The sequence below is a fragment of the Heterodontus francisci genome, chromosome 16, assembly GCF_036365525.1.
Source record: "Heterodontus francisci isolate sHetFra1 chromosome 16, sHetFra1.hap1, whole genome shotgun sequence".
Classification (NCBI taxonomy): Eukaryota; Metazoa; Chordata; class Chondrichthyes; order Heterodontiformes; family Heterodontidae; genus Heterodontus; species Heterodontus francisci.
The window spans coordinates 39,058,001-39,130,089 of NC_090386.1; the positions used below are offsets into that span (position 1 = coordinate 39,058,001).

A 72,089-nucleotide genomic window follows, 5' to 3' on the forward strand; every position below is an offset into this window, starting at 1 on the left:
TCCTACCAATACTGTCATGGACAGATGCATCTGCGGCAGGCAGATTGGTGAGACGAGGTCAAGTATGTTTTTCCCTCTTGGTTCCCTTACCACCTGCCGCATACCCAGTCTAGCAGCTGTGTCCTTTAGGACTCGGTCAGCTTGGTCAGTAGTGGTGTTGCCGAGCCACTCTTGGTGATGGACATGAAGTCCCCCACCCAGAGTGCATTCTGTGCCCTTGCCACCCTCAGTGCTTCCTCCAAATGTGTTCAACATGGAGGAGTACTGGCTCATCAGCTGAGGGAGGGCAGTAGGTGGTAATCAGCAGGAGGTTTCCTTGCCCATGTTTGACCTGATGCCATGAGATTTCATGGGGTCCGGAGTCTATGTTGAGGACTCCAAGAGCAACTCCCTCCCGACTGTATACCACTGTGCCGTCACCTCTGCTGAGTCTGTCCTGCCAGTGAAACAGGACATACCTGGGGATGGTGATGGCAATGCTGACAATGGTTTTGGATAATGTTCCCAAGGGACAGCTTGTAGCTGAGAAATAGGAGGGGGATAGAAATAGCATAGATACTTTGGGGGTACCAGAGGTAACAGTGTGGGTGCAGGAAGAGAAACCATTGCAGGTGATTCTCTGGCTATGATTAGATAGTTAAGAACAGAACCAGGTGTCTGCAGGCCCACTCAGATGAAGTATGGTGGAGAAGCATGGAAGAGGATGGTGTGGTCGCCCATTTCAAAGGCTGCTGACAGGGCAAGAGGGCAAAAAGGGATAGTTTACTTTTGGCACAGTCGCATGGAATGCCATTTGTGACTTTGATGAGAGCCATTTTGGTACTGTGGCAGGAGTGAGAACCTGATTGGAGGGATTCAAAAATGGAGTTCTGAGAAGGATAGGCACGGATTTTGGACGTGATGCCACTTTCAAAGACTTCAGAGGAAAGAGAATTGGAGATGGGGTGGTAGTTGAAGAATGGAGGGGTCAAGGGTTGCTTTTGTTTTGAACAGAAGGGTGTTGGTGGCGGAATTGAAGGAGAGGTGGAATTATACCTGAGGAGAGAGAACTTTCAACATTCTCAGCTAACATTAGAGCCTGGAAAGGAGGTTGGGTGGTCAGCATTTTAGTGAGCATGGAGTCAAGGGAGCAGGAATTGAGTCCCTCAGACAAGTTGAACTCTATAATGTGGGAAAGTGTGAACTTGTCCACTTTGGCCGGAAGAATAGAAAAGCAACATATTATTTAAATGGAGAGAGATTGCAGAACTCTCAGATGCAGAGGGATTTGGGTGTCCTAGTACATGAAACACAAAAGTTAATATGCAGGTACAGCAAGTGATTAAGAAGGCAAATGCAATATTGTCATTTATCTCAACGGGAATGGAATATAAAAGTAGAGATGTTTTGCTCCAGTTGTACCGACATTGGCAAGACTACATCTAGAGCATTGTGTACAGTTTTGATCTCCTTACTTAAGAAGGCATGTAATTGCATTGGAAGCAATTCAGAGAAGGTTCACTCGACTAATTACTGGGATGGCGGGGTTATGAGAAAAGGTTGGACAGGTTGGGTCTGTATTCATTGGGGTTCAAAAGGATGAAAGGTTATCTTATTGAAACAAATAAGATCCTGAGGGGACTTTACAGGGTGGATGTTGAAAGGATGCTTCCTCTTGTGGGAGAGACTAAAACTAGGGGGCACAATTTAAAAATAAGGGATCTCACATTTCAGACAGATGAGAATTTTTTTTCTGAGGGTCGTGAGTCTGTGGGACTCTCCTGGAGATCGGTGGAGGCAGGGTCATTGAATGTTGTTAAAGCAGAGGTAGACAGATTCTTGACAAACAAGCGAGTCAAAGGGTATCGGGGGTAGACAGGAAAGTGAGTTGAGTCCAAAAACAGGTCAGCCATGATCTTATAGAATGGCGGAGCAGACTCTAGGGGCCGAATGGCCTCCTACTCCTATTACTAGTACTCTTACAACTAGTTCGTAGGTCAAAAGGGAAGATAGGGGAGGAAACTGCAAGAAGTATACTGGTTAAACCAGAAGAGAGAAATAATAAACAGGCGAATAAAGCATCACTGCTGAGGGACAGGTTAGGGGGTATAGCCCAAATAAGAGTTCCATATACAAATGCATGGAGTGTAAGGAATAAACTAGATGAGCTGCAGGCGCAAATTCAAATGGAAGATTATGATGTGGTGGCCATTGCGGAGACGTGGCTGCAGGATGGTAGGGATTGGGAACTAAATATATCTGGTTATAGAGTTTACAGGAGGGACCGGGAAAATGGCAGAGGGGGTGGAGTAGCCTTACTGCTTAGAAATAATATCACCTCATTGGTGAGGGAGGATATAATGAGGGGAAAGCATCCAGTGGAGACCTTATGGGTGGAATTGAGGAACAGAAAAGGATCTGAAACTGCAATATGTGTTGTGTTTAGACCCCCTGGTAGCTGTTCTGAGGTGTTGGATTGTGTAAATGCACCCATTAGGCAAGTGTGTAACAAAGGCAGAGTAGTATTAATGGGGGATTTTAACTTACACATAGATTGGGAGAGGCAGACTAGCACCTGTCAGAAAGGTAGTGAATTTCTGGAATGTGTCCGGGATAGTTTCCTACAGCAATATGTCCTAGATGTAACAAGGTAACAGGCAATATTAGGTTTAGTTATGAGTAATGAGCCAAATTTAATTAGTAGCCTAACTGTGTGTGAACATTTATCAAATAGTGATCACAACATGATCGAATTCAAGGTAGCGTTTGAAAGTGAAAAGCACGAATCAGCTACAAGAATTTTAGACTTGGGTAAGGCTGACTTTACTGGGATGAGACAGAGCCCGTCCACAATAAACTGGGTAGATCTGTTAATGGGTCAAACGACTGAAGAACAGTGGAGAATATTTGAAGAAACATTTAACAAAATGCAGAGCGAGTATATACCCCTGAGAGGAAAAAGCTCCACTTCACAGAAAAAACAGCCATGGACAACGAAAGAGATTAGGGATAGCATAAAACTAAAAGAAAGGGCTTACAAAAATGCAAAATGCAGCACAGATCCGGCCGAATAGGATCGATATAAAGACCAGCAAAGGGTCACAACGCAGCTTATAAGAGCCACTAAAAGGGATTATGAAAGGAAACTTGCAGGGGCCATCAAAATCAACAAGAAATTTTATAGTTACGTAAAGGGAAAGCGGGTGGTCAAGAGCAATGTAGGCCCACTAAAAGCTGAAAATGGGAGATATTGTCATTGATAATGGGGAAATGGCAGACATGTTGAACAATTACTTTGCCTCAGTATTTACAGTTGAAACGGAGGATAATTTGCTGGAAGTCCCGAAAAAATTAACAGCCGATAGGGGACAGGGACTTAATACAATTAACGTAAGTAAAACATCAGTAACAAGGAAATTAATGGTACTAAAGAATGAGAAATCCCCAGGACCTGACAGTTTCCATCCGAGGGTGTTAAAGGAAGTAGGGGAGCACATTGTAGATGCCCTAACTATAGTCTTTCAGAGTTCCCTAGATTCAGGAGTGGTCCCTCTGGATTGGAAAGTTGCACATGTAACTCCACTTTTTAAGAAGGGTGAAAGTGGGAACCAAGGAAATTACAGAATAGTTAGCCTGACATCTTTGGTGGGCAAGTTGCTGGAGTCGATAATCAAGGATAGGTGACTGAACACCTAGAAAAATTCAGTTAACCAGGGACAGCCAGCATGGATTCATGATGGGAAGGTCATGTCTGACAAATCCCATTGAATTTTTTGAAGAGGTGACTAAGGTAGTGGACAGGGGAATGTCTGTGGATGTTATTTATATGGACTTCCAGAAGGCATTTGATAAATGGAACCTTGCCCGTCATGAGTGAAGACCAAAGCACAGTGTGGCTTTCGAGCAGAGAGATCGACCATTGACATGCTGTTCTCCCTTCATCAGCTACAGGAAAAATGCCGCGAACAACAGATGCCCCTCTACATTGCTTTCATTGGTCTCAGCAAAGCCTTTGACCTCATTAGCAGATGTGGTCTCTTCAGACTAATAGAAAAGATCGGATGTCCACCAAAGCTACTAAGTATCATCACTTCATTCCACGACAATATGAAAGGCACAATTCAGCATAGCGGCACCTCATCAGACCCCTTTCCTATCCTGAGTGGCGTGAAACAGGGCTGTGTTCTCGCACCTACACTGTTTGGGACGATCATCTCCATGCTGCTCTCACACGCGTTCAAGTCTTCAGAAGAAGGAAATTTTCTCCACACAAGATCAGGTGGCAGGTTGTTCAACCTTGCCCATCTAAAGCGAAGACCAAAGTACAGAAGGTCCTCATCAGGGAACTCCTCTTTGCTGACGATGCTGTATTAACATCTCACACTGAAGAGTGTCTGCAGAGACTCATCGACAGGATCGTGGCTGCCTGCAACGAATTTGGCCTAACCATCAGCCTCAAGAAAACGAACATCATGGGACAGGACGTCAGAAATGCTCCATCCATCAATATCGGCGACCACGCTCTGGAAGTGGTTCAAGAGTTCACCTACCTAGGCTCAACTATCACCAGTAACCTGTCTCTAGATGCAGAAATCAACAAGCGCATGGGAAAGCCTTCCACTGCTATGTCCAGACTGACCAAGACAGTGTGGGGAAAATGGCGCACTGACACGGAACACAAAAATCCGAGTGTATCAAGCCTGTGTCCTCAGTACCTTGCTCATCGGCAGCGAAGCCTGGACAGCGTATGTCAGCCAAGAGTGACTTCTCAATTCATTCCATCTTTGCTGCCTCCGGAGAATCCTCGGCATCAGGTGGCAGGACCATATCTCCAACACAGAAATCCTCGAGGCGTCAAACATCCCCAGCATATATACCCTACTGAGCTAGCGGCGCTTGAGATGGCTTGCCCATGTGAGCCGTATGGAAGATGGCAGGATCCCCAAGGACACATTGTACAGCGAGCTCGTCACTGGTATCAGACCCACTGGCCGTCCATGGCTCCACTTTAAAGACGTCTGCAAACGTGACATGAAGTCCTGTAACATTGATCACAAGTCGTGTGAGTCAGTCGCCAGTGATCGCCAGAGCTGGCGGGCAGCCATAAAGGCGGGGCTAAAGTGTGCCGAGTCAAAGAGACTTAGCAGTTGGCAGGAAAAAAGACAGAAGCGCAAGAGGCGAGCTAACTGTGTAACAGCCCAACAACCAATTTTATCTGCAGCGCCTGTGGAAGAGTCTGTCACTCTAGAATTGGCCTTTATAGCCACTCCAGGCGCTGCTTCACAAACCACTGACCACCTCCAGGCACTTACCCATTGTCTCTCGAGACATGGAGGCCAAAGAGAGAGGTGAATGGGCAAAACTATGGCAGATGGATTTCAATGCGAGCAAGTGGGAGGTTATCCATTTTGGACCAAAAAAGGATAGAGCAGGGTACTTTCTAAATGGGAAGAGGTTAAGTACAGTGGATGTCCAAAGAGACTTGGGGGTTCAGGTGCATAGATCTTTAAAATGCCACAAGCAAGTGCAGAAAATAATCAAAAAGGCTAATGGAATGCTAGCCTTTATATATAGAGGATTGGAGTATAAAGACACAGAGATTATGCTGCAGCTGTACAAAACCCTGGTTAGACCCCACTTGGAGTACTGTGAGCAGTTCTGGACACAACACCTTAGGAAGGATATATTGGCCTTGGAGGGAGTGCAACGTGGGTTTACAAGAATGATACCCGGACTACAGGGGTTAAATTACGAGGAAAGATTACACAGATTAGTCCTGTTTTCGCTAGAATTTAGATGGCTAAGGGGTGATCTGATCGAAGTCTTCAAGATATTAAAGGTAAGCTATTTCCATTGGTTTTGAGATTCTAAAACTAGGGGACATAGTCTAAAAATTAGGACCAGATCGTTCAGGAGAAATGTTAGGAAGCACTTCTTCACGCAAAGGGTGGTAGTGGTTTGGAACTCTCTCCCACAAACAGCATTTGAAGCTAGAACAGTTGTTCATTTTAAATCTGAGATAGATAGATTTTTGTTAAGCAAAGATATTAAGGGATATTGGCCAAAGGCAGGTATATGGAGTTAGGCCACAGATCAGCCATGATCTCATTGAATGGCCGGACAGGCTTGAGGGGCTGAATGGCCTACTCCTGTTCCTATGTTCCTAGAGGAACATGAAAGTTCAGGGCTAGGACAGGGGTGAACTTTGGAGAGAGTTTGGCCCTGTGGTCTAAGGGAAGGGAGTGAAGCAGCAAAGGCAGCTGAATAGATGGTCTCAATTTTAGTGATAATGAATTTCATGAGATCCTCATACTTGTTGGAGGAGACAGGGGAGTGGCATTGAAGAAGACAGTTTTAAGTAGAGAAAAGGTAATAGTCAAAAATCTATCTCCATTCAGTTTGTTATGTTGACCAAGCAGGCAGATTATACTCAAGGGATTCCTGCCCAACAAAAGGCTCGATTTTGTATCTAAAATTAAGTGTCAGTGAAAATGAAACCTGCTTTTATTTTTCGAAAAAAGAAAACTTGTGGGACTAGTCATGCTTTTTTCTTTTGCAGGCTTTAGTTTGGCTAAATTTGTAAATACTGGATTTGTTAGCATTCTTAACGTTCTAGAAAGATAACCAATCCATTTTTTTCCAAAGGCAGAAAGGCCAAATTCATCCATTTGAGTAATAAAGATCATTTACTTAAAACTGGACTATGGCCGCACTTGACTTTTTTTCCCCCTTGCTTCCCTATTTATAAATTACTTCCCTCATTTTTAACAGGACATTTAAATTTTTTGTCATTCTTCACAATTTTTCTGCTCTTCCTCCCATTCATATCCAATTTTCCTTTCTCACCCCACACCCACCATAATTTGAATCTCCAAACTCTTCCCAGGGTAACAACGCACCAAGTTCATGATCCATTCAGAATCTCTTTCTCTCCAGTGGAAAGAAAGAAGGAAAGAAAATTAAAAAGGTAAAAATATACCCAAGATGAGGAAAAAGAATGAAGTATTTGGGAGTAAATGTGGAAAGAGGCAGACAGAGCAAAAGATGTACGGAAAAGGACCAGATAGATGAAGGTAATATAAAAGAAAAATTGCTAAGACAGACTTTCAGAAAGAATGAGGAAACTTGAAGATGCACAGAAAGAAACAAAAGAAAATATATCCAAAGTCACCAACAGAGGGAACATGACTGAATGGAGGATAAATACATGCAAAGAGTTAGTGTGGGAAAGTTACATAAAAGGAAAATACAAATTTATTATTTGTTTGTACAGCTATGCATCATTTTTTTTAAACTGTATTGTATGAAGAACTCTACTTTATATCTGTCTGATGATGATCAATCCTTTTTACAAGTTTGTGCTTGGAGCACAGATCTTTGCCTGCTGGGGATATGTATTGGGAACTCGGGCAGTGCCTGAAATACCAACATACACTCCAGGCAGGCAAGGCTATTCTCCAAGAGCACAAACTTGTAAAATTACCCCTTGCTTGTGTGCTGCTATTTTTGATAATCTTGCAGTTGATTGCTCTGTGAGTTAGAGCCTGCATGCAATTAAATTTTGAAAATACAAGTTGTTAACTTGGCACGTTTAATGCAGCATTTCAAAATATCTACATTTCAAAATTTAAATATAGAACAATTATTTAAATATTTATATGTTGTGCTCAGTGTTTCACCATTTTGGCGCTCGTTATTTTTTCCTATTTATTTTCTCATATTAACTGCAATTTGTTTTTCATCTATGAATCGTGGATCATCTCTTCAACGTTGGAAATTATGGTGCTTCACAATAGTTCGTAAGTATTATCCTGCATCATATTAAGAAACATCATTATGGTTAATTAAGGGATATGATTGGGAAAAATCAGGACACTGCCTTTTTCAGTTTTTAGGATTTTTTTTCACTGGCCACTGAAGCTGGTCTCTCTAGTGCTCCAATTCTCTCAGCCTAGCATTCAACTGTAGTTTAAATGCCCACAGTGTCTTCATCCTTCAAATGAGACATTAAACTCTCTCCAATGCACTTGCATCCTTTTTGTAGCGCAGTGACCTCCAGATATGGTGTGAATATCATTAGAAGCTGTCAGAATAATTTCTGCATACTTTGCTGTTCTGGCTATATGTTCCAATATTCTGTTAAATTTTGTTTTGCTATTTTTATCACCACATTGGACAATGAAATTGCTAAGTCTACGATTACCCCCAGGTTCCTTAAGTATCATTTCATTATTCTGTTTCTTTATTTGTATAATTAACATCTCAGATTTTTGCCAGTGTCTAATACTTTACATTTGTTGTTATTAAGTTTCATTTGTTTGGCCAATTGTGAAACCAATTTAAATCCTTCATCAAATCATTAACTCCATTTACTGTCTGTGAGGAGTCAAGTGAAACCAGCAGTGATTCAGTAATTTAAAATAACATATGAAACCACGAGACGAAAGGATTTACAGCACACAGGTTACTAAAGGACTCGCTACCCCTTCGTGATGTGTCGCAAGCCAAGTTTGGAAATCAGGATAAACTCTTCGAGTTCTTCGAGAGCAGGAGAATTTGGAGGCCAATGTTGAATGGTTTCCTATTAGATAAATGTTGCATTTAATGTTATGGTGACTTACCAGCTTACAATTGCAATACAAAAATCTAGGGACCAGGAGAGATGTAACATAAATTTGCCTATGATTATTTAAGGCAGAGTTTCTGAAGTTCTTCTTTCAATGTGGTAAAAAAAGCAGCAAAAGAATGAAACTCATAGCAAGTGGCTTTAACTGTCTGTTAGAACTGGAAACCTCTAATTCCAGCAGAATTGTCAGCTGTGGAAGCAATTCTTGATTTGCCAGAGCAAGCCACCAGGGTTTAGAAACAGGATTCCTTTCCTTTTGTTTCAATCTATCTTTGACCTCAACGTAATTGTTTCTGCAAAATGAAGAGGTTTATTATTCAGGTAATGTGCTTAGAAATTAAGTGTTGCCCATGTTTCCACATTGATATGAGGAAATGCCAAAGCATGTTTTTCTTACAAACAAATGTCTTTCAGAAGTTAATTACTCATTGCTTTGAGGTACAAGATCTATATATCTTCACCTTAATCAAAGCCTTACCCAAATGTGCTCCCTGGAGGTCATGATAAAGGAAGTCAATTGGACAATGTGCCAGAAATCTAACCTAAAAGTTTTTAATGGATTTTCTTGGGCATATTTTGCTTAAGAATCATATCCCATATAATATTGGACGTTTTTGCCAAAGGACAGATTCCTGTGCCTTTTTTAAAAAAAACCTTGTTCAGGCCAGCTAGACAGTAGTGGCATAGCAAAATCCTGTCTCAGAGTTCTGGGACATGCAATGGCCACCACCTTTGTACTTTCTGAGGCTTGCATTGTTTCATCTGCCAAACTCTCCTGTAGATCAGATAGGATTCAGATATAAGAAGCACTTGTATTATCTGATGTAGTGAACTGAGGGTAATTATTGATGGGAACAATTTTGAATTTCCCCCTCTTTCCCCACCCCTGCCCCAACCACCCCGTATTCCAGGCTATTGTGAACTGCCTGGTGATCTCACCCCAAAGTGGTCAGTGCTTGGTTCTAAATTCAGTGATTTGATATGTTCATATTGTGCCTCATTCTGTTGAACTACTTTAACACAATGAATTACTTTTGGACTGCAATGACCTTTTATGTAGGCAAACTCAGCAGCCATTCTGTGCCAGCAACGTCCCAATGAAATTATTTTTTTTAGTGTTACTGATTGAGAGTGCAGTGTTGGCCAAAACCTCTGGAAAGCTTCCTACTTTCTGCTGAAATGGGCAGATGGAAACTTGGTTTAATCTCTCATACTGAGTACTGCAGTAAAGTTTCACCCTAGATTATGCAGGCAATGTAGGGTTTGAATCTGCTGATCCAGTATTGAGAGTGCAACCAAGTAAGGCAAGTTTATGCTTACAAATAAGCTTGGATTAATTTCAGCCTTGGAACTTCAGGTCTAAAGCTGTTTCTTGCAGACTGACAGCCCTTCAGTGACCTATCTTGTCAGCAAACAGGGAACATAGAATACAAGGCTTGGTGGTTGGATAACTGGGGATAGGACATTGGTGTGGAAATGTAAAGTCCTGTTAACTGCCTAACATTTGACGTGAAGAATATAGTAACAAAATCTTATCATTCGTGTAATCCTATCCCTCAAGTAGACCAAAATCTTCATGATATTGGAGAGTTTGAAGCATCCAAAGATGCCTCATTGAGATCAAAGCTGATCTGTGACCTAACTCCTTATACCTGTCTTTGCCCTACATCCCTTAATACGTTTTGGTTAACAAAAATCTGATTTTAAATTAACGATTAATCTAGCACTAACTGCCATTTGTGGAAGCGTGTTCCAAACCTCTACCACCATATGCATGTAGAAGTGATTCCCAACTTCATTCCTGAAAGGCCTGTCTGTAATTTTTAGATTCTCCAACAAGTAGTAGTTTCTCTCCATCTACCCACCAGTTCCTCTTAATATCTTGTAAATTTCAATCAGTTCACCCCTCAGTCTTCTAAATATCAGGGAATACAAGACTCAAGGTGTTCACCCTTTTTCCCCCCTCCCAGTTATTAGTTCTTTGCAAAGAGAGCAACTACAAGAATTTTGCAAAAACTTGACAGATGATTTAAGAAAAAAAGCTACTTGGGCCTGCATGTTGCAGAATTTTGTTAATCATGATACCTTACAGTAAAAAGTGGAGTAAATTTGTATATTTCTCCAATCTGATATTTTTTTTTTCATTCCTCATGCGGCATTTAACTATGGGGATAATTCTGTGATCTGGCACCACAGTGGATGCCATGCTTGCAAGGTGCACAGGTTGGAGGTAGGACTGCAGAGTTGTTGCTCCGATTGCCTGACCCAAGCTCCCGTGCTTCCTACAAGCACAGCATCCATCCAAGTGTGGGATTGCAGAATTACTCTTTGTATATTCTAAATTTCTTCCAATGCCTGAGTATTACTAGCCACTAGGTGGCCTGTGAGCATCCCAGTCAACTTGTTCTGTCTCATCTGCCCACCACTGCCTACCCCATTTCGACCCCCCACGCCCACCAAGTGTGGAGCCACCTTGCTGCTGACTCTGGCAGATGGGCTGATGGATACTAGGTTCTAGCCATGTAAATCCTTCAAGTGTGCAGGAGAAAGCCTCAAACAATTCAACCAGAAGAGAATATTGCTTTTAGAGCTGATGGCTTTTATTTATGTACGTGTATAATATGTGCATACCAAAAGATAGTCTGTGGATAAATAAATCTGTACATCAGTCAGTAAAATACCAGTCTAAGTAATGTTTTTGCCACACACAACAGAGCTTCTGCACCTCTGTACTAACTGCTACAAATTACTATCCAAAACTAGTCATGTATTGTCTGATTTTAATGTTTAGATTACCAGGAGACAATCAGAAAAGCTGCTCAATTATAATGAGGTGGTAATAATACTGTCTGATGAAAATAAATCGACTTCTTTTGGAAGTTTCTTCTCCCAGGTGTCTAATGAGCCCTTTGCAATTACTGTGGTTTTCTTTCTTTCACTAAAATCATTTTTAACATAAATATTAAGCTTCAGTTGTGACATTCCCACTGAGCAGGATTTTGGTGAGAGCATAACTAGACCCCTGTTCAGCACGGCCGATGGGTCGCAGCAAACATCATCAATCATCAGCCCTGACAGGCACTTACACCTTGGCTTCATTTGAGGCACGCTTGGTTTGTTGTTTTGTAATTAGCTTGGCCAAATGGGCAGGAAATGTCGTACATAAGCTCCTCGTGCAGCTGGCAAATTCAGGGAATTTTCCAGAATGAAACAGACGGTGTACTAGAAACACAGGGACTCCAGGGAAAAGATACACTGATCAGGTAGAAAGAGGCTGACACATTTCTTAGGATCATCAAGGGCACATCTATGATCCATGTTCAAAAACATGTCATTTCAGAATGGTACCTAAATTTTAAAGTAACATTTTTAAAAATGGTTTCAGCCATTTGCAGGTCTGAAGAATACTCATCTCAAATTTAGTAGAACTGTGTTAAACATAGGTTTTGGTGTCAAATTTGCCTTGGAGTTGTATTTTATTTTTCAGCAAATACAAATCCTATTCAGTAAAGACCTATTACTGTGTCTTTCCATCTGCTACAATGTAGGATATGAATATTGTGATTTATAAATTGCAAATATTTCAAATAATCAACAAGTATGTTAACTTCTGAAAAGAGAAAAGACAAATTAATGTTTTGATGAAGGGTAAGGTATTGGTTTTGCAAATGTTTCATCTATGCTGTTGATTATTGATTTTGCCAGTTTTTTTTATCCTTCTCTGCTGATCATTACTTACTTACTGGAGTACAGTTCCAGAGGCACTGGGCTCCCTATGATTACATTTCTCAAATCTAGGATTGTTGATGTTTGAGCCTTGACGCAGAATGCCAAAAAGCTATTCAATTAAGAGAAGACATTACCACTGAGTCCAATCCTGCTCTTACCTAACACACATTCCCAGTAAGGGTCGTTGGATAGTGAAGAAATCTGGCCGACTTTTCCCAGCCATTGTTGAACTGATGGAAGGCTGGGGCATAGTCATAAAGCACTAAACTTAGCAGGGTAGGGATTGAACCTTTTTTCTTTATTCGTTCATGGGATGTGGGTGTCGCTGGCTAGGCCAGCATTTATTGCCCTTGAGAAGGTGGTGGCGAGCTGCCTTCTTGAATCACTGCAGTCCTTGGTACTGCAGGTACACCAACAGTGCTGTTAGGAATGGAGTTCCATGATTTTGACCCAGTGACCCTGTAGGAACAGCGATATAATTTCAAGTCAGGATGGTGTGTGGCTTGGAGGGGAACTTGCAGGTGGTGGTGTTCCCATGCATCTGCTGCCCTTGTTCTTCTAGGTCGTAGAGGTCGCGGGTTTGGAAGGTGCTGTCGAAAGAGCCTTGAACCTGGGACATTTCAGTCTATGACTCAGCTAGTCACTGCATAAACTTATTGAATTATCCAGAAGCTGCTAAGCAACATGGAACTTTTACTTTAGAACCAAAGAATGTGCATTTATATTGCGCCTTTCGTGACCTGAGGAAATCTGAAGTCAATGAGGAACTTTTGAAGTGTAGTCACTGTTGCATGAACTGCAGCAGGTAATTTGCACACAGCAAGGTCCCACAAACAGCAGTGTGATAGTAACCAGATAATCTGTTTTAGCGGTGTTAACTGAAGGATATATATTGACCAGAACACCAGGAGAACTTGCCTGCTCTTTTCATAGTGCCGCTGAATCATTAACATCCATCTGAAAGGGCAGCTCATTGTTTCATCTGAAAGATGACACCTCCGGCAGTGTAGCACTCCATCAGTGCTGCGTTGAGTTGTCATCCTGGATTATGTACTGAGTGTTTTGGAGTGGGGCGAAAACCATAGCCTTCTGATTCGGACAAGAATGCTACCAGTAAGCCAAGGCTGGCACCTACTTTAAAAAAAAACTTCAGATTTACTCCAAATCTAGTCCAGATTTGAAGAATAGGAGCACAGTGATAATTTAAACTAGTGCCTTGAAATTGTTTGAAAATAAATGTGGATTGATTTCTTTCACAATAATATGCTGCATTATGCAGGCTGAAAAAAACTTTTCAGATTGCAGCTTAAAGCATTTGACGCCAATCACCTTTCTATTTGATTTGTTGTCATCTTTTTGTTGTCACCATAATTCACAATAAATGGCAGTAAACTAAACATAAAGAACATGTGTGGTCTCACTCCTAACTGCCAGCATAGTTTTGGGTGTAATTTGTTCTGGATCTTCAAATGGGGTGAGTGCATATTGGAGGGAAAAATGTTTTTAATCCTTTTCCTTTCTCCCAGCCCATGATAATGTCTTTGCTGTGTTGAATAGTGACAAAATTACAGTTCTCCATCACCAGGTTGCCCTAAAATTTACTAATTAGAAGAAAAACAGTAGCTTACTGACAGTAACTATTTCACATTTAGTTTTGCTAATACACCTTGATTTTTGTTTTTCAACTTCTTAGAGATTTTTGGAGAACACCTTCTCGAGGGGGCAGCTAGATATGGGCAACAAATGCTGGCCTTGCCAGTGATGCTCATATCCCATGAACGAATAAAAAAAGGTCCTCTTCAGTCAAATTTAGTTCAGCCACAGTGTATACACCAAGCATGCAGTAGCAGAATCTCAGTCCATTTTCTCAAAGTGCTTTGAAGACATTTAGTAATAACTATGAAAATTTCCTGAGAAGTGTAATCAAGCCACCCCATGGCTGCATAGTCTTACAGGCTACAGTGTGAACATAGTGTACTGTGAACGTGTTTTACCTACCAATTCTGTAATTGCAATACTATGCACGTCAAGAATATATCCCACACTTTATCACATCATTGTGGGCAGCCGACTGTGTAACTGATGTATATCTGGCTCTTGTACCTGCATTATTAATCTAAAGATAGATTGCTGCAAAGTAGGTAAATTCATCCTTTAGAAATGCAGATAATTGAATGCCAATGGTATGATTATTGAGCAAACTGAAGCACATTGACACCTATTAGATGTTCACCTTTTGCTGTTCCAGAAAAAAAAAGTTAGTTTTTCCTTTCACCAGAAAAGGTTATGCATTACAACATGAAACATAATAAAACTAACTGACAAAGGTCTGCAACTGTTGGTTTCAGTACCATGCGCTAAGCACACACCCGCTAGATAGTTGAGTTCATATGTAATAGTAGAAGTAAATCATTTTATCTAGAGGAGGGGAGAAGCTAAACAAAAAAGACTGTGGTGATGTTAGCTGGCATTTTAATGTAGAATCCTTGTTTTTCAGGTATAATATTTAATTTGCAAGTTTTTGATGGATAATTTAAACTTTTTTGCAGACTGCTTTACATTGGGCAGCGAAACATGGCAAAGAAAACATGGCACGCATGTTAATAAATGCAGGTGTAGACATCAATCTCAGAGCAGTAAGTTTTTTTTAAATTGTTGTACTTTACTGCTGAACAGGAGCTTTTGGGTCTGAAATTCTCTTAAAAATGGGAGGGTTCCTTTTTTTTTTGCATAACTAACAACCTGCTAATGAAAGGTAAACTTTCCTTCCTCACTCTTCTTAACCTGTCTACAACCTTTGACCCGGTTGATCACACCATCCTCCTCCAATACCTCTCCACTGTCATCCAGCTGGATGGGACTGCTCTCAGCTGGTTCTATTCTTATCTGTTTAATCATAGCCAGAGAATCACTTGCACTGGCTACTCTTCCTGCTCCACATAGTTAACTCTGGTGTCCCCCAAGCATCGATCCTTGGTCCCCTCCTATTTCTCATCGACTGCCCCGAGGCAACACCATCTGAAAGCACACTGTTGATTTTCACATGTACCAGGGATGAGAAATTTCCGCCAAATGACGGGTTTCGAACATTTGGGTTTTGGTAATCTGCCATTGGCAGCTTCCAGCCCACCAAAGCTTTCAATCCAGCCCAATCTGTGATTGGTGACTGTCTGTGACTGACGGGGTGAGCGCTGATTGTCAGTTCGTGGTGCAGGCATGCTGGGATTGCCCCTGCTGTTTTCGTGTAGTTTAGGGAGTGAGCAAGTGAATGGGAATGGCGGCTGTGGGGCAAGAGGGAGTGAGAGGTTGATGGGAGAGCAGGAAGCGGACCAGCACACAACCAGAGGCACAGGTCGGAGCGGTGCTGAGGGTACACAGAGAGAGAGTCAGGCAGCCCTTTAAATCAGCACCACCCTGGGGAGCAGAGGGAGAGAGGAGAGCCATGGTGCTGGGGGGAAGGGGACAGAGAGAGACACAGAGGCACGATGGGTGTGGGGGAGGGGTGGTGTAGAGAGAGGGAGAGACCTACACAGGTACAGGAGGGGGAGACCGACACGGGCGCAGCAAAGGGGGAGACAGTGATCTAGATCTTTCCTGACAGATGGACATCTATCTGGAATACTTTGCGTCACTACATCAAGTGTGTGGGCAGACATTGACTATTGTGCAAGCAAAAGCAATGCCAGGTATCTCACTAAATCATTGTTCAACATAATAACGAGAAAGTAAGTTAATAAATTAGTCTTCTCATTTAAAGCTTGTTCACAATAATGCACAATTTTTTGTTGTTTGATTAATAGTAAAATAAATTTCTAATGCCTTCATCTTTCTGAAATTGTAATGTGGCCCCTCACACAAAAAGATTGGATACCTTTCAGTTTATGACCTTCAGACCCAAAAATACAACTGAAAAAAAAATCTGAACTGTCACTGACAGTTGCTGTAAGTAGGATCTGCTGCTTCTGACCTTTGGGGCAGCATCGTAGTTTTCCGGTGGACTTTAAAAAAAAAAAATTGGAACTGACAGTTCTGGTGTTAAAATTTACTTCATCCTTCATAATTATATGATGTACTAACTGTATTAAATGCTGAAATGTTGGAATGCTGAGATCACTTTTGTGATTTTATACAAATACATCCGTCCACCATCTTTACAGTAATCGAAGATAAACAAAGGGAAAACTAATGTTTATACACATTTGAAGTGGCATGGATGCATTTATTACAGATCATTAACAGTGCTATAATTATATGATTTCTTGTTTAAAAAAAAATGTTTAGACATCTGTTGCTGAAACCCTCATTCGTGCCTTTGTTACCTCTGGACTTGACTATTCCAGTGCACTTCTGGCTTGTCTCCCACATTTTACTCTCGGTAAACTGAAGGTCATCTAAAACTCTGCTGCACATGTCTTAACTCCTTTTTCCTTTCTTAGCCAAGGTATAGAATATAAGAGTAGGGAGGTAATGCTGAAACTATATAAAACATTAGTTAGGTCACAACTTGAGTACTGTGTGCAGTTCTGGTCACCTCATTACAGAAAGGATGTAATTGCACTGGAGCGGGTATAAAGGAGATTTATGAGGATGTTGCCAGGACTGGAAAATTGCAGCTATGAGGAAAGATTGGATAGACTTGGGTTGTTCTCCTTGGAACAGAGGAGGCTGAGGGGAGATTTGATTGAGATGTACAAAATTGTGAGGGGCCTGGCTAGAATGGATGGGAATGGCCTATATATCTTAGCAGTGGGGTCAGTGACTGGGGAGCATAGATTTAAAGTGATTGGTAGAAGGATTAGAGGGGAGATGAGGAACTCTTTTTCTCACCCAGAGAGTGGTGGAAGTCTAGAACTCACTGCCTGAAAGGGTGGTAGAGGCAGAAAACCTCATCTCATTTAAAAGGTGCCTGGATGTGCAACTGAAGTGCCGTAACCTGCAGGGCTACGGACCAAATGCGGGAAAATGGGATTAGGCTGGGTGGCTTGTTTTCTTTTCAGCCAGCACAGATACGATCAGCCAAGTGGCCTCTTTCTGTGCCATAAACTTTCTATGATTCTAACTTGCTCCAAGTCCTGTTCTCCTATTGCCCCTTTGCTCACTGACCTACATTGGCATCTGGTCAAGCAAAGTCTTGATTTTAAAATTATCACCCTTGTTTTCAAATCCCTCCATGACCTCACCCCTCTATCTCTAATCTCCTCCAGCCCCATAACCCTCTGAGATATCTGCAGTGTTCCCAAATTCTGGCCTTTTGAACATCCCCGATTTTAAACGCTTCACTGTTGGTGGCTGTGCCTTCAGTTGCCTTGGCCCTAAACTCTGGAATTCCCTACTTACTCTACACCTTGCTTTCCTCTTAAGACACTCCTCAAAAGCTACCTCTTTGACCAAGCTTTTAGGTATCTGATCTAATATCTCCTTATGTGGCATGGTGTCGTATTTTGTTTTATTATGTTCCTTTGAAGCACTTTGAGACATTTTATTACGTTAAAGGAGCTTTATAGATATATTGTTAAAAGTGTGGGAACAGCGGCCTTGCATCTTGTGATTTCTGGGAATGAGATTCTTTACTGGGTTGTTAATCATAGAGGAAAAACAGGCATTCTTTTGTTTTCCCTGAAAGAGTGACAACACTCCAAGTTGACAATTGTACGATATATCAGTGTTAGAAACACTGACCAGCTAGGACTCTGCTAAAATTAGTTTCAATAAAATAAAATGGCAAATATGTTTCATTTCGCATATTTGTGATGTGAAAGTTGGTTATTTTTAAAGAATATGTGATTGCACTATAGTTCGACTTTATTGAAATTTGTTATGAATCCGTTGTTAAATGCAAAAAATGATCTTTTTATTTAAATTTTCTGCTGCTTTTCTCCCATTACCTCAATACAACAATTCATGCCATGTACAACTCATAAACTTGCCTGACCACTGGCTGCCCTCTGGTATGTCACTCGAATTACAACTTTTCTTCTTTCTGCATCTTTCACAAACCATAGGAGAATGGCCTATTTTGATCAGTTCCAGGAAAACAACCTGATGAGCATACATGTACTATGGATAAGTAGTACTACATTGGTGTCCAGCTCCCGCTTCGTATAAAGCCCCAGGATTAGTTTCTCTTCATTTTTAAACTTCATTTCTCCTTCTGCCAAAAGCTTGGGATGAAGCCTCCTACATCTCTGCTGAGTAAGTTAGAGAGTATCAGAATTCTGTTGATCATTATTTGCTTGACAGGATTCTTATGTATCTTTAATAACTCTGTGGCAATGTCTACCTTAAGTCAGTAATCAGTTTGAACGATTGTACAGGGTGGAGTCCCTCCATCCTTCGAGGTATACAAAATAATTTGAGTAAAAACATTCCTGAATCTGGTGAACTCTTTCTCTCTCCTCTGATATTAATTTAACTCAGCTGATAACACAGCTACCACACTGCCGGAGTCTGATCACCCTTCGGAGTTCCGAAGAAGGGTCACTGACCCGAAACGTTAACTCTGCTTCTCTTTCCACAGATGCTGCCAGACCTGCTGAGTGAATCCAGCATTTCTTGTTTTTGTTTCTTATGTATCTTTGTCAGGTTTCCCAACAGGCTCAGTGTCAACCAAGGTTGCCACCAGATATTAAACCTCTAGAAATTATCATTCTAGACAGTAATGTCCATGGTATTCAATGTTGTGCTCCCAAGATTCTCTTTGGCACTTTTAGCATCACTCCCACTAGAGCTGCAGATTTCGAAGGACTGCTGTAATCCTTAAAAATGAAATAATAAAGCATTCATGCTATTATTAGAGTGGCTGTGAATGAGGGTCCCTTTTAGCGGCTTGACTTGCTCAACTTGGTTACAGCTGAATCACATCCTTTTCATGGGGATCCTTACTTGGATTCAGGCCACCTCAGGCCTTGCATCTGTAATTTGACAGATTACATTACATAGGGTTACATAGGATAGAGGACACCGAAACAGGCCATTCAGCCCAACAAGTTCATACCAATGCTTATGCTCCACTGGAGCCTCCTCCCATCCCTCCTTGTCTAAATCAATCATCGTAACCCTCTATTCGCTTCTCCCTCATGCTTGTCTAGCTTCCCCTTAAATACATCTATACTATTCGCTTTAACCACTCCCTGTGTTAGCGAGCTCCACATTCTCACCACTGTTTGGGTAAAGAAGTTTTATCTGAATTCCCTATTGGATTTCTTGGTGACTATCTTATATTGATGGCCTCTAGATATTTTCAACTGTCTCTGGATCTGAATAGGAAAGCATCACTATGGATGCTTGGCTGCTGGAGACAATTGGAGAAGATTACACTCTCCATATCACAAGTAATCCTCTCTGACTTTGTGGGGTGATCAGACTCCTGCTGTGTTATCAGCTGAGTTAAATTAATATCAGAGGAGAGAGAAAGAGTTCACCAGATTCAGGAATGTTTTTACTCAAATTATTTTGTATACCTCGAAGGATGGAGGGACTCCACCCTGTACAATCGTTCAAACTGATTACTGACTTAAGGTAGACATTGCCACAGATTATTGAGGCAGTATGCTGAACAATAGACCTGAAAGATATATATTTTCATGACCCCCATATAGGAATGGCACTGGCAGTTTCTGTGCAAAGTGCTCCCTTTTGTCATTGTCTTGGCATTTCACATTTTCTATCAATATTTGTAGTACATCTTGGGAGGAACCACCTATCCCTGTATGATTGATCCATTAGAGCCCCATGCCTGAGGTTTGCCAAGAGCTGTAGGTTACATGAAATCTCAGGGACATTTCAAGCAGAATTTCATATTGAGTGGGGTGGGGAGGGGATTGTTCCTATAGAGGGGATATCAGATCCCTGAATATTCCAGCACATTTGGTGTGCACCTAACATAATGTCTTTGGCAAATCAGTCCCGAAAGCTGGTGATATGGCTTCTATGCCTTCCCTGCACTATTTTAAATTTGTACTAGTTTTGGTATCCTGTGTGAATGATGCAGCAGAAAGAAGAAAAATTATTCAAGTGATTACCATCCTTCACTCACTACAATTCTATTCACTCTTTGCTACAGGCCCTGCACAGTATTGTTTTATTTGGGTGGAGAGGTGATTTTTGATATGTGGTTTTCCATTTTAAGTTCAGTTTGCCTTGAATTCAAAATTAACTAACGAAAGACTTGAGGTCACGATAGGATATCAACCTGTCGCCCCTCCCATGTGTAATGTCACACTGATCTTTTTGTGTACACTCAGTATATGGTTTTGCTAGAACCTACCAAGGTATGCTAAGCTGAGATGTGAAGAAAGCAAACCAATCCAGCCATGGAGATCCTAGCACGCAATCCAGCCATCTCCATGTGCAAATATGAACAGTAAATATTAGCAGGTGCCATAACCATTGAGTTTGACTGCCTTTGCTGAGAACAAAAGTAGCAGTTACTATTAACGGAAGTCCGGTTTGTGAGAGATTTCATTTTTGAAAAAAAAGTCGGTTATGTAAATGTATTAAGGAGAATGGCTGCCACTAGTTCATAGGCAAAGCCTCCTATCACTGAGCCGAACAGTCCGGAAAGGTCCTTGGTTTCATCTCCAGTCTGTACTGAGCTAGCTGATTTTCAGCAGTTATTGGTAGTGTTTTTGGCATGGGGATATTTATGCTCCTGATCCCTTGACACAAACTCCTACTGGGAGTGAATATGTCTTGTGTGTGCTGATGATGTAATCGGGCTTGGGCTTTTAATTCTCTGTTGGATAAATCTTCTGCACTCAAGTCACAGTGGAATGATGGTCACTTGAGTGAAGTACTGGAGGGTGGCTACCACTTTTGAAAGCAGACCTAGGAAAGAGAAAATGCTTTCGGTACAGGAGGAAAGGTTATTGGGGGGAGAAAGAAAAGCAAAAATTGAAGTATCCAGATTACATGTAACTAAAACCATGCAATTATTTGCAGTACAATCTCTGCCCTTTAGAACTGGCATGTTGATATTAATGTGATTTACCCCCTATAATCAGTGGACAGTAAAAGCAAAAAGTGCAGAATAAACACAGTGTCAGTAGTGCTGTAGTATCTGGCCCAAAATTATATTGTGGCACAATCTTCCAGCTCAACCTTGTTCATCTAGGAGTCAACATCCTAAAGAGGGGATTCAGAACAATAAAACTCAAGCCCCTGACCATGAGTAAATGCATGTACTGTAATCCCGTCACTTAACTACTATTTTTCCATGCTCCCAATACAAATAGTCGCACTCTGACTGCACTCAGCTCCTGCATACCAGGTGAATAGCAGTACAAACTGAAAGACACTTAATTAACACTTCAATTTGCCTGAAATCAGCAGAGCTATTAAAACAGTAACTCAAGAGAATTAAAATAATCTTAACGAGGCGCACACAGTTTATTGAATTACCCAAAATAGCCGACATGCTTAATACATTGTTAATGGCACCTTTATAATGGACTTCTGTGGTGATGGAAAATGGTTGAGCTATTAGCCAATATTGACAGTTGCACGCCATGAGCATGGGAGGCAAATGTGATTGATATGAATCACTAAACTTAATAAAGTTTTATGATATGAACTGTGCACCTTTTATAATGTGTATAGTATAAAACTGCATCTATATTTACATTGTTTGCATACTTAAAATTACTTGCACTATATAATTCAGGTCATGAGCCTACTTGAATCCTGTTTTAATAAAATACTGTTTAAAGTATATATCACTAAAGTGACAGCATTATTTACATTATCCATAATTACACACTTCTGTATATGGTTAAAATGAATTGCACATGTGTTGTAAAAGTCATGTTAGTTGTGGAATACACAGTCAAGCATGTGAATCAAGAACCAAGTACTTGCAGAAGTATGCAGATAGATATAGACGATGCTCAAAAGGATAGACACAGCACAGGAATAAGAGATAAATGGAAAAATATACAGAGCTATTTATAGTAGAATAAGAGGAAGTCATTAGATAGGTAACCTGTCAAACACTAGAGTTATATAGATCCCTAAGGTATTACATAACAGTGCATACAGAGAAATGGCAGGCACGGAGGAAGAAAATGGACAACACAAAGAATATATATTTGGGCAACTAGGCAGGTGGGAAAAGTGAATGAGTGACAGAAAAGAACTAGAATTAAAAATTTTACAATAAACCTAAATGGTAGATGGAAAATGCTTCTAATTATACAGTAATATACACCACTGTGGAAGATCAGTAGCACAAAATGGCGAGAACTTCTAAATCCAGTTTGGAATAAAAATTACAACAAACTACCACAGACAACATGGGAACGTTTGGTTAGTACATAGCAAACCACAATGTTGCACACAATAATGGTAGCAAGAGTCACTGAAACCTTCTAACTCTATCAGAGAATTTTCTGGTCATGTTTCATTGTTCTTTAGTCTTCCTAGATGTTTATGCAGAAACGTTAGGACGGCACAGTGGTGCAGTGGTTAGCACCGCAGCCTCACAGCTCCAGGGACCTGGGTTCGATTCTGGGTACTGTCTGTGCGGAGTTTGCAAGTTCTCCCTGTGACCGCGTGGGTTTTCGCCGGGTGCTCCGGTTTCCTCCCACAGCCCAAAACCTTGCAGGCTGATAGGTAAATTGGCCATTGTAAATTGCTCCTAGTACAGGTAGGAAATATGGGATTGCTGCAGAGTTAGTATAAATGGGTGGTTGTTGGTTGGCACAGACTCGGTGGGCCGAAGGGCTTGTTTCAGTGCTGTATCTATAAATATAAAATATAAATATAATATAAAGATATATTGCCCTGGATTTTGCAGCAGTAATGATGGCGAACTCAGTGTTCACCATCATTGCTCCTCTGAAACTGACCGTAACTAATTGGGCTGAATTTTCAATTGCAGGAGGGGGCGATCAGGGGTATGGGCGGGCACTGAAAATTGTGTTCCAGAGGGCATCACTGGATCTCGACACCTCCAGAACACGATGCAATTTTTAAAGGTGTGGGGTGGGGGGAGCAGGTACCAGGAAACTGCTCACCTCCCATTAACAGTCCATTAAGTACCTTGAGGAGCTTTTTAATGGGCCGGGGAGGGCTAGAAGGTGATTTTCAAATTGGAAATCGCCAAATCCAAGTAGTCTGGTGCAGGTTGGGGCACAGCTGTTGTATTCAATGCGGGAAGGTGCAAAGTTCTTTTCTAAAAACTTGAAAGAATTTTGCCACCAGGGATTTTGCTGCGAGATCAGGCGCTGTAATTTTTGCTGACCATTTGGCCGATTCCCTGAACGCTGAGGCATCTGGCCTTCCAAATTCCTGCCTCCTTTCTTGGGCAAGACAACGGCAGGCCCCGTCATGGCTGCTGTCTGCCTTTAAGGCTCCATCTCCAACAGGCATCTCACATCTCCTCACAAAACTTGGTGCCACTAATTGTGTGCTGAGCTTGCCTCCGGCCCAATTAAGGCATTAACTGTTGAAGATTGTGTCACGTGAGCGACGTAGCGTAGAAGCGGGACCCCGACGTTTTCTGGGGATTGGGTTCCCGACCCCGATTTGAAAATCAAGCCCCAGGAGTCCACAGATGCGGAGTTAAAGACAAAAATATAGAAGTTGCTCTAAGTGATTCTATGCTTCCCCATAGGTTGTGTTGTCAAAGCCCCCACAGAAGGCAATCAAGTAAAAATCATTGAAATGATGAAAACTTGCCCTTTTAAGCTGTTTGTCTCTGTAAAAACCATTGGAAAAAGTCAAACCTTGTTGAATGGGTTTTTAATGGTGTGCTAAGGTCGTAATTAATGCTGAGCGTTCTCACTGTTCCTGAAAAACTAATTTTATATTTATGGAATGTAAAATTGCTCTGATTTTTTTAAACTTAAACTTATTTTTTTCTATAAATTAGTTTATTTTAGCTTCTACCTTAATCCCATGTGTAGGTCCAAATCATTTATTTTTCTCTCTATAAACTTTTAATTTAAAAGTGAAATTTCAGTGCGTTTTGCTTCCTGGTTTTCTGTCTATGAGAATACTTCAACGTGATTCACTGTTCACCCTGCTTTTTTTAAATTCATTCACGGGATGTGGACGTCGCTAGCTAGGCCAGCATTTATTACCCATCCCGAATTGCCCATGAGAAGGTGAGCTGCCTTCTTGAACTGCAGCAGTCCTTGGGGTGTAGGTACAGCAACAGTGCTGTTAGGATGGGAGTTCCAGGATCTTGACCCAGCGACAGTGAAGGAACAGCAATATAGTTCCAGGTTATGATGGTGTGTGACTTGGAGGGGAACTTGCAGGTGGTGGTGTTCCCATGCATCTGCTGCCCTTGTCCTTCTAGGTGATAGAGATCGTGGGTTTGGAAGGTGCTGTCGAAGGAGCCTTGATGAGTTGCTGCAATGCATCTTGTAGATGGTCACACTGTTGCAATTGTGCATCGGATGTGGAGGGAGCAAATGTTGAAGGTGGTGGATAGGGTGCCAATCATGTTTTGTCCTGAATGGTGTCGAGCTTCTTGAGTGTTGGAGCTGCACCCGTCCAGGCAAGTGCAGAGTATTCCATCACACTCCTGGCTTGTGCCTTGTGGGTGGTGAACAGGCATTGGGGAGTCAGGAGGTGAGTTCCTCGCCACAGAATTCCCAGCCTCTTACCTGCTCTTGTAGCCACAGTATTTATGTGGCTGGTCAAGTTCCGTTTCTGGTCAATGGTGACCCCAGGATGTTGATAGTGAGAATTCAGCAATGGTAATGCCATTGAACGTCAAGGGGAGTTGGTTAGATTCTCTCTTGCTTGAGATGATCATTGCCCGGCACTTGTGTGGCGTGAATGTTGCTTGCCATTTATCAGCCCAAGCCTGGATGTTGTCCAGATCTTGCTGCATATGGACATGGACGTAGGGAGGGGCGAGGCCATAGAGGGATTCAAAAATAAGGATGAGAATTTTAAAGTCGAGGAGTTGCTTGACCGGGAGCTAATATGGGTCAGCAAGCAAAGGGGTGATGGGTGAATGGGACTTGGTGCAATTAAGAACATGGGCAGAAGATTTTTGGATGACTTCAAGGTTATACAGGCTAGAATGGGTGGCCAGCCAGAAGTGCATTTGAGTAGTCAAGCCTAGAGATAACAAAGGCCTGGATGAGGGTTTCAGCAGCAGGTGAGCTGAAGTGGGGCTAAGTCGAGCAATGTTACGGAGGTGGAAGTAAGCAGTCTTAGTGGATATGTGGTCTGAAGCTCACCTTGGGGCCAAGTATGATACCAACGTTGCGAACAGTCTGGTTTGGCCCCAGACAATTGCCAGGGACAGGGATGGAGCCAGTGGCCCAGGAACGGATTTTGTAGCACAGACCAAGGACAATGACTTTGGTCTTCCCAATAATTAATTGGAGGAAATTTCTGCTCACCCAGTACTGGATGTCGGATAAGCAGTCTGATAATACAGCAACAATCAAGAGAGGTAGTAGTGAGATAGAGTGGATGTCATCAGTGTCCTTGTGAAAACTAACATGGCTTTCAGATGCTGTCACTGAGGGGCAGCCTGCAGATCAGAAATAAGAGGGGACCAGAGATAGATCCTTGAGGGACGCCAGAGATAACAGTGTGAGAGTGGAAAGAGAAGCCATTGCAGGATACTCTGGCTATGATTAGTTAAATAAGAATGGAACCAGGCAAGTGCAGTTCCACCCAGCTGGATGAGAGTGGATAGACATGGAGGAGGATGGCGTGGTCAACCATATCAAAGGCTCCAGACTGGTTGAGAAGGATGAGGAGAGATGGTCTACCTTTCTCACAGCCACGTAGGAATTTGTGAGTTTGACAAGCTGTTTGGTACTGTGTGAGACGGAAACCTGATTGGAGGGATTCAAACATGGAGTTTTGGGAACGATGGGCTTGGATTTTCAACCTAGTGAAGGCTGTACAATGTGTAGGACATTTTATTGTGAGCTTTAAAGGAACAGGAGTGGAAAGATTAGGTATGCACTGGCCATAGTATTACTGATAAAGTAGTCAACAAAGATGGTTGTGAGAAAATGATAGATGAGTGGCTTGAAGTGAGAAAGTGATTAACTATTAGATGGCCAGTTGTTTATTCTGTCCAGGTATCCTGAGCTCCTTGCCGTTTTTACTTTCTGATTGCAGCTTCTGCTACTGTTTGAGCCATTGGGCTGTATTTTCCCTCCGGGGTGGGAAGCAGAGTTTGGGTCTATCTATGGGTCCTGAACCCGACCCCGGGTGGAAACAGTCACTCACCTGTGATTTTCACCAGGGTGGCCAATTAATGGCCTGGAGACAGGTTCGCTGTCCAATTAAGGATGGCGGGTGGGCTCTCGAAGCCAGAAGGCCAGCCAGAGGCCTTCCAGCTTGAGAGAAGCAACAGGCTGTAATGGAAGGTAAGTTTTTTTTTTTTTATTCTTTCATGGGATATGGATGTCACTGACCAGGTCTGCATTTGTTTCCCATTCCTAATTGCTCTTGACAACTGAGTGGCTTAGGAGGCCATTTCGGAGGGCACTTGAGTCAACCACATTGCTGTGGGTCTGGAGTCACATATAGACTAGACCAAGTAAGGATGGCAGATTTCCTTCCCTAAAGGACATTCGTGGACCAGATGGTTTTTATGACAATCAATGATAGTTTCATGCTTACTGCTCCCCACCCCCAACCCAATCCCTGCAAAAACAGCCTGGAGGCATGATGAAGCCGGGGAACCGGCCAGCGGGTCTCACTTTTGGCCCTGACCACCTCTGATTCGAAACGGGCCGAAAATCTAGCCCACTGTTTTTGTTTTGTTGCTCCTTCGCAGCTTTTAGAGAAGAAACTCAAGTACTGAAATATTTTCAGTTACAAGTGATATACTGAAGGAGGTTGGTTAATTAGTTGAACCCTTGCCACTTTCATGGGGGCTTTCACAGCTTGCCAGATGGAACTCATTGTTGAATACTGAACGAATGTGGCATAAAGATTTCTTCTGACTTAGGGTATTTAATCCACCTTTATTGGCTCTTTCAATATACTGAATAAAATTGTAGTTGAATTGAAATTAAAATTAATTCCTTTTTTTTCTTTCATTGCTTCCTGCCAACTGATGGATAAACGCAGCATGTAAGTTCAAGTTTGTTTTAACAATATTGTTTTGAGTAATTATTTTCTGTTACGAAGGAAGTTTTATTATATTCAGCATGTTAAATTAAGTACTGAACACATGTGATTGCTATTACTTTAAGGCAGTATTTTGTTTTTCTCCCTTGCAAGTTTTCTCTGCCAGTTGTCTCCTCTCCCCTCCTGAAAATATTGAATCATTGTTAGGCATGGCTTCACTAATATGGTCACCCTCTAGTACCTCACTCTTGGCCCTCATTCAACAGGTTATTCAGTAGTAAGTGATATCCAAGCCGAGCTTGATTCCGGCTTCACCTACTATTTGTGCATAAGAACATAAGAAACAGGAGCAGGAGTAGGTCATACAGCCCTTGAGCCTGCTCTGCCATTCCGTAAGATTATGGCTGATCTGATCTTGGCCTCAAATCCACATTCCTGTCTGTTCTCCGTAATCCTCGACTCCCCTATAATTCAAGAATCTGTATCTCAGCCTTGAATATGTTCAGTGGCTCAGCCTCCACAGTGCTTTGGGGTAGAGAATTCCAAAGCTTGATGCCACTCTGAGAGAAGAAATCCATCTTAAATGGACAGCCCCTTATTCTAAAACTATGCCGCCTAGTTCTAGATTCCCCCATGAGAGGAAAAATCCCCTCAGCATCTACCCTGTCAAGCCCCCTCAGAGTCTTGTATGTTTCAATAAGATCACCTCTCATTCTTCTAAACTCCAGTGACTATAGGGCCAACCTGCTCAACATTTCCTCTTAAGACAACCCCTTCATCCCAGCAATCAACCTGGTGAATCTTCTCTGAACTGCCTCCAATGCAAGTATATTCCTACTTAAATAAGGAGACCAAAACTACGCAGTGCTCTAGCTGTGGTCTCACCAACACCCTGTACAGTTGTAGCAAGACTTCCCTACTTTTATATTTCATCTCCTTTGTAATAAAGGCCAACATTCCATTTGCCTTCCTTATTGTATTTGCATGCTAACTTTTTGTGTTTCATGTATGAGGGCACTCGGATCCCTCCATACTGCAGCATTCTGTAGTCTCCCTCCATTTAAATAATATTTTCCTTTTCTTCCTACCGAAGTGGATAACCTCACATTTTTCCACATTATACTCCATATGCCAAATTTTGCCCAATCACTTAACCCATCTATATCCCATTGCAGACTCTTTGGACAGGATTTTCCTGTAGGTTTCTGAATCGTGCTGTCAGAAGCCCACACTGTGTTGGAAACAGTCACTCAACTGCCCCCGATTTGGCAAATTAGTGGCCAGAGGGTGGGCTCGCCATTCAATTAAGGACAGCAGGCGAGCCTTCTAAGCTGGCGGGCCAATCATAGGCCCTCTTGCATGAAAGCAGCAGCTGGATGCCATGGCAGGTAGGTGAGGGAGAGAACACCTCAGAATGGAGGCGCTGTCCCTCCATAAAAGATGGCCTTTGTAGCCAGGCCAGCACTGTTGTGGGGGGTAGGCCTTCACCAGGGTGGCCTGTGGCTGCTGCTGAACACAGGCAAGCAGGAGGGGCCTGCTGGAGTGTGGGCCCGCTGGTCTGCTGCTAGGAGGCTGTCTACAGGTAGCTAAGCTGCCCCCACTGCGTCCAGTTGGCCTTTTTCATTAGGCCTCAACAGGCCTTTAATTACTTAATTGGCTACCTGCTGCTTGTGGGTGGACAGCCCTGGTATTCCCCTTCTCCCCCCTCCCCCAGAATCCAGGAAAATGGCCTGGGAGTAGGATGGAGCCAGGGAACCGGCACATAGGGCCAGCAGTGCAAAATTCTGCACCTGCCTGCCTCCGTTCCTAGCCCCGGTGGGGGCTAAAAATCCTGCCCTTTGTGTCCTTCTCACAACTTCCTTTCCCATCTATCTTTGTATTGTCAACAAATTTGGTTACAATGCACTTTGTCCCTTCTTCCAAATTATTAATATAGATTATAAATTGTTGAGGCCCCAGCACTGAACCCTGTGGCACCTCACCAGTTATAGGGTTGGATTTTGTTCCCACCCTGCTATTGGGGGGTGAGGGGGCAGGGTGGGTGAGGGCGGAGCATGGGGGGGGCGAGGGGGGAGCATGGGGGGGCCTCTGCCGTACGGGAGGTCACCTTGGATAATGAGGTGGGCAATTCATGGCCCATGGAGGAGCCGCTGCCACCACCCCCAACACAAGACCTCCCTTCACCTGGACCGAAATCTCATTACCCACCCACTCCTTCCAGACTGGCCCCGGCAACCCCACCTCACCTACCTCTGGACCGGGTTCCAACACTGGGCCTGAGACCGAGGCCTCTGCAGTCCACCGCTGTTGGTGGCGTTGCCAATACTGTTGAGTTGCCGACCCTGTGATCGGCTGGCAGCTCTTGAGGGTGGGATCCCCATCCTCATTAAGTGTTTAAAGGGACGGGGATCCCACCACCTTCAACATTGACGGCCAAAGACCGGAGGATTGCTCCGGGGTTCCCTCCAACTTTTCGACCTGGTGCCGGGTCCCCCATCTCATGCACAAAATCCAGCCCATGGTTTGTCAATCTGAAAGTGACCCATTTATCCCAACTCTCTGCTTTCTGTTAGGTAGCCAATCCTCTACCCATGCTAAAATATTACCCCCAACAACCCTGAGCTCTTATCTTGTGCAGTCACCTTCTATGTGGCACCTTATCGAATGCCTTTTGGAAATCCAAATGCACTACATCCACTGGTTCCCCTTTATCCACACTGCTTGTTACATCCTCAAAGAAGTCTATTAAATTTGTCAAACACTATTTCCCTTTCATAAAACACTGTTGACGCTGCTTGATTATGTTGTGATTTTCTAAATGTCCTGCTACTACTAATGGATTCCAACATTTTCCCAATGACAAATGTTAGGAATGGGCAGTGATTAGGCATGATTTGTTTTTGGACCCTCCCAAATTAGGGCCACTGAATCACCCTTGCAGCAGCTTCTCTAATTCTTCACTAAATAAAATAAGTAGTAGCTGGTACCTTGGTGTATAGTTTGTCTAATAATAGCAGTGGCAGCACTGAATGTTGATTATTCACATGAGTTACATATTTACAAAATCACAAACTTAGAGCAATTTTGTAACTGCAGAAGTATAGCTTTGAATTCTCCATTAGGTCTGTCTTTGAACCCAACATCAAAGTTAGCATGCAGGTATAGCAGTCTGAGTTGAGAAACTCAGATTGTAAGGGAAGAACAGACTGAGAGGTTGTACTTCCCATTGCACTCAGGAGGACTGCACAGGGCGGCACAGTGGCGCAGTGGTTAGCACCGCAGCCTCACAGCTCCAGCGACCCAGGTTCAATTCTGGGTCCTGCCTGTGTGGAGTTTGCAAGTTCTCCCTGTGTCTGCGTGGGTTTCCTCCGGGTGCTCCGGTTTCCTCCCACATGCCAAAGACTTGCAGGTTGATAGGTAAATTGGCCATTAGCAATTGCCCCTAGTATAGGTAGGTGGTAGGGAAATATAGGGACAGGTGGGGATGTGGTAGGAATATGGAATTAGTGTAGGATTAGTATAAATGGGTGGTTGATGGTCGGCACAGACTCGGTGGGCTGAAGGGCCTGTTTCAGTGCTGTATCTCTAAACTATTCAGCTAAAAAGCAACATTGGTAGTGTTGTGGTGATCCTTGTTGGCAGCCACATTTCTCCCCCCCCCCCCCCCCACCCCCTTATCCTTTTCCTAGCTCAAAGGTGATCATCTAATTGCAAAGGGAAATTACCTCTAAATACTTGAAATCTGTTACAATTTCACATTTAAGGAAAAGGTTGAAATATAAGGTGAAATATATTAGTCCACAGTGAAGAATTAATGATCGTGACACAATCACTGCAGGGTTACTGATTGATAATCTACTCCATGTCACTGGGCAGCAACATATGTCATATGGAGAGATTAGTAGTGGTCAGTACTGCCTAAATGGGGTTATGCTTTAGAATCATGTAATGTTATAGCACAGAAACTTGTCTTTGGCCAATTAAGTCTATGCCTCTACTTTTCTCCACCTAGTCTAACTCCAACTTCCTCACTGCCAATGATTAATATTCCTCCTCCTCAAAAAACTTTCTAATTCATGGACTCTGCCTCAATAGTATGTTTATGGCAGAATTCCACAATATAATCACACACGAATTTTTTTCTAAACTTTTTTTTGTGATTATCTTAAATTAGTGCCCTCTTGTTACCATTTTACCAGCTAGTGAATTGTTCAGATTGAAACATATTTCCCCTTCACTCACTTCTATCTCCCTTGGTGTTCAGTTTGATTTCGGCATTAGGAAAGATTGCCTAGGAATTCCAGTGAAGATGAGCATCTTCAATATGACGGAATGACTCATATTGGAAAAAGAAGTCTGGAAAAATACTCACTGTTGCAAATTAAACTCTTGAAGGAGCATTTTGTTTAATTAAAGTTATTTTTTTTCTCCCTGCCTATGGTGATCATCTTGCCTTCTGCTTCTGTTACAGGGAGTGAGTATTGCATTTTTTTGTTATTTTACATTGATGGTTAAGTTATGCCATTACTTTGCTTTTTACAATCACTGAATTACTATTAAAGGAATTGTATGTACTAATACAGTATTTTCCAGTCTACATAAAGTGCTTTATATCATGAACTGATGTGTAGGGATAAGATTGCTGCAATGTTTGCATGTACTTTTTTTACCCTTTGTGGATCTTGGTTAATGTTAAACCAGATTGTTTTGTTGGTATACATAGTTTTAACAGAAAAAAACTTTGAGAAACCTTTCTCCCAGTGAGAGAGAAATAAGAGGCGAAATGTCCAATGTTTTGATCGTGATACATTTTAACACAGTTCATCACTGCAGAGTGGTGGTGTAATTAAATGAAAAAAGGATTGCCAGACACTTTCATAAAGATGGTGCCCCTTCACAGCCTGCAATGCTGTAACAAAATTCAAGCCTATCTCAATTTAACAACAAAGGTAACATTTTTACAATAAGTAAGCCTGGGTAGATAACATACAAGTTTTTAAAGTAATTTTATAACTTTTTAAGTGAACACATTCATATGCTGCATTGAATTATTCTTGTTTCATTTAATTTTGTTGAAATATTCTGCAAGAGTATACTAGAGGGTTTATAAATCTGTCTATCCAAAATTCCTGTTGTAATGAGTGTTTCACAAGGCCCCCCCTTATGAAATGAGGCTTTAAATAATTTGAGAGGGGGATTTAATATTAGAAATTGTGGTATGTCTGAAGTTTGAGTGAGTGTAGGTGGCAACTAAGGGGAGAAAGTCATCGCCTTTGAGAAACTAGTTCCTCACAAAGTCTGTTGTTTTACACTGAACAAGATTGTTGAGGTAAACATGATGCCTTCAGTTCATGTGACTGCCATGCTGACAGCTTTTTTTTCCTTACTGTGACAAATGACATTCTATGGAAATATCTGTCATCTGCTTGATAGTTGGATAAAAAGGTTTTCCATTATTCCAACAAAACATCTTTGGCTGGGCAGGTACTAGCAAATACACTTGAAATAAGAATCACTATTGTTTTCCCAGGGTTACACACCACTGCATATAGCAGCCCTCCATTCCCATGTTGACATCATGGACCTTTTAATTCATAACTATGGTGAGATTCCTGCTGAATTATGTCTATTGCAGTAATATTTTATTGCTGAATTCATTGCTGTCAGATGTGAAAAGTAACTGTTTTGGTCTAGAATTCTGAAGTATAGAAATCTGTTTCTTTATGACAATCTATAATATATAACATACTGTGGATAACATAAAAATTAATTGATCAAATATTGAGAATTTTGTCTTGTAGTATTCATAAAATATTAAACTGGTTTTTTTGCCTTGTACAATTTTTAATTACCTAAGTCACAAGGAACCACTTTTCTAATGTTTGAACTGTAAACAATGGATTTCCTAGAAGGATCTGAAACTGTAATTCAATCAGTGGAATAATAATGCCATTGTAAAAGTATACATCATTTTTCGATACCTTAAACTACTCTAATACTCTTAACGTTTCTAGCTATTTGTAGTTTTACATCATTTATATGCCATAGGGTTGTGGTTTTCAAGTTGTGACCTGTGGGTCTAATGTTGTAAAACCTCTATAGAAATGTTCTGTTTTTTTTTCCATCTCCCATCAAAATTCTCTCTCTCTTACTGCAAGGTATTGATTCCTTGCAGTACAGTTCCATAATTTTTGGTCATCCTCTAGTGCTGCACTGTTTAGCTATTACACACTTGTGAGGTTTAGTACTAAGGGTATGTTTGTGGGAGGCACTCATCTGACATGGGAGATGTAATTAACAGCTGAATCAGTGAGCGGTTTTTCCGCTTCATATCCTAGGGGCACTGAAGCCAATTTTAACCAGACTGGGATCAGTTAACTCCGATTGAGTCAGCAAATATCACTCGGCAGTGGTAGAGACATTAGGATTGGACTCAACAAGGCTGCGTTAGGGACAGTGACTACTGGAGGGTGACCACCTACACTCCAATGAGGAGTCAAAGCTTTAAGGATAGGAGTGGAGAAAATTAGCACACATCAGGTTGGGTTCTCTGACCGTGCTGGTCAGTACTGCCACTTCCATTATTAAAGTTTCCTGCTCAGTTTCTGAGTTTATGCCGTTTCTCACCATTCCAGTTTTCTGTTCTGGTGATGGAGCTTTTTTGTGTAGCTTATCATAAAATGTGGTAGAAATTTTACTGATTCAGTTTTTGATGCATTATTTATCACTTTTAATGAAGCTGCTGTCAGTGTTCAATTGGATAAAAAATTGGCTTATGGACAAAAAAAAGCGAGTCATGGTAAATAAAAGTAATATACTGCGGACGCTGGAAATGTGAAATAAAAACAGAAAGTGATGGAAATACACAGCAGGTCTGGCAGCATCTGTGGAGAGAGAAACAGAGTTAACATTTCAGAACACTTCTGATGAAAGGTCACAGACCTGAAACGTTAACTCTGTTTCTCCCTCCAAGACGCTGCCAGTCGTGGTAACTGGTTGTTTTTCAGACTGGAGGCTGGTAGACAGTGGTGTTCCTCTTTTACGCTAGTTTGCTGATATAATTCTCAGGAAATTTTGACCTAGGTTCCCATCAGCAAGTTAATTCTAGAAAACTGTATATTTTAATATAATTTCTGTGTAAGTGCTATGCAGAAAATTCCAGGCCTATGTGCCATTCCTGGACTCTCACCTTCAGCCAAGTACAAACAAACCCAGTCCAAATATTCCAACAATATTGAATGAGGGTAGATGTATTCTACATTCATGACATGTATGTTTTCAGTATTCTGTGCTGTGTTTATTGTCGCTTTCATTGTCACTAAGTTTCAGAAATAGAAATCCATCTTATTCACATTTCCACATTATGGTAGATTTTATCATCTTGTACGTTTTGGTCAATTTTAAGATGGTAATCTAATATTGGTGTTCATATTGCAAACATCAACCACTTAAATTTTGGTTTCAAATATTCTTAATTCCTTGCTTGGATTAATATATTGTAATTCGTTGTGAGTTGCTCATTGTTTTCTATTGTGTCCCTTTGTATTGTATCTTCATTATTAAAACATAGCTACGCACCTTGGTACCTGTTGAAATATCCAAATATTTGCAGAAAAATGTTTAATTTGTTTCTGTTCACTTTCCCTATCTTCCAATTTTACCTCCTCTTTCGATCCCCTTGTTGCTTTTTTTCTTGTGCATCTGTCCTCATCAAGCTAAAGGATGGTGCTACTGGTCTCTCTACTTTGAACCCAGACACAGCCTCAAGTACTCCTAGGTCAGGTATGGATTGGGCCCATTGGAAGGCAGGGTATCCCTTTTAATTACCATAACAATCTTTAGAAGAACACCACCACACCCCACCAAACCCTACTGAACTACTGTGACTCTTGTGCTTTGATATACCTTGTCGCATTTTTGAATTTGAAGCCATTTTGTGTTCAAGACTCTTGCCCACTGATAACTAAAGTTACTGTTACATGAAGGCACCACAGCTCCAGTTTAGCCACAGTCTGAGGGCAGAGGGATTGTGTACTGTAATGGGGCATGAACGGGTGCAGAGATGGATCCTACAGTCTATTTTCTGCTTTGAACTGAGACACAGCCTTGGGTTAGGTGTGGATTAGGCCGCATGTAAGGCAGAGTTTTCATAGTTACTGTAATATACCAGATGAGCATCTCCTACTGTTCTTTTCTGGTTATAGTGCTGTAAAAACTTTATTATCAAATGGTTTCAGATTATTTTGAACAATGTTACTAAAGTATTATTGAATAGTCTAATATATTCCAGTTGATATAATCTTTCCTAGCTTCACTGTAACAAGAACTTTGGCCAGTTAACACGTAGAGTGCTGTCTGCACCATTAACACTAAAGCATGTGGTTGAAATGCTTTAATGCTATACTTATTTGCCTACTGGTCAAAAGAAATTTTGTGAACAGCAGAGTGAAATACCATGTATTTTTGATTTCAAACAGGTGCAAAAACAAATGTGAGAGACTACAGTGGACGGTTTGCATCCCACTATCTGAAAGACAATGATGACTCTGCTGACTGCTCAAATGTCTCTTCGCGTAAGCTTTTCTTCTACCATTGGTGGTGTTGTTGGCTGAATCTTGTCTTTGCTAGTTGTCTGATTCATCTTCATAATATGCTATTTTTTTTTTAAATTAAATGTTTTAAATTCAATATCATTGTAATCCACAGTGTATTGACATTGACTTGACTATTCAGATAATCAGATAAGTCAAGACATCTGAGAAATGAACTGTTTTACAATGCATTTTGTGAAAGTTAATCCAGTCCCACTAGTTCCTTTAGCCAAAACTAAAACAACTTTTGTGATACATATACAGAAACATGTAATTGGGTTGCACAGGCACCAATTTACCCTTGGACTGTGCAAATGATAAATTTGTTATATGTGCGTATTATGTTGATAACCCTACATACCAGTGGTTTATGATAATTAAGCAGTATTTGTGAGTTTATAATGCCCACAACAAATATAATTTATTTTCATTAAAATCTTCATTTTCTTCCCCCCCCCTCCCACCCTCCCAACACCTCTCAATGGCTAAGCTGAATAAAGTAGTGAATAGCTGAACCACGCGTTTCTGGAAAATCCCAGATTCAGTTTTTGGCCTGCGCTATGTTAGCTGATTTTGGCTCAGGGCGGTAGTACAGATAGCTACAACTGGTGTTGTTGCCAGTGAATTAGAGGAGTGGAAAATCACACAGGTTTTCCACTACAATCACTATCCAGCTGTCCCTGTTGGAAATACACATTTCTACATGTCTGGTTAGGACTGGACTGGACAGACCTTGGCTGTGATGACTCCTGCAGCTGAATAGCCAAGTGAAACATACTGTCTAGGCTCAGACAGGAAGAATTATTATTTATTTGGGGCAGCCAACATGCATGCAAAATTACCTTAACAAAGGGTGTACAGCTTCATTTATACAGTATACAGTACAGAGACATCTGTGTTATGGGTCTTTGTCTTGTGTTTAAAAATATAATAGTTTGTGCTTCTTCAGAACACTTGTAATTGTGGATGGCTGTGTGGGCTGCGTGTTATTTTAGTTGTTGTCTGTTACAAGTACATTTAAAACCCTTGCAATGCAAAACTAGGCACACCTGAGCTCAATTTTTCCTCAATTGGTGTTAATGCACACCCAGCAAGCATCATTGGATGGTGATCAGGAGGCTGCTGTGGCAATATTAGCGCAAGTTATTGCTGCTCCATCTGAAGCCAGCTATCTCTGGCGATCAAACATGGAACAAAGTATTGCTCTTCCATCCAGCCTACAGCTTCCAGTTTGGTTTACTGATCATTGCCACCATTCCCACTACTAAGGCTGTAGAAAAAGGGAGAGAACAAATACTGATGATCATAGGAATGAGTGGATAAAAGATTTGGGGCTCATTAAAGGAGATGCATCAGAAAAAGATAGAAAGAGATATTTGGGAGCAGTTGTGTACTGTTTTCAATGGAGGTTGGCATTGGATGGGCTTGCCCACTATTGATCCAGTGCAGCTAGTTTTTACATGCATATGAATTACAAAATGCACTGCAATATAATTAGAATCAGCTCGAGTGGAACAAATGCCAGCAAGGACTGGTTGGGCCAAACAACCTGTTTCTGTGCTGTATATTCTATGTAAAATGAATTTGAATGAAGTGCCTCTTAATTACTGATGTTTGATTATGTGAATTTCTGTAGGATTGGCTGTCTCTGACGCTGTGTTTTGCAATACGAGGAAGATCTTTAATTAAGATTGCATGTCAGTCCTCAATCAGTTCGTAGCAATTTTTTCTAACTTGTGGGTTCAAGACCCATGCCAGAGACTTGAGCACAAATTTCAGTTGACAATACGAAAGTGCTGCACTGTCCGAGGTGCTGGCTTCTGGATGAGATGTTAGACCAAGAGGTCTTCCCGGGGAGAGTTCTCCTTGATGTCCTGGGCAATACTTATCCCTCAATTAACATCACCAAAACAAATTATCTGGTCATTATCACATTGGTATTTGTGGGACCTTGCTCTGCAGATATTTGCTGCAAGGTTTCATACATTCCAACAGTAGCTGCATTTCATTGGCTGTAAAACACTTTGGGACGTCCTAAGGTCATGCTATATATTCCATTGAGGAAGAAAGACTCTACCAGAAGGGTGCATCATCTGTGGCTAACTAAGGAAGTTAAGGGTGGTATCAAAAATTGAAAGAACCAGGATGACTTTTAAAAACAAAAGGGAAAAATTGGAGTATGAGAGAAAACTAGCAAGAAATATAACAGGCAGTAAAAGCTTCTACAAATATATAAGAAGGAAAAGAGTAGCTAAAGTGAGCATTGGGTGAGACTGGGGAATTAATAATGGGAAATGATGAAATGGCAGAGGCTTTGAACAAGTATTTTGTATCCGTCTTCGCAGTAGAAAACACAAAAAGCATCCAAGAAGAGTAGAAATCAGGAGGAACTTAAAACAATCACCATCACTGGAGAAAAAGTAATGGGAAAACTAATGGGACTAAAGGCTGACAAGTCCCCTGGAATTGATGGTCTGTATCCAAGGGTCTTAAAGGAAGTGGCTGCAGAGATAGTGGATGCATTAGCTATAAACTTCCAAAATTCCCTAGATTCTAGAAAGGTCCCAGCAGATTACCGCAAATGTAACACCTCTGTTCAAGAAGGGAGGGAGACAGAAAGCAGGAAACTATAGGCCCGTTAGCCTAACATTGGTCATTGAGAAAATGAGAGAATCCATTATTAAAGAGGTAGTAGCAGGACATCTAGAATACAATCAGGCAGAGTCAACATGGTTTTGTGAAAGGGAATTTGTGTTTGACAAATTTATTAGAGTTTTTTGAAGGTGTAACAAGCAGGGTGGATAAAGGGGAACCAGTAGATGCAGTGTAGTTGGATTTCCAAAAAGCATTCGATAAGGTGTTACATAAAAGGTTACTACACAAGATAAGAGCTCATGGTGTTGGGGGTAATATATTAGCATGAATAAAAGATTGGCTAACTAACAGGAAACAGAGAGTTGGGATAACTGGGTCATTTTCAAGATGGTAAACAGTAACTAGTAGGGTGCCGTATGGAACAGTGCTGGGGCCTCAACTTTTTACGATCTATATTAATGACTTGGATGAAGGGACCGACTGTATTGTAGCCAAATTTGCAGACGATACAAAGATAGGTAGGAAAGCAAGTTGTGAGGAGGATACAAGGAGTCTGCAAAGGGATATAGATAGGTTAAGTGAGTGGGAAAAAATTTGACACATGGAGTATAATGTGGGAAAATGTGAGGTTGTCCACTTTGACAGGAAGAATAGAAAAGCGGAATATTATTTAAATGGAAAGAGACTGCAGAATGCTGCAGTACAGAGGGATCTGGGTGCCCTTGTACATGAATCTCAAAAAAGTCAGCATGCAGGTATAGCAAGTAATTAGGAAGGCAAATGGAATGTTGGCCTTTATTGCAAGGTGGATAGAGTATAAAAGTAGGGAAGTCTTGCTACAACTATACAAGGCATTGGTGAGAGTGCACCTCGAGTTCTGGGTACAGTCCTGGTCACCTTATTTAAGGAGAGACATACTTGCACTGGAAGCAGTTCAGAGAAGGTTCGCTCGGCTGATTCCTGGGATGAGGAGTTTGTCTACTGAAGAAAAGTTAAGCAGGTTAGGCCTATACTCATTGGAGTTTAGAAGATTGAAAGTTGATCTTATTGAAAGGTTGTAAGATTCTGAGGGAGCTTGACAGGGTAGATGCTGAAAGGATGTTTCCCCTCGGGGAATCTAGAACAAGGGGGCATTGTTTCAAATTAAGGGGTCTCCCATTTAAGACAGAGATGAGGAGGAATTCTTCTCTCAGAGGGTCATTAGTGTTTGGAATTCTCTTCCCCAGTGAGCAGTGGAGGCTGAGTCATTGAAGATATTCAAGGCTGAGTAAGACAAATTTTGATTGACAAGGTAGTCAAGGGTTATGGGGGGCAGGCAGGAAATGGGAAATGCCACAATCAGATCAGCCATGATCTTATTGAATGGCGGAGCAGGCTTGAAGGGTTGAATGGCCTACTCCTATTTCTTATGTTCTCATAAATGCAAGTCTTTTTTTTTTCTTCTAAGATGGCCTGTTAACCTGAGCAGATTCATCAAATTATTTTCTGTGAATTTCTATTCCGATGGTGTATTTTAGTTTTAGTTTTCATAAAATGTGGCTTACATTATTAAAGCCAGCTAAAATAATCAGTAATAAAGCCTATCATTATTGTAACTTACCATGGTGCAGTACATGTAAATTCTGTTGGGATGACAATGCGTAGCTGTCAGTAAAGAATGTGGTGATAACACACATATATAATGCTTCAGATATTTTATTTTGACAGATGTAAGTGCATGTTGCTGTCAAGAGCCCATATTTGTAAGTTATTCCAACAGAACTTGAATTGCCACTAGAGAATTTCCCTCCTTCCATTTTCCCATCCATAATGCACTGATTGCAATGTCTCAGTTTGTTGTTTCACAGTTTTAGGATAAAGTCTAATATGAGGCTATTGCAATATTTTGTAAAGGTGCAATAAAATATTGGGTATCTTGATATTGTTGCAAATAGGCCAGTCCCATATTACTGTAAACATGGTTTGACTTTATAACGTCCAGTTGATTTGCGTGTATTAAGTTTCATTTATTTTCAGCTGTGCCAATAATTGGGGTATTCCATCTGCACACAAAAAAAAGCTGGCTCTTCATCTGCCTCATACTCTAGATGCAACATCCTACTGATACATACGAACATGAGCATCCAAAGCAATTCAATACCTGGGTTTACTCTTCTGATTACAGCGGGATGATGTGGCATTTGTTGCTATTTGAGTTATTTTGACTAATAGCATGTGAATTATATTTTTAAACATGCTAACCTGTTCTGGGACTGGTCCAGTGTTAAAACAATATTGGCCTTAAAGTGCTGATGATCAAATGTAATAACAGTAAGCCACATCTATTCTTAAGCTTTAAATAGATAAGCTGCTGTCGGGTCCTGCAAATTCCAGTATCTTGGGGCTAGCTATTTTTATAAACTTTTCATCTCCCACACCACAACATTGAAACAAGCAATTATTACAGTAATATAGGTATTTTATTGTCATGAGTCATTGTTGCTGTAACAATGCAATATTAAAACATTTTAAAAATCAAAACACGTTCAATGCAATCTCCAGTTTTCTTTTATCCATTTCTCCGTTTTTAAAAAGTTTTTAACCAATGAATCTTTTCTGGGGTCAACTTGACCTTCCAGGCTGTTTAATTTAAAATCTATTTCTTTACCTAATCTTCTCCGCCTTACAAATTCCACTGTCCATTATAGTAGGGAGCCTAATCGAAGTTATTATCTTTGACTGAAAATTGGCTTCAAAAGCCACTTTCCAACCAGTCAGTCTAACAGTGTGAAGATTGATCTGGTCACACAATTGCTTGTCAATAATTTTGCCACTTACATTCTTGGATACACAGATTCCTAGCTGGGATATTTAGTTGACAGGTGTAAACTAAACCTCACCCATATATTATAACCCATTATGTGTGCTGCTGGTCAGTGAATATCGATAGGCTATTTGACCATGTGGACCTCACAACCTGACCCTCACCCAAATTATATCCTAACATGAGGTCCTAGCTTCAAAGGAGGCAGGGAGAAAAGTTCAATTTTTTTTTTAATTCAATTAAGGTCAAATGTAAATTGATTTGACAAAACAGATAACAGATATTTGTGTACTACACTGAAGAACATGCTCCTTGGCAGTATAGTAAAACCAGTTTTCTAAGCTGAAAATGACCTAATTTTATGTTAAAATTTTCGATAGGCTACATCTGTTGATTTAAAGTCTCATAATTCTAATTATGAGGTCATTCATTTTTTTTTTAGTCACCTGTGGCATTTAAATGCTTAATTCGAATTACTTGGTAATTTGAATTTTAGAGGGTGGAGCCAACCAAAATTTGACTTAATCAGCAGGAATTTCCCATGAATATGGTGTTCAATTTAAAAAATAGATACTATGTATATGATTGTGTTTGCATACGATCTTTGCTTTTTGGACAATCTTTTTCACATTACTATTTGTGGTTTGCTTTGAATTACTACTATACAGCCTAGCAGTAAATTTGCTGCCTCCTCTGCACTTTTTATTCAGGTGGTAACTGATCCCCTTTCTCACATTGTAGAATTCCAGCAGTCCCGAGGAGAACGAAAGAACCGAAAACTTGCTGGGCTCTTCCTGCCAAAGAGCTATGGAAGCAGTAAAAAGAATTGGGGTTCAGTAGAGAATCTGACAATGGAAGACAAAGATGGCTCCATATTCCTGTCTGTACCGACATCGTACAAAGCTGTTCGCAAGTTCTCCAGATAAGGCACTTCAGTAAACTAGAAAGTGTGACTTGAATAAGTCAGAGGACCTATTAAAGTATTGTTTTTATGAACTGCATGTATTTTGACTTATTAAATTAATACCAATGTTCACAGCAAGTTAACTTTCATAAGCAATTGTATTTTAGGGCCCTATTTTCCCACTGTATAACGTTGCTACACACGTAAACCAGAAGAATCCTCCCTACTAGAGTGTAATTTAATGTTACGTAATGGCAGGTTAATTGGTTTCACAAATGCAAAGTTAATTTGCACATATTTTCATGTTTGTTTTTTGCCCCTGCCTCCCATCATTAGGGCAGGAGTGGGAAACCTTGCTCATAGGCTAGAACGGTCATAATTACTGAAATTAACGGGTTGTGGTTGAGGGGGGTGGTGGAGTGCTGGTTTAGGAGGTGTATTTGGATTGTGTGCCGGTTTTGATATGTTTTCCCTTTCTGTAGCGCTCCTAAGATTTCCTTTGAACCCACCTTATTTGCAGTCCACACATTTGAGCCTAGATTTTGAGTTGAGGAGAAGCTGAACATTTAAACAACTCTCTTTCAGTGCCTGTAAGAATAATCATCCAGGCAATTGAAAGACTCCAAAAAAGCCCTTACATCCAAGTAATGTTGATGTACACTTCACCCAGTTATTTTGTTACGTTACAAGGGATGGTTGCTAACCCAACATTGTGGTACTCCATTCTTCCATAAATCTGTTATCCATGTAGCTCCCAGTGGCTCAGTCATGAGCACGTATGATGTCTGACTGTGAGGACAATGATTTGGCTCTATCATGCTGACCTCTAGGGCAAACAGCCTCACTATACAGTTTTGTCACACTTGAGGATAGTTGTTTGGGAAGGCACTGGAAGGTACATACACCCATTGCATCATATCTTAACCATAATCAGGGACTTTGGGAAGAGGAGAGAACCAGAGTGAAACCTAGAGTAGAAAATAAACCCATTGTGGTTTACATATATTTAGGGGATAAAGATTTATAGTTTTGTCTGACCTTCTGCATAGATTTGTGGCTGACCAATTCAGGAAAAATGGGCCCCTTGATATTCAAATACTAACAATTGTATTTCAGAGTTAATCTGCAAGAGGGCCAAATTAGTTGAATGTAACATGTGCACTCTAATATAAAATGTGTGGAAGTCTAATTGCAGAGACATGAAACATGACTACACTGGGTGTTTCTCCTGTTAATGATAAAATAAGCTTGCTAGAATGTTGAGAGTATATACTCACATTATTGCCTATTCATTGTTTTTCCACACAAAGCTGCAATAATGTACGTAATTATATCCTTTATGCTTTTGTAAAGGGATAAATATGTCACCGAGTGTAAATGTGATGTAACCTCATTTACACTTAATTTTACAATTATGCTTAGGCTGTAATTACATTCAGCTACTGGTTTCATATGAGGTGGGACGTGCATTTGGTAAACTGGATTTATACTGATTACATTAAGATCAACCTCACCAGAGTTATTCTACAGCTGGTGCAAATTTAAATTTGAGACAGTCTCTTGGCAAATGTGTCATGCTACTTGGCTTTAGTGCTCCTTGCATCATATCAGGCTCTGATAGCCAAGTTGACATTCTTTTGCATCAATTCCTACCTGAAACAGTTTTTCAATGTAAAAGTGACATACAGTATAACTGCAGCTTTAGAGTTATGAAGAGGAGTCTCTCTACTTGACTTCACAGTATTAACTTATTTTGAATCTATATTTTGCTACATTAATGCTGTACCTGAGTTCGCATGCAAGGAATTGAGTTGTACAGGTTCTCTGTATACTGTTTGGATATGAGCCTCTGCCACCAAAGTAAGATTTCAGTATCACTAAGTTTCCAATTATTTAGTATCAACTTCAAAATGTAGACAGATTGAGCCTAGAATGGATTCTTCAGATGGCTTTAAACATATATTTTTCATATATTGAATTAACATGTACTGGATGTTGAAGTACCTCTTGATGCTTTACTTTGTAATTCCATTGAGTGGTGTACAACTGAGCTATGCCGACCAGAACAATCTCAAAACAGATCCCTGCTGTTTTATTGGGTTGGTCGATTTAATAGGCAGCAGTGAGGTACTGCCGGTCACTACCCAGTGGTTTTACTGAACGTCCACAAGTATGGATGTAAAGACAGGACAGAGTCAGGCTCAGCTGAGATGGTCCACAGTTCAAATAAACAAGCAACACATGGCTCATATATGGAAAATGTCCACTTAAATGAGGTGCCAGAAAACTAACTTTCTGGAGTCCTACCATGGTGTGAGTCACAACTTTCAGGAATTGATGGGATAACAGGAAAATCAGAGGAAATGGGTTATTCAGTTTGATATTGAAGTACAACTGTTCTGTATCATGAAGCAGTAAATAGCAAGGACAGTAGAATAAAAGACTGTAGGAATGCTATGTTTATCCTGCCAAATGTTTTTGTTCCATGCAGTTACAAAATATGCAGAGGTTAATTAGTTCGGAGCTTTTTCAAAACATTTTCTTCTAAAAGCTTTGCTTTTAATGAATGTATTTGTAAAATTGCAGTAGTGAGTGATGATGTGGCCTTTGCCATAAGTGGGTGCTGTAGAAAAAATATTTCTACTTTTCAAATTATCCTTTTCAAATGAGTTGTTATTTGAGCTAACTGTGGGGTGGAGATTGGAAGGTTTGTTGGGGACTGTATTTATTTCAGTACTTCTTTGCAAGGGGATCGGAGTACAAGAATAAGGAAGCCTTGCTTCAATTGTACAGGACTTTGGTGAGACCATACCTGGTGGACGTTGTGCAGTTTTAGTCTCTATATTTAAGAGGGAGATACACGCATTAGAAGTAATATGGCGAAGGTTCACTGGATTAGTTCCTGGGATAAGAGGGTTCTGCTATGATGAGAGGCCAGGTAAATTGGGTCTATAGTCTCTGGAGTATAGAAGAATGAGAGGGGATCTCATCGAACCAAACAAGATTCTGAAGGGGCTCAATAGGGTAAGCACTGAGAGGTTTGGCTGGGGAATCTAGAACATGGGGGCACAGTCTCAGGGTAAGGGACTGAGCATTTAGGACTGAGATGAGGAGAAATTTCTTCACCCAAATCTGTTGTAAATCTTTGGAATTTTCTACCCTAGAGGGTTGTGGATGGTCCATCATTGAATACATTTAAGGCTAAGATAGACAGATTTTTAGGGAATCAGCATATCAAGGGATATGGGGAGCGGGCGGGAAAGTGGAGCTGAGGCTGAGGATCAGCCATGATCGTATTGAATGGCGGAGCAGGCTCAAGGGGCCGTATGGTCTACTCCTGCTTTTTCTTCTGTTCTTGTGTTCTTATGTACCAGGTGACAAGCTCCGTGAGAGCAATTTCTTGGCAGACTCCAGCCTCCGAGTCAAAGTGACATCTTAATTCAAAGCCATTGTGCTCCAGAACCCTGCCATGACCAGTAGGTAGCTAGGATTAGCCATTCTGGAAAACGCCTTGTCCAATTAAAAAAAAAATTCTAAAACATCAAAGCTAGATTGGAAATACATAAATATCTAACTGTATGAAATAAAATGTGCATATCGCCATGTAACTCCTGGTCTAACAGCATCCTGTAAGACAGGGGATATCAGAAGATTTGTGGGAAATAAAGGTTATTGCTGGCTCTAAATTGTTTGCACTTAGCACCAGTTTTTTTACTGTTAACAGCAGAGTTGTTATGTGATCTGAGGTAGTCTCCAAAGACCTGAATTGTAAACTCTGTTATCAGCCCCCTACATTCATTAGAGGACTTGGTGTAAGATTATGCCAGCTCATGTAATGATTTTATCCATCGTGTGATGGTGCATTGTATTTTGAATTGGGGAAACTGGGTGATGTGGAAGAGCAGAGAGATATGGAGGCTCAGGTTTGCAAAATATTGTAAGCAGCACCACTCATGGAAAATGCCATAGAAAAAGCTAATGGAATATTGGGTTTTATGGCAAGTCATTTGGAATATAAAGTTAAGATGGAAATCTAAATTTATATAAGCCCCTATTAAGATCTCAGTATTGTGCAGTTCTGAACTGCACACTATAGGGAGAATGTTGAGGCAATAGAAAGGATACGGCACAGATTCACTAGGATACTACCTGTTATAAAGAAATACAAATGCAAAGGAACATTTGAAAAATTAGGGCTGTTTTCATTAGAACAGAGGAGATTAAAAGGTGATTTGATGGAACAGATGGGTCATAATAATTAGAAACAGACTGTTTCCAGTGATTGAAGGGACTAGAATGAGGAGACATAGATACAAGATTAAATGTGAGAGATTTTAGGATAGAGCAGAGGAAACATTTTTACGCAAAGGACTGAGGTGGTAAAATCCTCTACCAGACTAGGTGGATTAACCAGGGACTATATCAACATTTAAGAATAGGTTAGATCGATAGTTAAAGGAAAGGGAAGTAAAGATATATGGAAGCGGAAAGAGCATGTGGAATTAAGACTGATGTTTATGTTGAGGACAAGCACAAATACAGACTGGTTGGGCAAACACCTGTTGCTGTGTTGCAATTTCTGTGAGATTAACAAAATTGCGTGGTTACAGCAATTAAATTATAAGCTGATTATGTACTGCAGAGACCATGTCATCGAATCTGTATTAATAGCAAAGGAAGGTGGAACTTACTCATACTGGGAGGATGAAGAATATTAGGTTTCATTATTTCCTTAATAAGTGTTAATGGGGCAAGTTCTATAACAGGCAAGCAATCTGCTCCATCAGATTACTGCCCATGTGGTGAAGGTGAAAATTTACCTATTGACAACATCCTTTTTTTAAAAAATATACGATTTCCCAATCCACATAATTCTAATATTGATGCGCAACAGAATACCAGTATAATTTTACAAGTAAATGTTGAATTAAACAGCTGTTCTTGAGAACAAATGTTTTTGCTGCCTGTTTGTAAAACCTGCAAAATGTAGTAAGGAATACTAGGAACCATAATAATCTGGCATCATATTGCTGTAAATTGTTTGAGAATAGAATCTTACAGTAGAAGGAGGCCATTCAACCCATTATACCTGTGCCTGCTCTTTGAAAAAGCCAGTTAGTGCAGCTCTCCCACTCTCCTCATAGCCATGCATTTTTTCCATTTCAAGTATATATCAAATTCCCTTTTGAAAGTTATTATTGAATCTGTGTCCGCCACTCTTTCAGGCAGTGCATTCCAGAATACCTTGCTGCATAAAAAGAATTCTCTTCTAACTCAAGTCCTTCTTCCAGTTATGTTTACCCTGTGTCCTCTGGATACTGACCGACCTGCCAATGGAAATAGTTTCTCCATATTTACTCTATCAAAGAAACTCACCGTTTTCAACATCTTTATTATTAACCTTCTCATCTCTAAGAATAAAAATCTCAGCTGCTCTAGTCTCTCCACATAACAAAAAATTTTCAAAAGCACATTATATGTTCTTTCTAGAATCTAAAATACGGGACACAGTCTCAGGATATGGGCCAATTATTCAGAACTGAGATGAGGAGAAATCACTACACTCAAAGGGTTGTGAATCTTTGGAATTCTCTACCCCAGAGGGTTGTGGATGCTCCATCATTGAATACATTTAAGGCTGGGATAGATAGATTTTTGGTCTCGCAGGGAATCAAAGGATATGGGGAGCCACAGGAAAGTGTAATTGAAGCCCAAGATCAGCCATGATCATATTGAATGGCACAGCAGGCTCAGTGGGCCATATGGTCTACATCTGCTCTTATTTCTCGTGTTCTTTTGAAAACTGCGTCCATGTCCACTTGTAAGCTAAAACCCAGCACCTCTTTCGACCCCTCCACTGTCACTAAATTGTCAGCCTGCCTGTCTGACATCCTGTATGGAATGAGCAGAAATTTCCTCCAGTTAAATATTGGGAAGATCAAAGCCATTGGGCTGAATTTTGTCAGCCCTCTAGGGACAGGCAGGGTGGCGTGGAGACCCATAAAATAATGAGGAAGGGTGGATGGAGTGCCTATCACCTTCCTGATGCTATTCAATTTAGTCAGGGGCGGGGAAGGCCTAGGAAGCCTTCCTGCCCAGAAGTGAATTGAGGCCCTTAAGTGGCCAATTAATGGCATTTTACCAGCAGTACCATGGAGGGGCCCCCAACAGCAAAGGCCACCCCGGTGCCAATACCACCCTGCCACCTCTCACCAGGGCCTGCCTGAATGGTCCCGGCGAGCCCACACCCACTAACCTGCTCTCCGAGGGTCCATGGCTTTTCCTGATCCTGGACTTCTTGTAGTACCAGCAATGGCCACTGTTTCCAGTGGTACTGCTAAGCTGCTAGCCTTCTGATTGGCCGGCAACTCAGAGGTGGGAGCCCGGCACCAGGCAGTTCATTGCCTGAGTGCGATAAAATGCAGCTAGGAGTTCCTCTTGCCTTTCTGGTCAGGCGTTGGGACCCCTGCCAGCTGCATAAAATTCAGCCCATTGCCTTAAGCCCCACTACAAACTCTGTCCCCTAGCCACTGACTCCAAACCACTCCTTGGCAACTGTCTTGAGGCTGGACCAGACTGTTAATAACCTGAGTATAATATTTGACCTCCGAGCTTCCAACCACATATCTGTGTCCTCACTAAGATGGTCTATTTCCACCTCCATAACATAGCCCAGTTCTGCCCCGCTTCTACTCATCTGCTGCTGAAACCTTCATTCATGCCTTTGTTACCTCTAGACTATTCCAATTCACTCCTGGCTGACCTCCCACCATCTACCCTCCGTAAACTTGAGGCCATCCAAAACTCTGTTGCCTGTGTCCTAACTTGCACCAAGTCCCATTCACCCATCACACCTGTCCTCGCTAACCCACTTGGCTGCCAGTTAAGGACCAACTCAATTTTAAAATTCTCATCCTTGTTTTCAAATCCCTCCACAGTCTTGCTCCTACCTACCTCCCTAATCTCCTGCAACCCTCCAAACTATCTGTACTACTCTAATTCTGGCCTCTTGTGCATCCCAGTTTCAGTCACTCCACCATTGATGGCCTTGCATTCAACTGCCATGACCCTAAGCTCTGGAACTCCCTCCATAAACCTATCCATCTCTCTACCTCTCTTTCCCTTCTTTAAGATGCTCCTTAAACTCTACCTCTTCGACCAAGCTTCTGGTCATCTGCCCTAATATCTCCTTTTGTGGCTCAATATCAAATTTTGCTTTATAACACTTATGAAGCAGCTTGATAAGTTTTATTACATAAAGGTGCTATATATATATATATATATATATATATATATATATATATTTATATATACACACACACACATGGGTTGTTCTCTGTCATTACTACCTATCCTGCATTACTGCTATTGCAGCTCTTAAATGGTTAATATTTTATTAAATCAGTTGTTATTGACTCAAAATCTTGTCTTTTTTAAGTAAAGGACAGGTACATGTGGTGTTTACAGAGAATATATTTGTAAATGGGGACCCAGTAAATGGAATTGTTCATTAAATGGAGCATTTGCTCTAACTAGTTAATTTTATATATAATGCAATGAAAAAGTGGATAGCTTTACTATTCAGTCCATAGTTGCCACACGACATGTGTTCCTCAGCCAGTGCTGTAATTGATCCCAAGTAGAGGCAGAAATACTTGGTGGCTCAGCAAACTTCACAAAGCTGTGCTTTTCAGCTTTTGTTCATCTGTATTTTATGCTAGGGCAGGTCAGTTTTCTTTCTGGTAAATCAGTAATTGTTAAAGTCAAAATGTCTACAACCAGTTGTTAAATCAACAAAAAAGCAATGTACTGCGGATACTGGAAATCTGAAATACAAAGACAAAATGCTGGAAATACTCAGCATGTCAGGCAGCATCTGTGGAGAGAGAAACATATTATACCAACAAATTGTGTTATTTGTGTTACCAATCTTAAATAAAGTTATATTTACATATTAAAACTTGATGTTTTTTTCATGGGAAAAATTCCATTGTATTTCTTCTGTTTGGTTTATTTTCTCCTCTTCTGTTTTAGGACAGATCCTGCAAATGAGGCAGCTCTTTAGCCAAAGCCTTCTAGCCAAAATAACTATTAATTGGCTTCCAATATGTGGCTGAACTAGGTGATTTATCCACCAGTTTATCATCTGCAACCAGGCCAAATTCATAATCATTGATGTGAAGGAAAGTCCCAGGTATGGTCCCTACTTTCCTCTTGGTTTCCCCTAAGCAACCTACAATTGACCATAGCAGCCTATGCTGGAGTTGTGTGATGTGAATGCTGGGTGAGGAACAACTGCCACCTTTGGGACTGTACTTTAGTAAGGGGACAAAGCCTTCAAGAAGAAGTGGAATATCAAAGAAAAAAATCAGGAGCAAGCCTACAACAAACCACGAGCAGAGCATCGGAGCCCAATATAACCACTCTCAGTACATTGAAACACATTATACCACCACATTACACTGTTGCGAACCTAATACTTGTCTGCACTATTTCAATGCAGACAGTAGCTGTTTATTTGATAGCAGTTGATTGTAATAATAGCAGCGATCAGGAATTTAATAAGTAGATGTGCTAAATATAGCACACTGAAGGAATGAAACCCTTTGTACTTTAGCTGTGTATTTGTGTAGTTGGACTTGAGTGTAAAAATAATTATTCAGTCTCAGTTTATTATTTTACTTAAGAAAGGTCATCTTCATTTTCACAATATAAAGTGTTGCCCACCTACCAGAGGTGAAAGGATTAGACTTTTGAGAACCACGTGTTTTAAATCCCTAGCTCCTCTTTCTGCTTATGTGTTACTGTTCTTTGTTATCTTGCTTATCAATGTGAGGTAAAGAAAGAACTTAACATTTATATAGCACCCAGTGAAGTTCCAAAGCACTTCACTGCCAATAAATAAATTCTGAAGTGTAGTTGCTGTTGTTTTGTAAGCAGATCTGGCAGCCAAGTATCACTCAGCAAGGTTTCACAAACAGCAGAGAGATAAATGACCAGACAATCTGTTTTGGTGATATTGGTTGAAGGACGTGTGTTATCCAGGACACTTAACTGGATTGTACTAGTGGCTGTTTTTTGTATGATTCTGGATGTTAAATGTTGGGAGGCCATTTGACCATTGTCAGAAATCACAGCCAAACCTGATTCTGCTCTCAACTGTAGCTACTATCCAAAAAAGTCATTAGAAGGCAGTCAGGAATGGGAATAATGGAAGGTTTGCCTCTGTATAACCTCATGGTGCTGAGACCATTATGGCATCCTGACAGTTCTGTTGCAGCATTACAGACTGGTTGGTTTATAGATATTTTTAATCTGTAAACCATAATCTTGTAAGAAATTTAAGGGATCTCTTTGGGATAGTCATTTACATTGTTAAAATTATCATTTCATCAGTACTATGTAATAGAGATTAAACTAGCAATTAGCCATGTTAGCTAAAATATGCACTAATTGTGCACCAACTGGTATGTGGTAAGAGCATCTCTCAATGTAGTTTATTAGAAAATGCTTGGAAATACACAGAATATTTCTAGAACTGTGTTGGCATGTCTCTATGATAAATGCATTAACAGCATTTGCTTGCGTGTCACTTGTTCCTCTTGCCTTATCCTTCCCAGTTTATCTCCTCAAGCACAGACTTGTGGATTTATTTTTCTTTGTTCCTGACATGCATCCTGACTTTGCCTTGAGCTGACTCAATGCAATGGTAAAATGTTACGACTGGCAGATGGTGTTAAATTAAACTCACTTTGAAAATGATTACAAACCAGTTTCCCCAAACTCCCCTTGTGGCTCAGCAAGTGTGTCCATTGAGTTGCTGATTGAAACAGTGGGAAAACTCTGATCCTAGGTCTTTGCTGAGTTAGCTGATTTTAATCGAGATATGGTAGGGGGTACTACAATTGACTTCAGTGCCAGTTTGGACTAGGATGGGGATGTCAGCCAAGGTTCCCACTCCTGATTGCTATCCAATGACTCCTGCTGGAAGTTGGTGTGTGGAGATGTTGTGAGAGGTCAGGATCAAGTTCCGTTGCAGTGCCCCATGCAGTCAAGTAGTCTGTCGATGCTGTCAGTTGTTGTTCAGACTTGCACATCAATAATACCCCAATATCGAGTCACCTGTTTTCAGGAGAGGGAGGGAGTGGGAAAGCGAAATAATAATCATTGCTAGCTAATGCATTTCATTAACCATCGCCCACTGAACATTTTATTTTGTCAGTTGAATTAGATTAGCAATTTATACACAGAACAGTATCTAATTCTTGCCCTATGACTCTGAAGCAGCTTTAGTGACAAAAAAACTAAAGCATAAAAAAGGAAAAATGTGAAATGGCAGAGGAAGAGATTGAGCATAAAACAGTTAGTTTGAAGACCAGGAACAGAATGGAAAATGTAGCGGCACAGGGAAGTTAAGGCAGATACTTCTATCAACTTTATTTTAAATTACAGGTTTTTTATGATGAAAATACATCTGTGTGAAACATCTCCAGTTAGTCAACTGAACCAACCATTATACTAAACATACCTTGATTAAGCAAGGCTGGAGTCATACTGCACTTTTTTGGGGAACTTAAACCAGCCTCATTCAGGAGGTCTCAAACCTCAACATCAATTAATATTTAGAAAGCGCCTTTGACTAATAAAATGTCACAAGGCATTTCATTGGAGTGTTATAAAACAAAGTATGACGCAGTGCCACAAAAGGAGATATTAGGTCAGATGACCAAAAGCTTGGTGAAAGAGGTAGGTTTTAAGAAGTGTCTGAAAGGAGGAAAACAAGATGGAGAGGTGTAGGGAGGGTATTCCAGAGCCACATTTGTACTTCATAGCCTTCTAAGTTATGCCACTGCTTTTGCGTGGGTAAGCAGCCAAAACCACTTGGATTGACATAAGGTAAATACAGATTTATTCATCAGTTGCAAATCAAGATGATCGAAACACAAGGAAAATGTAAGCTTTGAAGGGGTACTATGTTTCAGAGCAGCCACCATCTTTGAAGTCAGACTCCTGATGAGGCGACTACAGCTCAATTTGTCAGCACACTGATTTTCCAAAAAGAGCTCCCTCAGATAAAGCCATCATTGGATGGATTTCACTTCCTTAGAAATCTCTTTGGGGGGGGGGGGGGGGGGGGGCAGGGAGGAGGATCAGATCTAATTATTTAGTAGGAATACTTTTGCAGCCCTTCCATCTGCATTGCCTTTCTGCCAAGCTGATTAAGTTGTGGACAGGTGGGCTTATGAATTTCACAACAGTTAGTCAATCAGTGTGTAATCAAGCCAGAGCTCAGGAGTATAGCTGGCAATGTAGCATTGCAGTTCCAAATACTGGATTGGTAAATTCCCTTGTGGACCTGCACTGTCACTGTTTTATGTATCAACAGTGGAGTAAAGCATTTCAGTCAAGACCAATTAAATGAACAGTTGAATAAAAAAAATGAGAAAATCTCCATGCACAAATGGGCGGCGCAATGGTTAGCACCACAGCCTCACAGCTCCAGCGACCCCGGTTCGATTCTGGGTACTGCCTGTGCGGAGTTTGCAAGTTCTCCCTGTGACCGTGTAGGTTTTCGCCGGGTGCTCCGGTTTCCTCCCACAGCCAAAGACTTGCAGGTTGATAGGTAAATTGGCCATTGTAAATTGCCCCTACTGTAGGTAGGTGGTAGGGGAATTGAGGGGATGTGATGGGAATATGGGATTAATGTAGGATTAGTATAAATGGATGGTTGATGGTCAGCACAGACTCAGTGGGCCTGTTTCAGTACTGTATCTCTTAGAACATAGAACTTTACAGCGCAGTACAGGCCCTTCAGCCCTCGATGTTGCGCCGACCTGTGAAACCATCTGACCTACACTATTCCATTTTCATCCATATGTCTATCCAATGACCACTTAAATGCCCTTAAAGTTGGCGTGTCTACTACTGTTGCAGGCAGGGCGTTCCACGCCCCTACTACTCTCTGAGTAAAGAAACTACCTCTAACATCTGTCCTATATCTATCACCCCTCAACCTAAAGCTATGTCCCCTCATGTTTGCCATCACCATCCGAGGAAAACGACTCTCACTATCCACCCTATCTAACCCTCTGATTATCTTATATGTCTCTATTAAGTCACCTCTCCTCCTCCTTCTCTCCAACGAAAACAACCTCAAGTCCCTCAGCCTTTCCTCGTAAGACCTTCCCTCCATACCAGGCAACATCCTAGTAAATCTCCTCTACACCCTTTCCAAAGCTTCCACATCCTTCCTATAATGCGGTGACCAGAACTGCACGCAATACTCCAGGTGCAGCCTCACCAGAGTTTTGTACAGATGCAGCATGACCTCGTGGCTCCGAAACTCGATCCCCCTACTAATAAAAGCTAACACACCATATGCCTTCTTAACAGCCCTATTAACCTGGGTAGCAACTTTCAGGGATTTATGTACCTGGACACCAAGATCTCTCTGCTCATCTACACTACCAAGAATCTTCCCATTAGCCCAGTACTCTGCATTCCTGTTACTCCTTCCAAAGTGAATCACCTCACACTTTTCCGCATTAAACTCCATTTTCCATCTCTCAGCCCAGCTCTGCAGCCTATCTATGTCCCTCTGTAACCTACAACATCCTTCGGCACTATCCACAACTCCACCGACCTTCGTGTCATCCGCAACAATAATAAATCATCTTAATAATAATCTTAATAAATAAATTAAAAATGAATCCATTTTTATCTTTTCCAGTCATAGCTGTCCCTTTTTAAATGAATGGAACATTTAGACAAATTGCATATTTATTCATTTAAATGTTGTACTGCTTTGATAAAGCTGATGTGTGAAGCCTTTTTTTTAACCAATCAATGTGTTAAACTCTTAAGTATTGTTGTCTCGGTATGAAAATTGCCTAATAACCAGATGTTCCAGTCTCTCTCCTCAGCAAGTGCTTGGGCTCAAACATTTTCAGTAGTCGATGTGATCAGCACTTTGGTTTAAGTGGGAAAGCTACATCATCAGGGGCTAACATGTTTTAGCGGCGGGCAAACCTTGTGGCAACAAACTGGCAGAAACTTTGCTTCTGGGCATAATGGGAAGAAGGTTCTCTTGCTGAATTGAAAATAATCGTGATGCTGAATGGGCCGAAAGCTTCCCAGATTGAAATACAGTTTGGTGTATCACAGCCGCAAATATGTCGCAAAATAAAGATCGTTATGGATGAATAATATCAGAATACAAACCCTGAAAGAAAATGGAAGCGAGGAGAGAATGACATTTCAGAAACTCTTCGCTGCACGGGTTTAAAAATCTCTGCAGCTAACATTCCAATAAACGGTCTGCTTACACAGCTGAAAGCTTTAAAAAAAAACTGGCAGCAACTCTAGGTAACTCAGATCCTAACAATGGCTGATTGTCTCACTTCAAAGTCAGACACAACATTGCCTTTAGAAAGGCTCATGATGCCGATCAACCAACAACAGAGCATTGGAAACATGTTGGATAAGTTATGCGCCATCTCTCATAGTATTCCAGATGGAACTTCGTTCTTTAAAACAGAATCCATAATCACGGTAAAAATAAAGTATGTGATAGTCATATTGTGCACCAACTTAGATTGCTCTGGTTAAAAAAGGACCTTTTATTGTTGCCAAAAGCGAGTCCATAATATTTTTGCAGTGGTAATTTGGAGCAAATGCAAGCGGCATATAGAGCAAACAGCATTCACATTCAGTGTGGTTACAGAATTTAAACAGACCTGTGTTATTGGCCCAGAAATTGCGGCGGGTGGTGTACCTCAGCGAGTGATGTGAATTGGATTTTTTTTCCCCCTCGCCCTTCAGATCGCATTATATTTGTACTGCAAATTGCTAGAAATGAGAATTGATAATGCTTGAATATCTGTCCTTTACCAATGAAATTGAAGCATAGAAAAAGAAACAGCAAATGACGGAGAAGGAAATAGAGTGAATTAAAGTCAAATTAGATACTGAAAGAGAAATGGGGGGAGAGAAAAAGAAAGAATGGATTAAAAAAGAGCAAAGCGACAAGCGGGAAGTAAGAAAAAAATAAAAATACCAGTCAGAAGAGAATATTGTAGCAATGTTTGAGAATTGTATTGGTTCTTGAGAAGTTATGGATGCGTGAATAGCAGGGTAGGTGTGCAAAATGTACAAACATTTAACGCATGCTGTACCCGAAATTATTTTCTGAAAGAAATCTATCTAGTTGGCATTTGAGTGTCCGAACAACTTTATCCTAAAAGTTATTGCCTTCTGACACTAACAAAAGTATGAGTGGCAAGACTGACACAAAAATGCTGCCAAGACATTTTTTTAAAGTTTTAAAAACATCTAGGAACAATTCACTACTTGCTGGAGTGAGATTCTCTGAGCTTCCAGTCATGTTGGGACCTTAAATCATGTCATTAACAGTTCATTATGACTTGAATTACCAGCCCTAAGTGGCAGTGGTAAGATTAATTCACATTTAAGGCACAAATCCAGCGATTTCATTGACAGGCAATTAATTTCAGTGGAGAGGCTCAAGGTAAGTTTGAAAGTTTTTCAGGTTTTGTCGAGGCTAACGATGGAGCGGCACGAATCGTGCTGCAACTTGTCGAGATTCAAACCTCAGGACGTGTCTTCACCGCAGATTTTTGGAATTTGTTGCAAACCAATAATCGTGGATGGTATTCATTCGCCATTATTTTTCCAGTAATTTTGGGCCATTGCTTCTTCGCTGAGTGCTACAATTGTCGTGTAACCTGAAGCTGCTTTACATGACCCCCGCCCTCCAATACAGCATTGCTAATTCAACTTTCAGATTAAAGCCTAGTTCGGAATTTAACGGAAAGGGATGCTCATCTCAATTACTCCCAACAGTCGACAGTGGGATTGCTGCATCAAGGAAGGAACTGCTCAAATAGGTGATGGTTTTAGTGCAAACAGAGAAATATGCCCAGAGATTATATGATAATACAACTGTATTAAGATTTGATAAGAATACAGAAACTCCTGTGATTAATGCTGTTCAAACTCTAGAATCGTTGGGACTGAGGATAGACTTGAGTGTTTTGGGGAGCTGCTGGAATTGTTGAGTCTGTTAGGGTTGATGACAGGTCCAATTATGAAGATTTAGAGGATAGGCCGACAACCCCATGCCCATCAAAATTTGAAAAGATCAAGTGTTTTGCTAAATGGAGATATTACTTAGAATGTCTTTCTGCATCATCAGATCCATGTTGAGCATGCTACAAGCTAGAAGTGGCTCCAGCTATAAAAGGCGTGTTAATTTTTTTTTAAAATAAAGATTATCTATTAAGTACTATGTGGTATTGTTAGATGTGATTTATCTGTTTTTACAGCTGCTGTAATGTAATAAAGTAAATGACATGCACTGGGTTATCCACAACTGTGTGACCATTTTTATAGTCACGTCATTGCAATCCAGTTTGCATTGCATTGCTGACTTCTTGCCAGACAGAATTCAACAGTTAAAACTGTTAAAAGAATAGAACAGTTAAGTGAATAAAATAACTTGGCAAAAGCATTATTAATTTAACTGTTTAGCACTATATGTTGTCATGCTGGGCCCCCACATGCCAAGAATGAGGCATATTAATTTCACCATGTGGACATTAAATTTCAAATTGTTGCTGGGAAGAAGAGAAGGCCTGTTACAAGGGCTGCCTGACATTTGGCTGGAGAACATTTGCATACCAATAGTGACAAGAGAGGTTACTTCCCTCCAGAGGCCTGCTTTAGGTCGGGAAAAAGAACCCAACCCGGCCCAAACCCGACCTGGCCCGAGTCCCTCCGATTTTGCCCTGAGCCCGACCTGACCCAAACCTGCCACTACTTGGCCCAACCCGACCATCCGTTTACTTACCTTCCTCACATTGAACCTGCAAGAAGCTACAGCGCATGCGCGAGACGTGATAGTGACATCACTCACTCAATGCGCAGATTCAGTTTCGTCCCAGACTCCCAGCTCAGGTAAGTTTTTATTTTTTATTTTTAATATTTACCAGCAGAGCACATACCGTGTGTGCCTGACCCGACTTCATCTGAGATGGGCCCGACCCGAATCCAACACATGTTGTCGGGTCCCGTTGGGTTCAGGTTGGGTAGCAGGCCTCGACTTCCCTTATCCACTAATCCTGAAATGGACTTTGATCACCAAGTGCTGTGTGTAAGAGGAGACATTCCAGGGTCTGCTAGGACAAGAGAATCCACAAACACAGAAGTTGATCACATGACTAACCTGCTGGTCAGCTTGGGGAGTTTTTTGAATTGTACAGACAGTTTGAACTCAGAGAGACTGTTTGCTCCTGGACTGAGAAGACCTCTCTTGTCTGCTCGCATCTCTTTCTCACAAGCCTCTGGACTCACTGAAGACAGGTGAACCTCAAGAGAGAAAGCCTCCTACATCGAACAAGGTTTAAGAAGAATACTGGGCCTCAATGAAAAGCAAGACCTACCTACAATCAAGGACTCTACAGCAAGCTTGAAACACAGTAACCAAAACCATTTTCAGGTATTGCCTCAAACTTTTCCACTTTATTTCTTCTCTTTTCTGTCTCTATCTGCATGTGTGTATTGCATATGCATGCTACCATGGGCGCGTCGCGTATCCGTAGGCGTTAACCAAATTAGAATTACGTTTAATGAAGTTCAACCTTCCTTCTTTAAACCTAAGAAAACCTGCTTGGCTGGTTTCTTTGCCTTACAATTGAAAAGCAGTGAACAAGGATTCACCAAGGGGGAGCTAAAAACACGGTGTGTTTAAATTAAACCCTGTTATAGTAAAACCAGGTGAAGGCTGAGAGGGAACCCCGAGACCCTTTTCTCACCTGGTCGTAACAATATGCATGATTGAGCTTGAATGCCCAATTAATGATTATATTAGTGCAGAAAGTCAAGAACACAAGAAATAGGAACAGAAGTAGACCATAGGCCCCATCCGCCATTCAATACGATCATAGCTAATCTTGGACTTCAATTCCACTTTCCTGCCCACTCCCCATATCCCTTGTTTCCCTGCGAGACCAAAAATCTATCTATCCCAGCCTTAAATGTATTCAATGATGGAGCATCCACAACCCTCTGGGGTACCACCCTTTGAGTGTAGTAATTTCTCCTCATCTCAGTCCTGAACGATTGGTCGCTTATCCGGAGACTGTGTCCCCATGTTCTAGATTCCCTGACCAATGGGAATAATCTCTTAGCTTCTACCCTATCACGCCGTTTCAGAATCTTGTATGTCTCAATTAGATCACCTCTCATTCTTTCAAACTCAAGAGAATAGAGGCCCAATTTACTCAGCCTCTCATCACAGGACAAACCCCTCATCCCAGGGACCAATTTAGTCAATCTTCGCTGCACTGCCTCCAGTGCAAGTATATCCTTTCTTGTTCCTATCCTATCAGAGCTGTCTTCACAATGAGACAGTTTCCATGATCTTGAAGAGGTAATGACCTTTTTTATTTGGGACTTACCTGAATTACTTTTGTTTCATGATAGTATTTTACCACACTAACATGAGAAGTACCCAGTACCAGAGCTTTTATTGCAAAATTGTTTCTTAAAGCATTTTTGAATTTCAGAACTGCTATGAATTAGTCTGATGTCCCATGTAGCTATATTGTAATTTCTAAAACCCTTGTAGTTAGTAATCTACATTGTACTAAGGTTTAGACTAATAGTTTTGGTGTTGTGGATCCAGGGTTTGCACCACTTACTTTGTTGTGTTTAGAAAAGGATTTTGGAGCTTGCCCAATAGCCCTCCCAGATCCAAAGGTTCCAGTTTGAAAATTCGACATCTTGCTCCATGCTGAGGTGGACTTCTGTACATTGCAATTAGTTTGAGTGTTGTAGGGCTAGGGAGGTAAAATCAATTAGGGCCTGATCATTTCATTTGCTTCTGCTCGAAAATGTGCACATTTGGAGCAAAACCAGATCAGACACAACTGTAATCACTGTAGCCAAATAGACTGCTCACACTGTGTAGGCTCACACATGAAGAATAATCCAAGGGGTGTGATACTAGAGGGTTGCTGCCACCCAGGAAAAAGAGAACAATCACGCAAAAAATAAAAGATGTTGGATTTGGCCAAATTTACATTCTTATATCTGTGACCCTGGGGACTCTGAAAACTAACATACTCAGTAAATTATTTATTAAAACAAAACTTACACTTACATAATGCCTTTCACAATCTCAGGCTGTTACAAAGCACTTTACAGCCAATGAAGTACTTTTGAAGTACTATTGAAATGTAGGAAATGCGGCAGCCAATTTGCACATTAGCAAGATCCCACATACAGCAGTGAGATAACCAAATGATCTGGAAGCCGAACTGCAAATACTGCACAACATAAGGGAGGGGGAGAAATGCCTGGATATTTTGTTCCAGAAGACAGTCACACCTCTTAGAACAGGGTTATCTGTTTTGGACAGCAGCGAGGGACAGGAGGACGTGACCATGAGTGAGGCAGGTAAATGGACCAAGCAGACAGTAGTCAAGGAGCCTCAGACTTTGCAATTGTCAAACAGGTTTGAGGTGTTCTCAACCTGTGTGGACGAAAGCAAGGCCTGCAAGGTGGATGAGCAGACTGGCCATGGCACTGTGGTACAGGAAGCCATTCAAGTGGGGGGAGCAAAAAGGAATGTTGTGGTAGTAGGGGATAGTATAGTAAGGGGAATTGACACTGTTCTGTGCAGCCGAGAGCATGGGTTCAGAAGGCAGTGTTGTCTACCCGGTGCCAGGGTTTGGGATATCTGCTCAGGGCTGGACAGGAACTCGGAGTGGGAGGGGGAGGATCCAGTTGTTGTGGTCCATATAGGTACCAATGACATAGGTAGGACTATGAAAGAGGTTCTGCTTAGACAGTATGAGGAGCTAGGCACCAAATTGAAGAGCAGAACCTCAAGGGTAATAATCTCTGGATTATTACCTGAGCCATGTGCCAATTGAAAGAGGGCACAAAAGATTATTGAAATGAATATGTGGCTGAAAGACTGTTGTGGGAGCAGAGGGCTTTGGTTCCTGGGGCACTGGCACCAGTACTGGGAAAGTGAGGGCTGTACCATTGGGATGGTCTGCACCTGAACCATGCTGGAACTAGTGTTCTAGCAAAAGTATAACTAGGGAAGTAGCGAGGGCTTCAAACTAAACAAGGGGAGTGAGGGATCAAACCTGGGTAGATGTAGCAAACCCAGGGGTAGAGTTAAGGCAGGAAAACAGAATAGTAATATGGGAAATAAAGGTCAGAGACTGGCAGGAAGGGACAGAGGGAAAAAACCTAATAACACACCAACAGTCAAGACTAGATGTTACAAAGATAACAAAAAGACAAAACTAAAGGCTCTGTATCTTAGTATTCATAAAGTAGACGAACTGATAACGCACATTGAAGTAAATAAATACGATCTGATAGCCATTACGGAGATGTGGCTGCACGATGACAAGGATTGGGTCCTGAATATTTAGGGGTTTATGATGTTCAAGAAGATTAGGAAGCTAAGTAAAGGTGGAGGGGTAGCACTGTTAATCAAGGATGCCATTGGTGCAATAATTGGAGATGACCTTAGTTCAGGAGATTAGGAAGTAGAATCGGATTTGGTGGAGATGAGGAGTGGTAGGGGAAAGAAATCACGAGTGGGAGTGGTCTACAGGCCCCCTAACAGTAACCATAATGTCAGACGAATTATACAAGAAATTTTGGGTGCTTGTGATAAAGTGACGGCAGTAATCATGGGTGATTTTAATCTACATATAAACTGGAAAAATCAGATTGACAATCGTAGCCTGGATGAGGAGTTCGTAGAATGGTTTTGAGATAGTTTCTTCAAGCAGGACGTTCTGGAATCAACCAGAGAGCAGGTTATATTAAACTTGGTATTGTGTAATGTGACAGGATTATTTGATGACCTTAGAGTAAAGGCACCTTTAGGTAGCAGCGACCACAATATGATTGAATTTTGCATCCAATTTGAAAGAGAGAAAAGTGAGTTTTAAGACTAGTATTTTAAACTTCAATAAGGGCAACTATGTGGGCATGAAAGCTGAACTTGAAGTGAACTGGCTAACTAGACTCGGGATAGATCAATAGAGAAGCAGTGGCAGACATTCAAGGGGATATTTCAGAATACTCAGGATAAATATATTCCTACTATAAAAAAGAAATTCTAAGGGGAGGACCCAACATCCATGGTTAACTAAAGAAGTTAAAGAAAGCATCAAACTTAAGGAAAAGGCATATAATTGCGCAAAGATGAGTGGCAGGTCAGATAATTGGTCAGCATTTGCAAACAGACAGGGTTCTGAAGAAGAGTCATATCTGACTCAACATCGACTGTTTCTCTCTCCGCAAATGCTGCCAGACCTGCTGAGTATTTCCAGCACTTACAGTTTTTATTTGTGAACAGACTGGTTTCCTCGCCAGGGAGAGGAATGGAGTCAGTAGCTAGAGTTTGGAGTGTGGATCAAAAACAATAGCTTCAGTCTTCCTAATATTCAAATGGAAGAAACTTCTGCTCATCCAGTACGGGATGTTGGATAAATAGTCTGATAATTTAGCAACAGTGGAGGAGTCGAGAGAGGTGTAGTTCTGAGGTAGAGCTGGGTGCCCTCAGCATACATGTGAAAACTAACGCTGTGCTTTTGGATGATGTCATTGAGGGGTAGCCTGTAGATGAAAATTAGGGGGCCAAGAATCGATCCTTAGGGACACCAGAGGTAACTGTGTAGGAATGGGAAGGGATGCCATTGCATGTGATACTCTGGCTATGATTAAATGGATAAGAATGGAAACAGGTGTGAGCAGTCCGACACAGCTGGATGATGGTGGAGAGGTGTTGGAGGAGAATGGTGTGGTCAACCATGTCAAAGGGCTGCAAGCAGGTCAAGAAGGATGAGGAGGGATAATTTGTCAGTCACATAGTATGTCATTTGTGACTTTGATAAAAGCCACTTCAGCACTATGGCAGGGGAAAATCTGATTGGAGGGATTCAAACATGGAGTTCTGGGAAAGCTGAATATGAATTTGGAAGAACATAAGAGCATAAGAAATAGGAGCAGGAGTAGGCCATTCGGCCCCTCAAGCCTGCCCCGCCATTCAATAAGATCATGGCTCATCTGCCCCAGACCTCAACTCCTCTTTCGTGCCAGCTCCTCATAGCCCTCAAATCCCCAGTATTTCAAAAATCTATCTGCCTCCTCTTTAAATACTTTCAGTGATCTAGCTTCCACAACTCTCTGGGGTAGAGAATTCCAGATATTCATACCCTCTGAGAGAAGAAATTTCTTCGCATCTCAGTTTTAAATGAGTGTCCCCTTATTTTGTAACTATGTCCCCTAGTTCGAGATTCCCCCACTAGTCATAGATAAATCATAGAGTCATGGATTCATAATGCACAGAAGGAGGCCATTCAGCCCATCAAGTCCATGCCGGCTCTCTGTAGAGCAATCCAGTCAGTTCCATTCCTCCGCTTTATCCCCGTGGAAACATCTCCTCAATATTTACCCTGTCAAGCCCCCTCAGAATATTGTATGTTTCAATAAGATCACCCCTAATTCTTGTAAACTCTAATGAATAATGCGTCCTTAGGGATCCCACCATATTCCATGTGAGCCGCATGGAAGATGGCAGGATCCCCAAGGACACATTGTACAGCGAGCTCGTCACTGGTATCAGACCCACCGGCCGTCCATGTCTCCGCTTTAAAGACGTCTGCAAACGCGACATGAAGTCCTGTGACATTGACCACAAGTCATGGGAGTCAGTTGCCAGTGATCGCCAGAGCTGGCGGACAGCCATAAAGGCGGGGCTAAAACGTGGCGAGTCGAAGAGACTTAGCAGTTGGCAGGAAAAAAGACAAGCGCAAGGAGACAGCCAACTGTGTAACAGCCCCAACAACCAATTTTATCTGCAACGCCTGTGGAAGAGTCTGTCACTCTAGAATTGGCCTTTATAGCCACTCCAGGCACTGCTCCACAAACCACTGACCACCTCTAGGCGCATACCCATTGTCTCTCAAGACAAGGAGGCCAAAGAAGAAGAAGATAATGAATAAAGGCCTAACCTGTTTAGAAGTTCTTGATAAGTCAACCCCTTCACCCCAGGAATCAGCCTAGTGAATCTCTTTTGAACTGCCTCCAATGCCAGTATATCCTTTCATAAATACAGGGACCAAAACTGTACACAGTACTCCAGGTGCAGCCTCACCAACACCCTGTACAGTTGTAACAAGACGTCCCTATTTTTAAACTCCAACCCCCTAGCAATAAAGGCCAAAATTCCATTTGCCGCCTTAATTACTTGCTGCACCTGCATTTTGTATTTTATGCACAAGAACACCCAGATCCCTCTGTGCTGCACTTTTTTGAAGTGTCTCCCCATTTAAATAATAGTCTGCCTTTTGATTCTTCCTACCAAAGTGCATGACCTCACACTTTCCTACATTAAACTCCATCTGCCTCACTCAACCGACCTATATCCCCTTGCAGATTCCTTAGGTCCTCATCACAACATGCCCTCCCTCCTATTTTTGTATCATCAGCAAATTTGGATATATTACACTCTATCCCCTCCTCCAAGTCATTAATATAGTTAGTAAATAATTGAGGCCCTAGGACTGATCCTTGTGGCACTCCACTAGTTATGTCTTTCCAACCTGAACAAGATCTATTAATCCCGACTCTCTGTCTTCTGTGAGTTAACCAATCCTCAATCCATGCTAATACATTACCCCCAATACCGTGAGCTCCTATCTTGTGCAACAATCTTTTATGTGGCACCTTATCGAATGCCTTCTGGAAATCTAAATACACTACATCTACCGGTTCCCCTTTATCAACTTTTCTTGTTATCCTCAAAGAACTCTAACAAATTTATCAAGCATGATTTCCCTTTCACAAAACCACGTTGACTCTGTTTGATTGCGTTAAGCTTTTCTCAATGTCCTACTATTACTTCCTGAATAATGGACTCTAGCATTTTCCCAACAACTGATGTTAGGCTGACTGGCCTATAGTTTCCTGATTTTTGTCGCCCTCCCTTCTTGAACAAAGGTGTCACATTAGCGGTTTTCCAATCTGCTGGGACCCTCCCGGAATCCAGTGAGTTCTGGAATATTTCGACCAATGCCTCCACTATCTCTGCAGCCACTTCCTTTAAAACCCTTGGATATAGGCCATCAAGTCCTGCCGACTTGTCTGCCTTTAGACCCATTAGTTTGCCAAATACTTTTGTCCCTTGTGATTGAGACCATTACAAGATCTTTCCTCCCATTAGCTCCTTGCTTATCTGATATCTGTGGGATGTTTATAGTGTCCTCCACCATGAAGACCAATGCAAAATATTGGTTTAAATTATCTACCATTTCTCTGTTCCCCGTTATCAATTCTCCAGTCTCATCCTCCAAGGGTCCCACGTTCACTTTAGCTCCTCTCTTTCTATATACCCGTAGAAGCTCTTGCGGTTTGTTTTTATATTTCTTGCCAATTTAATTTCATAATATGGGTGGCACAATGGCGCAGTGGTTAGCACCGCAGCCTCACAGCTCCAGCGACCCGGGTTCGATTCTGGGTACTGCCTGTGCGGAGTTTGCAAGTTCTCCCTGTGTCTGCGTGGGTTTCCGCCGGGTGCTCCGGTTTCCTCCCACAGCCAAAGACTTGCAGGTTGATAGGTAAATTGGCCATTGTAAATTGCCCCTAGTGTAGGTAGGTGGTAGGAGAATGGTGGGGATGTGGTAGAGAATATGGGGTTAATTTAGGATTAGTATAAATGGCTGACATACGTTGTCCAGGCCTCGCTGCCATAGAGCAAGGTACTGAGGACACAGGCTTGATACACTCGGACTTTTGTGTTCCGTGTCAGTGCGCCATTTTCCCACACTCTCTTGGCCAGTCTGGACATAGCAGTGGAAGCCTGACCCATGCGCTTGTTGATTTCTGCATCTAGAGACAGGTTACTGGTGATAGTTGAGACGAGGTAGGTGAACTCTTGAACCACTTCCAGAGCGTGGTCGCCAATATTGATGGATGGAGCATTTCTGACGTCCTGCCCCATGATGTTTGTTTTCTTGAGGCTGATGGTTAGGCCAAATTCATTGCAGGCAGCCGCAAACCTATCGATGAGACTCTGCAGGCACTCTTCAGTGTGAGATGTTAGGGCAGCATCGTCAGCAAAGAGGAGTTCCCTGATGAGGAATTTCCGTACTTTGGACTTCGCTCTTAGACGGGCAAGGTTGAACAACCTGCCCCCTGATCTTGTGTGGAGGAAAATTCCTTCTGCAGAGGATTTGAACGCATGTGAAATGCCTGGACAACGTATGTCAGTCAAGAGCGACGTCTCAATTCATTCCATCTTCGCTGCCTCCAGAGAATACTTGGCATCAGGTGGCAGGACCGTATCTCCAACACAGAAGTCCTCGAGGTGGCCAACATTCCCAGCTTATACACACTACTGAGTCAGCGGCGCTTGAGATGGCTTGGCCATGTGAGCCGCATGGAAGATGGCAGGATCCCCAAAGACACATTGTACAGCGAGCTCGCCACTGCTATCAGACCCACCGGCCATCCATGTCTCCGCTTTAAAGACATCTGCAAACGCGACATGAAGTCCTGTGACATTGATTACAAGTCGTGGGAGTCAGTTGCCAGCGTTCGCCAGAGTTGGCGGGCAGCCATAAAGGCGGGGCTAAAGTGTGGCGAGTTGAAGAGACTTAGCAGTTGGCAGGAAAAAAGACAGAGGCGCAAGGGGAGAGCCAACTGTGTAACAGCCCCGACAAACAAATTTTTCTGCAGCACCTGTGGAAGAGCCTGTCACTCTAGAATTGGCCTTTATAGCCACTCCAGGCACTGCTCCACACACCACTGAACACCTCCAGGCGCTTACCCATTGTCTCTCGAGATAAGGAGGCCAAAGAAGTATAAATGGGTGGTTGTTGGTCGGCACAGACTCGGTGGGCCGCGGGGCCTGTTTCAGTGCTGTATCTCTAAATAAAAATAAAAAATTCTCCCTCTTTATTAGCTTTTTAGTCATCCACTGCTGGTTCCTAAAAAAATTCCCAATCCTCTAGCCTACCACTATTTTTCGCCACTTTGTATGCCTTAATTTTCGATTGGATACTCTCCTTGACCGCCTTTGTCAACCACAGGTGGTTCATCCTTCTCATCGAGTCCTTCTTTTTGACCGGGATAAATTTTTGCTGAGCATTATGATATATCTGATTAAATGACTGCCACTGCTCATCCACTGACCTTCCCCTTAGTCTATTTTATTAGCCCGCTTTAGACAACTCTTTCTTCATATCTCTGTAATTGCCCTTGTTTAAGTTGAGGACACTGGTTTGAGACCCGAGTTGCTCGCCCTCAAACTGAATTTGAAATTCAAAAAATTCAAAAAGACGACAACACGTTCAAGGACTTTGGAAAGGAAAGGGAGATTGGAAATGGGGTGGTAGTTTGCAAGGACGGTGATATTAATGGTTGTTTTGTTGAGAGAGGAACAACACTGGCTAACATGAGGACTAGCAGGGAAGTTGGTTGATCCGAAGCTTAGTGGGAATAGGGTTGAGGGAGCTGGAGGTGGCTCTCATGGACAAGATCAGCTCAGAGAGGGCATGAGAGTGAAACTCGAGAAAGATGCAAGTTCAGGGCTAGGGCTCACGGGGGTGTGGGGGGGGGGGGGGGGGTGGAGGGTGCGGTCCTTTAGAGGAATTTTGTCCTGGTTGCTAGAGAAGGGAGGGATGTGGCAGAAGGAGCTGGTCTGGTGGTCCTGATTTTATTGACAAAGTCCACGAGCTCCTCACACTTATTGTTGGTGAGGGTGGAGGAGGCAGGTGAGAGGGGTTTAAGAGGACAGTTTGCATTCCAGGATGATCCTGGAATAGTGAGTAGTTTTAACAGATAAGAGCAGGACCCAATAGTGCTTTATTTTTTTTAACTCTTGCATGGGATGTAGGCCTTACTGGCAAGGCTAGCATTTATTATCCATCCCTCATTGCCCTTGAACTGAGTGGATTGCTAGGCCATTTCAGAGGGCAGTTAAGAGTCAGCAACGTTGCTGTGGGTTTGGAGTTACATGTAGACCAGACAAGGACGGCAGATTTCCTTCCCAAAAGAGCATTAGTGAAGCAGATTTTTTTTTAGGATATTCGATGATAGTTTCATGTTTCCATTGCTGAGACTAGCTTTCAATTCCAGACTATTATTAATTAATTGAATTTAAATTCCACCAGCTGCTGTCCCAGGGCATTAGGCTGGGATCTGAATTGCTAGTCTACTGACATTACCACTACACCACCATCTCCCCAGCAAGTCCAGCAAGATCTGGAGGTGAATGGCTCAACCAGTTGTCTGCCAGATCCTTTCAAGTCTGCATGGAAAATAAGGAAATGGTAGAGGAATTGATCAGAATTTTTGCATCTGTCTTCACTGTAAAGGATACAAATAACATCCCAGAAATAATTGTGAACCAAGAGTTGAAAAGGAGGGAGGAATTTAAATTACCATCACCAGGGAAAGGGTACTGAGAAAATTATTAGAGCTAAAAGCTAACAAGTTCCCAGGTCCTGATGGAATGCATCCTAAGGTCTTAAAAGAAGTGGCTGCAGAGATAGTGGATGCTTTGGTTCTAATCTTCCAAAATTCCCTAGATCCTGGAAAGGTCCCATCAGATTGGAAGATAGCAAATGTAATTCCGCTATTCAATAAAGAAGGAAGACAGAAAGCAGGAAAATATAGTCCAGTTAGCTTAACATCTGTCATAGGGAAAATGCTGGAATCTATTATTAAGGAGGTTATAGCAGGTCATTTCGAAAATCTCAATATAATCAGGCACAGTCAACATGGTTTTGTGAAAGAGAAATCGTGTTTGACTAATTTATTAGAGTACTTTGAGGAAGTAACAAACAACGTGGATGAAGGGGAACCTGTGGATGTGGTGTACTTCGATTACCAGAAGGCATTTGGCAAGGTGCAACATCAAAGCTTACAAAGTAAGAGTCCATGGTATAGTGGGTAACATTAGCATGGATAGAGGATTGGTTAGCTAACAGGAAACAGAGTAGGCATAAATGATTCGGTTTCAGGTTGGCAAGCTGTAACTCGAGGAGTGCCACAGAGATCAGTGCTGGGGCCTCAACTATTTTCAATCTATATCAAAAAGTTGGATGAAGGGACAGAATGTATGCTTGCTAAATTTGCTGATGATACAAAGATAGGTAGGAGAGTAAGTGAAGTGAGGTGATAGTGACTGCCCTTGACATCAAGGCAGCATTTGACTGAGTATGGCATCAAGCAGCCCTAGCAAAACTGGGAATCAATGAGAATCAGGGAAAATCTCTCCACTAGTTGGAATTCCCTAGCACAAGGGAAGCTGGTTGTGGTTGTTGGAGGTCAGTCATTTCAGTCCCAGGACATCACTGCAGGAGTTCCTTAGGGGAGTGTCCTAGGCCCAACCATCTTCAGTTGTTTTATCAATGACCTTCCCTCCATCATAAGGTCAGAAGTGGGGATGTTCGCTGATGATTGCACAATGCTCAGCACCATTCGCGACTCCTCAAATACTGAAGCAGTCTGTGTAGAAATGCAGCAAGACCTGGACAACATCCAGGCTTGGACTGATAAGTGGCAAGTAACATTCGCGCCACACAAGTGCCAGGCAATGACCATCTGAAACAAGAGAGAATCGAACCATCTCCCCTTGATGTTCAATGGCATAACCATCGTTGAATCTTCCACTATCAACACCCTGGGGGTTAGCATTGATCAGAAACTGAAGTGGTCCCGTCACATCAATACTGTGGCTACAACAGCAGGTCAGAGGCTGGGAATTCTGCAGCGAGTAACTCACCTCCTGATTCCCCAATACCTGTCCACCATCAACAAGGCCTATGTATGGGACAGGAGGGTGGACACCTGTCTCATCAGCCTGAACCAGGAGAAGGCTTTTAACAGGATATCGCACACCTACATGATGAACGTGCTTTCCAAAATGGGGTTTGGGGAGGGAATCTGCAATTGGATCAAACTGCTCTACACAAACATCAGTAGCACAGTCTCAATCAATGGGTGGGAATCAGAAAGTTTCCCGATCCAATCTGGAGTCAGACAGAGCTGCCCTCTCTCCCCAGTCTTGTTTGTTTGCTGTATTGAACCCTTTGCTGAGTCTATCAGGAAGGATGCGAGCATAAGAGGGGTGACAATCCCAGGCAGCGGAGGCACTCAGGTTGAAGCCTCCCTGTACATGGACGACGTCGCTGTCTTCTGCTCGGATCCGCTGTCCGTGCGCAGACTGTTGAGTATCTGCGACCAGTTCAAACAGGCCTCGGGAGCCAAAGTTAACCATGGCAAGAGCGAGGCCGTCTTCTTTGGGAACTGGGCTGACCGATCCTTTGTCCCCTTCACCGTCAGGTCAGACTACCTGAAGGTGTTGGGGATATGGTTCAGAAGGGCCAGGGCGTGCGCCAAAACCTGGAAGGAGCGAGTAGCCAGGGCACACCATAAACTGAGCATGTGGGAACAGCGATCTCTCTCCATTGTGGGTAAGAACCTGGTCATCAGATGCGAGGCGCTCACGTTGTCGCTGTACGTGGCGCAGGTCTGGCCCATACCCCACTCCTGCGCCATGGCGGTCACCCGAGCCATTTTCCGCTTCATATGGGGATGCAAAATGGTCCGGAGGGACACGATGTTCAAACCTCTGGATAAGGGCAGGAAAAATGTACCCAACGTCGCCCTCATCCTGATGTCCACCTTCGTGTGCGGCTGCATCAAGCTGTGCGTAGATCCCTAGTACGCAAACACCAAGTGTCACTATGTGCTGAGGTCTATCTGCCCCGGTATTGTGAAGGATGGGCCTGGTCACATTGCCGCGGAACGCTCCATCCAGTTGGACTGTGCCGTACCACCTATCCTTCGTGGAAACGTTTCTGCGGAAAAACACCTTTGACCACCAATCCATCAGGCAGTGGTCTGCACGGAATGTCCTCAAGGCCTGATGGGAAAAGGAGATGGTAGATCCTGTTGGATGGTTCCCCAGGCAGACTGCCAAAGTCATTTGGCAGAATGCCTCATCACCAGAACTCTCAAACAAGCTCCAAGATGTAGCTTGGCTGGTGGTGAGAAGAGCCCTCCCCATCAGATCCTTCCTGCACGCCCGGAGTCTCACACCCTCCGCACAATGCCCTCGAGGTGGCTGTGGTGGGGAAGAGACAGTTGCCCACCTCTTTCTGGAATCAGTGGCTTTTGTCGAGGTTCATCCCAAACAGCTCTGTAACACAGGAGTCTGTGCTCTATGGGCTATTCCCAGGGACGCACACCAAGATAAATATCAACTGCTGCTGGAGGACTATCAATTCGGTGAAAGACGCTCTTTGGTCTGCCTGAAACTTGTTGGTCTTCCAGCGCAAAGAGTTGTCCACGACAGAGTGTTGCAGACTGGCACATTCCAAGATCCAGGACTACGTGCTGAGGGACGCACTAAAGCTTGGGGCAGCCACAGCAAAGGCTCAATGGGGAAGGTTCCCCCACCAAGGTGAACTGAGGGGCTGGATCCATGGGAAATCCCTCGAACTGTATCCAGAAAATATTTGTTTGCTGTAAAATGTACATGGCAGTTAAAATGAAATGGAAGGGTTGTGAGGCAACTCACTCCTGTATTGAAGGAAACTGATCTCCTTTGCACTCCTTGTATTGTTTGACTTGGTGCTTTTTGGAACTGTTTTGTAATGTATTTTTTACAGATTTTTATGAATAAAGTATATTTTGGAGATTTTTAAAAAAAAAACAAGGCACAAGTCAGGAGTGTGATGG

General features: G+C 41.9%; 1 protein-coding gene across 1 annotated transcript; it reads left to right on the plus strand.

Moving 5' to 3' along the window:
* Window positions 1–11,821: 11,821 nt before the first annotated feature.
* LOC137378057 (ankyrin repeat domain-containing protein SOWAHC-like) lies at window positions 11,822–50,208 on the plus strand. The gene is made up of 5 exons (XM_068048117.1): window positions 11,822–11,868; window positions 14,884–14,970; window positions 32,922–32,994; window positions 35,869–35,964; window positions 42,122–50,208. The coding sequence occupies exons 2-5, from the start codon at window positions 14,923–14,925 to the stop codon at window positions 42,304–42,306; spliced, it is 402 nt and encodes a 133-aa protein (XP_067904218.1). The 5' UTR covers window positions 11,822–11,868; window positions 14,884–14,922; the 3' UTR covers window positions 42,307–50,208.
* The last annotated feature ends 21,881 nt before the right edge of the window (window positions 50,209–72,089 follow it).

What these genes read in the sequence shown, in the direction of transcription:
- LOC137378057 (XM_068048117.1), top strand. Translation starts at nt 14,923, where the DNA reads ATGGCACGCATGTTAATAAATGCAGGTGTAGACATCAATCTCAGAGCA. An exon ending in CCTTTTAATTCATAACTATG is followed by an intron (nt 32,995 to 35,868) that starts GTGAGATTCCTG and finishes GATTTCAAACAG; the next exon opens with GTGCAAAAACAAATGTGAGA. An exon ending in CTGCTCAAATGTCTCTTCGC is followed by an intron (nt 35,965 to 42,121) that starts GTAAGCTTTTCT and finishes CTCACATTGTAG; the next exon opens with AATTCCAGCAGTCCCGAGGA.